The following is a 72,089-nucleotide window of genomic DNA, read 5'->3' on the forward strand; positions in this document are numbered from 1 at the left end:
AGCTCCGCAAACAAGAACCCAGGCCAGACAAGACCTGAGAGGTGTTGCCCAGTGAGAGGAACTACTCCTCACCTGTGTGTGTGGCCTGGCTGCCCCTGCAGCACCACATGGACCCCCACACACTCCCTGCGCAGCTGGGGAAGGGAGCCATTCTGGAGAGGTGCCCAGCTCTGGGGCTCTCCACATGGCAATAAAACTCTCCACCCACCTCTCATGAATGCAAGTCCGGAGGGAAGCCTGCCTACTGTCCTCCAGAGTCCCAGGCTAAGTTTTCTATTGGTTCTTTGGTTGACAGGTAGTAAATATTGGGCCTTTAACGGGGAGCAGATGCTGCAAGGATATCCCAGGGACATCCACTACTCCTTGGGCTTCCCGCAGAGGGTAAAGAAAATCAACGCTGCTGTTCATGAGGATGATACTAGGAAAACGTACTTCTTTGTTGCCAATGAGTATTGGAGGTAACTACAGACCCTTGGAAGTCAGAGTCAGATCACTCCGTGGAAGGAGAGTTGCCTTTTAAAATTCCAATTGAATTTTTGGGAATTCTTGCGGCACCTGGGTGTCTCAGGTCATGATCTCAGGGTCCTAGGGTCCAGTGCCACATCGTCAGGCTCCCTGCTCAGCCATGAATCTGCTTCTTCCTCTCCCTCTGCCTCTCCCCACCCCCTGCTCATACTCTCTCTCCCTATTTCTCTCTCCTTTTCTCTCTCTTTCTCTCTCTTTTTCTCTCTCTCTCTAAGTAAATAAAATCTATGAAATTATTCTCAAACTGTGTGGAACCTCCAACCTCCCTTGGTGAATGGTGCCAGAGCGAGCATCCACTAGTTTCCTACCTGTTATCATCACACTACACCTGTCCTTGGAAGACAGGGATTTATAGGATGGTATTTAAAAGGGAGATAAAAAGCAGAAGCATCCAAAGGGAAATTTCTTCCCCACAGTGGGCAGATAGGGCAGACAGTGGAGTCAGAATTTGAATCATATTTTTAGAATTGATGTCACTCTGGGGATGGTCTACTCGGTTCCAGTCTCCCATAACCCTGTTGAACTGGGACCCTCCAGTTAAAAGCTCCCATTATTTTCATACCAGCAATGTATCTACTCATAACTGTTTAAAGCAGTCATTGGTTTTCTACAAAATGAAAATAAAGGTAGACCCTATCTCTCAGATTTATAGCAAAGATTGAATGAATCAGTACATGCAAACCACTCAGAACAGTGACTTCACACTTAGTGTTGAGTGTGATTTATTGTTATTATATTAATCACACATTCTGATTTTCCTATTAATTTTTTTACAAGGTGTGATGAAAACACATGGTCTATGGATACAGGTTTTCCCAAAGGGATAGCTCATGGGTTTCCTAGAATTGGCAAAAAAGTTGATGCTCTCTTCCAAGAGGGAGGTAATGGCCATCCAGTTTCTCCATTTTGCTGCCATAGAAATGACACATGGACTGTTCCTTAGATCTGAGAGCGAACTGCATATGTAAAAATGTATATTTTTTCAAGAGTCCATGTGTAAAATCATTGTTTATTTGTCTAACATAATCACTATCTCTCATTTTATTTCTAGGATTTTTCTATTTCTTTCCTGGAAAAAGGCAATACAAATTTTATCCTAAAAAGAAACAAATTTTGACCCTCTTGAAAACCAACAGCTGGTTCAAATGTAGAAATAAATGATGATTGACTATCACAAAGGAGAAAAGAAAAAAAATACTTCTAATCAACCTGGGAGAGATGCTTTTCTGAGGACACAGATACTTTCCTATTTTATTTTCATCTCTTGGCAACACTGAGCAACAGACATATGAGTACAAGCTTGTTTAACCTCCATCTGAAGAAAGTCTGTGTTAGCAAGACTGTACCTCTTTAGGAACTTCCACAATTTAGCTTTGAGTCATCACTGAGGACCTCACGGTCATAGTTCGTCCTTAGGTTTACCTAGAGAAAAGCTTTTGTTACTATTCTATGATATTCTAAGTGATTATGCTTCTCATAATAACCACATTCTCAGTAGTTATGTCTCTAGGTTGAACAAATTCACTATGCAAGTCAGTGGGAAGATAGGATGTACAACATTTCAAGTACTTCGCATGGCATATGCATTACATGAGGGAAAGGGGCTGCTATTGACCCTCCTCTCTTGTTTGGATTTCAATTTAAGCATTTAAGTCAAATGATGGGAGGGATTGTAGAACCCAGGGGGCTCATCTGGTAGAGCACATGACTCATGATATCAGGGTTGTGAGTTTAAGCTCCAATTTGGGCACAGAGCTTACTTGAAAAAACTTTAAAAATAAATTAAAATGAGCAGCTTTTAAAATATAATGATAACAGAAGAGATTTATTGAGCTTTGGCTGTAGGAGTTGTGGCAGGAGCACTGGATAAAGACTTCTCAGCTATTTTCCTAGCTAACATCATAAAGTTAGGGGATTATCCCTGAGTATTAGGGTGCTGGGTCTTGTTTCCCAGGGAGTTTCCATACAGAATTCCTGGGGTGGGCTTCAAGTTACATTATGCATGTATAAATTTGCAGAGTCTCACTATTGCTGCTGAAAAAGAATCAATACTATGCAAAGTATCTTTTTTGCTCATACAAATTCTTTCTCATAGGTTTTCTGGTGGAGGTTAAGAATATCTTGATTTTATAGTGAATGATTTGTATAATGTTTGTTGTTGAGTACCATTTGTTTTTCTGTTTACTGTGATAATAAACACACACTCAGAAATTCTGGGCAAGATGCCACCCAGCTGTGAGCTCCTTCCCATGAACCAGCGCCATGAAGTAAGGGGAGGTTAGGCATCCTAGAGCCAGACACAAACGGGGAGAAAACCTGATTGAGCAGACAGACCCAGCTGGCACGGGGGAGGCCCAGCTTCCCCTAAGTGGGGCAGGCTCTGGGAATCACGTTCTGCTGGTATCCCCTTCGCTCTCATGCAAGGCTGTGGATCTGGTGTCTGCATGGCCAGCCTGAAAGGCAGCAGGACCACAAGAGACAACAGATAAGATCAGGGTGGTAACCCTACGTCGAAGACAACAAAAGCTCAGGTCCCTACAAGGTGCTACAAGCTCTGCTCCCTTTGTACCTCATTCCCTAGGATTCTCCCCTCTTGTGGCTTCATTCCGACTGTGCCAACTTCTGTGCTGGTTTTCAAACACGTGAGGAGTATTCGGACCTTGGGGCCTTTTCACTGAGTCTCCCTCAGATGCTTGCATGGTTAAGTCCCATCCCTCTTCTCCAGCGATGCTCAAACGTCCTTCTCAGTGAGACCTTCACTGGCTTCCTCTTTTACTATTACCATGTATGCCTGCCCTCCCCACATACATAAACATACTCTCGATTGTCCTACACAACACTGCAATTATCCCTGATCCCCTAACATCTTCTGCATTGTCTATAACCTCTCATTCCCTCTACTGCTCACTGCCTGTCTGCCTCTTAGTGGATGCTCCATGAGAACAGGGGCCATTGTTAGTTTTGGTTCAACTTTTGTTATTGTTTTCCTGACTTACTTATATAATTCAAGAAACAAGTAGGTGCTCAAAAAAAGTAATAAATTAATATAGAAGTGATGCAGGATGCCAGCAAAACTGGGAAGTCATGTTGACCAGCTCCTGAATGCTTCTATACTTCCATTCTCCTGAGCACAGACCAGAAAATCAGACATAGCAGCAGCCCCCAGAAATGCTCAGAGCCTGAGAAAGAATTTCTGAGTGGTTCCTGACAGGGAGGACCCACTGATGGACATAAGAAATGAGAGCAGTTTGTGCAGACTTTCTCACCAAACATCCTGCCCAAAGCTGCTTCCATTCTATGTTGATCCATCTCACGGAGAACAAACCAGGACCCAGGACTTAACCCATTTACAGAGGCCAGGGAAAGTGACAGTTCCATGGAAATATGAGATCACAGGGAAAATATGTATTTGTAATACATATGTCTGACAAAGGACTTGACCCAGTATATATAAAAAGTTCCTGCAAATCAATAATAACATGACAAATTATCCAGTTAAAAATACACAGAAGACTTAATCAAACTAGTCATAAAGATATATAGGGGTGCCTGGGGGGCTCAGTGGTTGAGCATCTGCCTTTGGCTCAGGGCATGATCCCGGGGTCCTGGGATCGAGTCCCACATCAGGCTCCCTGCAGGGAGCCTGCTTCTCCCTCTGCCTGGGTCTCTGCCTCTCTCTCCGTGTCTCTCATGAATAAATAAATAAAATCTTTAAAAAGAAGACATAAATGGCCAATAAACACATGAAAAAAGTACTTAACATCATTAGTTATCAAGAAAAGAAAATTCATATAAGGAATTTCTATAATACCACTAAACATATTCATATTAATGACTGACAACACCAAACGAGGAGCTGGAACGCTTATACGTCTCCTACCATATAGAAGTTGTTCACAAAGTTCAATATTTACCTACCCTATGACCTCTTCTGCATATTTTTCTGGAATAAATTCAAACACAAACACACAAGAAGCTTGTTTAAGAAGGTTCTTTATGCATGGTAGCCTATTCTGCAAACAGTACCTTCATATAATACAATACTATAGAAAAATGACAGTGAATGATCTACTAGTACACACAATAGCATAGATTAATCTGAAAACCATTATTCCACACAAAAGAGTACATCCTCTTGCTTCTGTGTATATGAACTTCATGACTAGGAAAATAGTTTAAAGGGAAATACATCAGAACAGCAGTTGGCTCTGAGGAAGGATTAAGACTGAGTGAGAAAGAGCATAGAGAACTTTCTAGGGCGATGGAAACATTCTAGTTCTTCATCAGGCGTGGGTTACATGGGCATGTATGTTTGTAAAGTTCACTGGATTATGCACTTAGGATTGTACACTTCACTGTATACAGTATCTCAAAAATATATAAATGAAATAGAAACTAGCAGAAAAAGGAAGTCTTAATCATTATATAACCACTAAAACAATTAAAAATAGTAGTTTACAAATCTCCCCACAAACACCAGCCCAAATAGTTTTATTCATTTGTTTTGTTAAAAGTTCCATTTCAAGGAATAGATCAACCCAGTCTTGCTTAAACTCTTTCAGAGAAAACACTATATTCTATTGTCATCACATAACACACAGGGAGGAACTATAGTCATGGTCCTATTAATACTACAAATAGGAGAAGTCTGCCTGCATCAGTGATACTTTTTCAACAGAGTCCTGGAGGTCTGGCCAAAAATCAGGACAAGAAAACTAATGGGAAAAATTTTAAATAACATCACATATAAAGGTCAAAAGGGAAGTCCAAAATACCATTATTTGTAGCTAATTCGATCACTTATACAGAAAAGCCCAGTAGAATCAAAACTCTTCAGACAAGATGGACACTTCAGTGTCTCCAAATATAACATCAACATATCAAAATCATTTATATTCCTATACAATCACAATAAACAAGTAGATAAAATATTGAAAATAAAATACTAACAGCTACAGCAAAATCTATGATATATGTAGGAAATAATCTGGTAAAAACAGAAAAATAGTAGATAGCTCAATAAATAAAAGAGACCCTCCATCCAACAATATAAACATGTGGCATGAGCAAGACATAAACTTTTATTGCTTTAGGGCACATTAAGTTATAATTCAGGGCTTATAATCATAGAATAATTTTCCCTATCCTCTCTGCTATAAACCGAGTACAAAATTAAACTTTGAATGGATTTAAGATCTCAATGTGAAAGACAAAACCATAAAAATAATTGAAAAAAAAGAGTAGAATATTTTTGCCACCTTAACATGGGAAAGAATATCTCAGCACCAAAAAAGCAGAAGCCATTCAGGGTAGAGCTGATAGGTTTGACTACATCAAAATTTAAAATTTATACCTGGGTAGCCAAGAGCATATAAAGACATATCCAGTCTAATATCAATCAGAGAAATATTGATTAAAGAAAACAAGATATAAATTCCTACCCATCAAAATGGCAGAACTTAGAAGTTTTGATAACATTAAGTGCTGATAAAAACATGGGGAAAATGAACATTCATTCACAGCTGGTGGGAGAGTTCACTGGTACAACCATGGTGAAGCACCATCCATCTGCACTGTAAGAATGCCTCTGCCTGAATCCCAGTAATTCCACTCCTGGGTGTTAATTCGGACCACGGTGCGCAGGAGACTGGTGCACCATTAAAGCATCGTTGGCAACAACCAGGAGCAAGCGGCAGCCTGGATGGCCCTAGGTTGGGAACTGACAAACAGGACATGAAACACATACATATGTGATCAGAATGTCATGCAGCAGTGAGAGGCGGGACTCTGGGAAGCCTTAGAGCAACAGGAACTGACTCAAAGCAAAAGTATTAACCAAAGAGTAAGACACAGAATGAAACATGAAATCCAAGGCCATTTATGAAAATATAAAGTTTATATAGGAAACAATCCTATATACTTTTCAAGAAATACATGAAAATTTAAATGAACATTTGGAAAGAAAAATAGAAGGAAATGTGTATTAAATACATTAGTTTTTTGTTTTGTGGTCAGTTTTTTTTTTAAGTTTATATTTAAATTCCAATGAGTTAGCATACAGTGTGATAGGTGTACAATACAGTGACTCAACACTTCCCTACAACACCCAATGCTCATCACAACAGGTGCGTCCTTCATCCCCATGACCTGTTTCCCTCCCCGCCCCCCACCTCCTCTTTGGTGACCTCAGTGTGTTCTTTATAATTCAGAGTCTGGCTTTTTCTTTATCTCCTTCTTTCTTAGATTGTTTTTTCCGCCATATTCCACATATGAGTGAAATCATATGGTATTTGTCCTTCTTTAAATGACTTATTTCACTTAGCACAATACCCTCTAGTTCCATCTACATCCTCACAAATGGCAAGATTTCATTCTTTTTTGTGGCTGAGTAATACTCCATCGTACAGGGGAAGGTCTTTTAGCTGTGATTTGAGGAAAGAGGAAAACAGTGATAAAAATAACAAAAGGAGTCATGTATAGACTAATGAGGATAGTTTATCCTGAATTGATGACTGTGATTAACAAAATGAATATCTGAGTTAGAAAAAAAAAAAAACAAGGAAAATACTACAAATGGAAAAGGATGGAGAAGGAAAAGGGAGAAAGGAAAATTGGAAGAAAATTTAAAAAGCCCTAGGCAGGGATCCCTGGGTGGCGCAGCGGTTTGGCGCCTGCCTTTGGCCCAGGGCGCGATCCTGGAGACCCGGGATCGAATCCCACCTCGGGCTCCCGGTGCATGGAGCCTGCTTCTCCCTCTGCCTGTGTCTCTGCCTCTCTCTCTCTCTCTCTGTGACTGTCATAAATAAATAAAAATTAAAAAAAAATAAAATAATAAAATAAAAAGCCCTAGGCATTCTAAAAATAAAGCAGAAATCATTTGTAATCTTAGCACCCAACAATAAGCACCATTAACATTTTGGGTCATAAACCTCTGATATTTTAATGCTTATGTTTTTTTCTCTAAATATAAAAATATATCGTACACATGTTTTATTGCCTGGATTTTCCACATAGTCGAATGTCATGATATTAAGTAGTCTGTATTGTATTAAGTGAAAAAGTACTTACTGATCGCCAATGATGTGGACGCTCTGTTTTAGGTATTTTGGATTCCTTGGCAAAGTAGTGAGAGCTATCTTCGTGGGGTTCACACTTCTGTTCAGGGGAGACGGATAAAGAGTAAACACATATTAAAAATAGAGTATGTGGGAAGATGACAAACATTACGGGGGAACAGCACATAGGATGAGGGGCATGCAGGGCAGTGGAGAGGGGTGCTAGTGATCTCTAGCATGGCCAGTAGTCAGGTTCGCATTCACTGAGCAGATGTCCCTCAGGGAAGGCTTGGGGGAGCAGCACCCCTGAACAGCTCAGGAAAAGTACATGGCCAGGGCAGGGGCCTCAAGATAGGGCCTGCTCCATAGGGGCAAGGGAAAGCCAGGAGGATGCCAGGCATAGAGACACGGGAAAGACACGGGCCTGAGCAGAAAGGTCCTTTGAGGCCACTGTCTGGATATGCTCAGTGTCCAGCACACACGGTGGAGGAGCCAGAACACAAGCAGGAGGCCTGTTGTCCTGGCAAGGGCCGCTGCTGTTTCCCAGCCTGCTCCTTCAGGCCTCTGCACAAACACCAGCCTCTTGCAGGTGCTCCTGGGCCTCTTCACAGTTGATGTAGGTACTGAGCACGTCTTCAACTGTCACCTAACAGGGCTTTTTTTTCTGCCATTTCCTCCACAAACTGTGACGCGTCCAGACTTTGGGAAGCATCCTCCCCAGCCTATGAGGTCCACCTGCAACCCATCATCCCCCAAACTCGTTGAGAAGCTGCTCTCCAGGGAGAAAGCTGGGCACACTGGTGCACCATCTCGTGGCCTCCCAGAGTGGCCCCAGCTGCTGTAGGGCAAGTGCGTCAAGCGCGTTCAACCACAGAGGGCCTGCCAGGGACCTTCTAAGGCCGCGACCACAGCCTGACATTAAGAAGATGCTCTTCAGTGACTGCAGGACCAAACTGTGACCACTGGGTGAAGTTTCCCACCCAGCGGTCTCGCCTACAGCAAACCACACTTTAATGAGCTCTGGCTGGGTCCGTGATGTGCTGCCCGTTCAATCCCCGGGCGTCCTTCTGGCCTTCCCTACTGAAGGAGCTAGTGGCCGAGGGTTCTGCCTCTGTCCGCAGCCGCGGCCCGCACACCTGCCCAGGTGGACTCGGGGCGCCCTCTCCTGGCCTGGCGTGGCCGCGTCCTGCGCAGCTGCAGCCCCGCAGCTCCCGGGGCCTGGGGATGGCCTGTGGGCGTGTCCGCCCGGGAGCCCAGCCCCGGAGCCTTCGACAGTTTGCAGCAGGGGACACTGCGGTCACAGACGCTTCTCCTGCCCTGCCCGTGCCACCCCCCCGTCCACTCCTGCCCGCCCACGCTGGGGCCGCCACACCTGCTCCTCTGGCCTCATCTGCCTGCTGGACCTGCTCCACCCATAGGACAAGAGCCCCCACTTGGTCGGCAGGTGTGCGACGTGGGGGCTGCCCCCGCAGACGGGCCCGTGCTGCCTCGGTCCTCCTGTCTTCCCCATCCGACTCACGCAAGGACGGCTGGGTCTCCTCGTCGTGGGGGAGGACTTGTGGCTGCCGGTGAAGACCAGCTCTCGACCAGACCCCAACCCCCTCCCTGTTCTCCTGCCCGCTCCTCCCCACAGCTCTGCCCCAGACGCTGTGGCCAGGGTCAGCTGTACTGACTCAGTGACTGCTGCCCGGTCCCCTGCTCATGGTGCTGACGTCCCTCCTCTGTCTGCCTCCAGCTCCCTGCCCTGCCTGCTGCTCCGTGTGAGAGCCTTGGGGATGCCCACACACTCATTCACCCCGATCTCTGTGCCAAATCCATCATCGTCCAGAATTCACCTGCAAGGCCAGTCCATCCAGGCAGGCTTCATGGGCTCCCCTGGGAGGATGAGACTGTTCCTTGTCCTATACCGTTGTGGCCTGTGTCCTCTGTTCACCATCTTTTGCAGCAGAGCCCCTCAGTCCTGCTGGCACCATGTGGGCCCAGGCGCCACTCCAGAGATTCTTTTTTTTTTTTTCAGAGATTCTGACTCAGCGGTTGGAGCGGAGCCCGTTTATCTGTCTTTAATCCAGATTCTGATGAAGAGCCAAGACGCAGAGCCATGGTCTTGTTTTGAATTTTTCCTCCCTGAGCCAGCAAAGGGCACACCCAGAAGGATCGATAGGAGGGTATGCTTGATGGGCTCTACAAACCTTATTCTCATTACCTTAAAGATGCAGATAATAACCAGAAGTCCTCGGGCTGCTGTGGGGCCGAAGGGACCTGGTCCAGATGCTTTGCGCACACGTGCAGTTCCCCCAACAGCGTACGGCCAGCCCTGCTGCTGCTGTGATTTTACCGTGACCGCCGGTGCTCTGCCCAGGGGTGTCTGACTCACCCAAGTGTGTCCGGTTGCACTGAGCGCCGGGCACAGAGGGAAATGGCATGGAAGCGATTTCATCACCCAGTGGCTTAACTGTGAACACTTCCCTTTCTGGAAAAGAAAAGCTTTCCTACCACACTAACTCCACTCGCAGGACAGACAATGGCCTCCCCGCAGGAGGACACCATACTGGAGGCCCACACCAGCTCTCTGCCACCCTGTGTCCTCTACCTACCTGATGATGCTGAGCGAGCGAGGGAGGGAGGTGCTGGCGCGTGCGGGGTGGGGGGGGGCGGAGTGCGGCAGGGGAGGATGAGGCTCAGAACATCCCAGGTGAGCTGCTAAAAGTCGCACAAGCAGGAAGTGGAAGAATTAAAGCTTGAGCCCAGTTAGTATCATTCCAAGTGCAGTATTCTTGCCCCTTTCAACACAAATGACCCCAACAATGATCCTGTTAATGTGATCAGTGTGTCAACCTCCATCCTGCTCACCAGCATTCACAAATGCACATGGACAGGAATCCTGCCTTTGTTCACGTGAACCCAATGAGCCACGTGCCCCTGGGCTTAGGGCACCCTGCCTCCTCTGCTGGGTCCCGGTCCCCATTAGCAAACTGACTCCTCCTCCCAGATCCCAGCACACGTTGATGCGTCCAGGCGGCTTCCCTGTGACCTACGTGCATCCCAGCTGGCTGAACACCAACCCCCCTTTCTTTAATGAAAGAGAAAACCGACTAAATTTTGCAATTAGTTTCATCTCTTTGAGCCTAAATAGCAAAACTGAGACATTAAAACACAACTTGCCATCTTTGCTGTGGGCAGCACTTCAGATCATTGGACAATGTTGCTGCCAGAGGGGCTTGGCATTAGGGAAATGGATCCTGCCTTATCCGAAATTCCTGTTCTATGGAGCAAAGCCTTCATTTTTAATACATCATTTGCTTTTTTTTTTTACCCCCTCTAGTAACTTGACTCAAAAGGCCAATAGCCCCCAAGTTCACACTAAGGTTTAAATGACTGGAGGTCGATCCTTTCCCTATAGGAGGTTTTCACAGGGGAGAGGGCCTGAGGGACCGCTGGGCTCCAGGCGTCAGCAGGGGTGAGACAGGGACACCAAGTGGGCACGTGGCAGCCAGGCATAAAGAAAACAGAAGCTGCAGGCACTGGAAACCCATGTGTCCCTCTCCGCCCCTCGCTGGGGCTCCAGGAGCACGGGTGACCTGTGGTTTCAGTGTCCGAGGATAGTACGGGGGTTCCACAGGTCCAGACGCAGCCACACGCTCCCCTCAGGCAATCTGTGCCACCTGTCAGCATGCAAAGTGTCTGTGTGCCCAGGCCGCCCTCATGACCGAGGCTCATAGCCCTACTCTCCTTACCCATCTCATCGCTCCCTTGCCCCCTCACCTCTGGCAAGCCCTCGTCCTCCATATGTGAGTCTTGCTTGTTTTGATTTTTTGATTTTTTCGACTCTACACAAAAGTGAAGTCATGGTGTTCGCCTCTCTCTGTTGGACTGACGTCTCTTAATGCGAGGCCCTCTGCATCCAGCCACGTTGTCACAATAGCTAGGTCTCACTCTTGTTGTGGCTCTGTAGTATCCTTGTGCACACTCCATATCTTCCTTACCACCTCTGGATGGGTGCAGGTGGCTTCCAGCCCTCACAGTAAACCCATGCTGCAGTAAACGTCTGCAAGTGTGGTCTTGTTCCCCGTTGGTCAATACCCAGAAGTGGATTACTGGAGCACATGGTACTTCTGTTTTCATTCATTTCATTCATTCAGGTTATATTTAACACAGCATTACACAGACACCACCAGGTTTGGATCCTTGTCTAAATCACTTATATTACGAATCATTCAGGAGAAAGTACCTTCATGAACCTTGTGCATAAACCAATGTGTCATCTCCATAGGCTAGACCAATGTTAAGGCATTCTTATTCAGTAAAAAAAAGATTTTCTCACTAAAGACCTAATGTGGAGGAAGCCACAGCATGATTAAGTTGTGCCCCAAGGATGGTTGGCATGATCATGAACTCAGGACAGCTTGAACAGCCTGGGGGTGGGCAGCTTCCCTGTGCATACAAGGAATGCATTGTCACATCTCTGCATATCCACATTCTATTTCCCCTCCAAGGTCCAGCTCAATGTCGGCCTCCTCCATGTGGCCTTCCTTGATTGTGCCTCCCTCCACCATTGCTTTTTCCTCCACACTGCTGTAGCATCTCATCTACTGCTATTAGCTTATCTCTAATAAGCTAGTACCCATCACAGCACCTGGCACGTGGTAGGTGGCAGCAAATGTTTGTGTGAATGCAGGAATCTATGTCATGAATATTAATCTGCTGCTCAGATATGCTCTAACCCTAGACATGTTTTTTTGGGGATTTTTACAAAGCTTGTGAGAAACATTAGGAGGGACCTGAAGTCTTTACCATAGCATCTCAAACAAAAACATTATTTACATACTAACACATGTCCTGGATCACACACATTGATGCAAACATTTATACGCAAAATACCTGTCCTTGCAGAATATATAAATACACATAAGTGAGCACATACAAATATATACATCGTGACCTCATCTCACACACATAGAGTCAGAATAGGTGAAACAGGTGACATGATTTTAGAACATGCCCCTGGGCCCCTGGCCTGTATGGTCACCTGGTCTGAAAACCCTCTCCCGAGGCCTTTTCCCCACCTCTCATTCCTCCTCTGTGAGCACCAGCCAGGGTCCCTGCTCCATAATGGGAGGGTTTAATGTGGCCAGATGGAGTAGCCATCAGCTCAGGCTCTCTGGGACTGAATCCTAGCCTCCCCGCCACCACTCAGCATGTGACTTGCACAAATCCTCTTACTTCCCTGGATTTTATTTCATTTGCAAAATGCAGAAACACTAGCATCCTGCCATAATATATGTACAGCGTGGATGTTGGGGACATAATAAATAATAATTAATAATAAATAATAATAAATATTAGATTGTTATTATCAGTGTCAGCATTGCTGTCTTCGTCCTTCCTATTGCAGCCTGTGCAATCTGGATTTTCTCTACTACACTGATTACACAGTACATAGTTTCTCTACTACACTGATGCCAAAACCACATCCTCCAGAAGCTGCCCTAGGACCCCTATGCAAACCCTGCATGGCGACCACAGTCCCAGGCACACGGTCCTCCCAGCAAGGGTGGCTGAGTACAGGGCTCCTCTAACCGGGCTCCGTGGTACCAGGATAATGATGCTAACCCAACAAGGTGCCTGCATGAGCTAATACAGCCTCTGCACCTTCCCACCCAGAAAATGCAAACCCACAGCCAAGTGCTGGTTATTACCCTCTGGAGCAATTCCCCAAGTCTTCTCTGACATCGGACAGCTTTGCAAGAGTAAATCTCTAACCAAAATCCTAAGAGCAAAGAATAGCAAATTGCACTATTTTTTTCTGTCGAAAGATCCCCCGCCCCCTGTTGAGGAATACTAAATCACATTAGAACGTCGCAACAGTGTAAGAGCATAAATAACCTGCGTTACTTCACATTCCTGATGTGTGGCAATTGTTCAAGACATGGCTTTTATAAGGGGCCAGAAGAGAGAGCAGTGACACAGGACCCAGCAACCCTGAGGGACCCAGGAGAGGAAGGCCAGGATGGCAGCGTTTGCAGATAAGGCCACGTTGGACCTGAGGAAGCTCCCACTTCTGCTCCTGCTCTGCGTGCAGCTCTCACACACCTTTCCAGTTCAAGGGGAGTCCCCAGAAGAGAAGAGCACACGAGTTGTTCAGGTAAACCCACCCGCCAGCAGGTGGTGGTTGACGTGCTGGTTCTTAGGAAACTGTGTGGGTTGTTTCTTCTTTTTAGTTAGATCAGCCTGAAAGGAGTTATATGGATGTTTAGTTTGGGCTCGAACATCAGGAGTCCAGAGGGTTCCTCGCTGGGCTCTTTGAACTCTGGGAAGATACTGCTGTCGAGCTGCCCCCAGCCAGGGATCCCGTTCAGAAGGAATGGTCTTAATTATAAAAGTAGGGGATTTTCTTTCTGACTCACCTGAGATTTTCCTCAGCCATTATAGGCACCCCAGTCACCATGTCTGGTGCCGTCTCTATGGACTTGTCTCTGAAGCCAGAAATCTCAGGTGGACCAGAGACCACAAGGACGGGAGATTAGAAGGAACTAGAAGTCAGTTTGTGGTGCAGTGAGATTTCCTACATCTGATTATGTATATAAACGTTTATGAAGCAAAACCAACGGTTACTTTCCATTGTAGGAAAGTCGGGCCAAATTTTGAAGAAGCACCAGAGAACGCTGTCAGAGAATTTGTTGCGCACGATTTCCTTAGCTTTGCAGTTATAGAAAAGTAGTATTCTTTTTGTTTTTTTTTCCTTTTCCTTTCTTCTTACACATCCCCTACAGTGATCTACCCCTGGGCTAGAGGCTGGAGCCCCGTGAGCCTTGACTCTGTGCATGACTGAGCATTTGAGTCGTTCTCATGGCATTCCTGGGATCAGCTGTTATTATTCCCACTTTAGAGACCAAAGTGAATCTTAAATCAGTTAAATGGCATGTCTAAAAATTCAGTTAATCTGTGGCAGAGCTGAGATTTGAACCCAAGCCTCTCTGAATCCAGTAAAAGCACAAAAGTGCTCTGTCTTGTGTCCCTTGCCAAGTGGAAGGTGTTCCTGGGCTGCTTAGGGTGAAAGAAGCCTCAGAACTGGTTTCCTCAGCAGCGTCAGTCCCTTCCAGAGGAGCTGTGGTGAGTAAATGGCTAACTAATGTCAAGGATGGTGCTGTTACCCCAAACCCAGTTTGCAGTTCTTCTTGTGAAATTTACAGTTCTCATTTGAGAAGCACCAGGGAGGTCTGGGATCTGAGTTGTCATCTTGGCAATTTCCTTCCATCTGTGCACACCCGTGTCTTAGGATGATTACATCTTCTCCATAGTATTGGAAAGATAATTAAAAGAGAATTTTCATTGATGCAATTAATACCTCAAGAAATCAGTAGCCAGTGCTATTTATTTTTTATAAAAGGAGCCAGTCCCCCGACTATGTACTAGCACTTTGCATGGGGACTTGGGCTTCATCCCTTATGAAATACCTGCTTTCATGTATAAACACTAACTGGAACACTGGATGTAGGGGGGCCGTTTTGGCCCATCGTCCCTGTTCCCTCAAAGTCGACCCCCAAATCCGTGTGTTTGCTCGTCTCTCAGGGTGTTAGTCTGTCAAAAGTCTGCAGTGACTTAGAGAGGATACAGAATGCCCAGAGAACTGCAGGAATGACCCAGCCAGTCCCCTCCCATATTTGTCTTTGCCCAGGACTACCTAGAAAAGTTCTACCAGTTACCCAGGAACAGATTCCGGTCTGAGAGGAAGAACAGCACCAGTGTGATTATGGAAAAGCTCAGAGAGATGCAGCGATTCTTTGGGTTGAACGAGACGGGGAAGCCCAATCAGGAGACGCTGGAGATGATGCAGAAGCCTCGCTGCGGAGTGCCCGACAGCGGTGATTTTATGTTAACCCCGGGGAACCCCAAGTGGAAACAAACTAACCTGACCTACAGGTGATGGCTCCTGGGACTCAGAATCTGATGGGGGTGTTTATGGAGCATGTGTGATGTGCCAGGCACGGTCCCAGGATGTGGGATGCAGGGGAGACAGGTGTCCCTGCCCTGAAGAGCCCAGAGTCTTGTGTGAAAGACCACAGACCCCACAGGCCTCCTCACCCTACAGCCTGATATTCTTGTCCTTCTCCAGCAATCTCAAAAGGATGATGGCAACATTAGGCTGCCTCTCTATGAATTCCATTTAGGACTCAAACGAGGCTCGCTCATTGCTGAAGAGACTATAGCCCCACCTCCCTGCATCTTGATGATGACAGTAATGATCCCCAGTATCTGTTCAATACTCTGATTTGCCCAGTACTGAGCTGCACGCTTCACACATACTTAATCCCCACAACCACCCTATGAGAGGGCTACTATTTTATGATCACCTTATGAATAAAGAAATGTTTTAGATTTAAAGATAAGGAGTGAGCTGCCCAGAAGCCACATATGTCTGCAGCCCTGAGTCCTGCAACTGCTCGCAGACCCTCTCCAGGGGCAGCTCGTCATAGACCACTCACTCCTAAATGGAGAAGCTTGGTCTGCTGATGGGCGGCTCTTCTAAACCATAATGAATCCTTCTCCCATTTTCTCATTTGAAGGATTATTAAGTACACCCCACAGTTGTCAGAGGCCAGTGTGGAGACAGCTATTCAGAAAGCCTTTCAAGTATGGAGTAATGTATCACCCCTGACCTTCACCAAGGTCTCACAGGGAGAAGCGGACATCAGGATCACTTTCGTCCAAGGAGGTGGGCTTGCAGCTGTGGTGCTCATACTTGCTTTCCCTGGCTGAGCTGAGACTCCACAGGCACCCCATGCAGACTGCTCTATTTCAGATCATGGTGACAATTCGCCATTTGACGGACCCAATGGAATCCTCGCTCATGCCTTTCAGCCGGGCCAAGGTATTGGAGGAGATGTTCACTTTGATGCAGAAGAAACATGGACCGAAAATTCTAACAGTAAGTCAACCAAAGTCATGTCAACAGGCAGCTTCTAAATATGTGTTTCTCACATAAGAAACTCCCCTTGGACACACACACCCAAATTCTGCTAACATTTCAAACTCACACAAGCTGACCACTTTAAATTTTTGCTACCTCATAATACTAAGTCAATTCAGGTTTCAAAAAGTCCTAAGGCTAATTACTGACCGTGTTTTCCTAGGGCAGAAATCAGAAATCTACAGACTATGGCTAAATCCTGCCTGGTCCTGTTTGTATACATAAAGTTTTATTGAAACAGCCACCTTTACTTGCTTATGTATTGTCTTTTTTTTTTTTTTATATATTTTTATTTTTTATTTATTTATGATAGTCACAGAGAGAGAGAGAGAGAGGCGCAGAGACACAGGCAGAGGGAGAAGCAGGCTCCATGCACCGGGAGCCTGATGTGGGATTCGATCCCGGGTCTCCAGGATCGCGCCCTGGGCCAAAGGCAGGCGCCAAACCGCTGCGCCACCCAGGGATCCCTTGCTTATGTATTGTCTATGGCTATTCTCACGGTACAACAGCAGAGCTAAGTACCTGCTATGGAAACCACATGGCTCACGAAGCCTGAACTACTTACCATCTAAATCTTCACAGAAGAAGTTTGCTGACCACTACTTTAGGGTATGTTTTTTTTTTAATATTCTGAAATTTCATGATGTATGGAGAAGGTCCTTATTTTTGAAAATTCAGAAATAATCAGGTTCTTTAAGAAAACTATTCCACTTAGAAAACAGTCACCGTCCTTTTGGTCGAGTTATTTCATCTTCAGGGAGCTCTTTCTCGGTGGTTGCTCTTATGGGACAAACCACCCCTTTCAGGAGAAGACCTGAAGGGAAGAAATGGGGATGAGTAAGGAATATCCAGGCCAGGTGGAACTTCACAAGGCCACTGGGCAGCAATATGCCACAGAACACTGTAGAAAACAAGAAAGGAAACTTTGACCTTTGCTTGGGATCTGCTCCTCCCACCATTTTTTCAACATATACATTGTGTTTATTTCACCCAAGTCCCTGTACTGGGAGCTGTGTGAACCCAAAGATAAATAGCTCTCTCCACTACTTTGGATCTCTGTTGCCCTCCCCACTGGTCCATGTGGTTGTCACCTCTTACTTGAACTAAATGATCCAAATTCCCACCTGGACTGTCAACCTCCAATCTCTCCTACCTTGAAGTTTTCCCAGCATGCCAGCAAAATTTACATTTGGAAAGTCCATCTCAGATTATGTTACCCTCCTGCTTAAAGTCCAGGTGTTACATTTCTGGACCACGTAACACTCAAATTCCTCTCCTTGGCATTCAAGGCTCTTGTTTGTTTGCAAACTCGTCTTTAACACCTGTCTTCCTGTTTCACACGCAGAAGCCACATTGCACATTCACTGTTCCTACATCACACCATGCATTCCCAACCTCCCTACATTTGCTCACGTTACACCCCAAGTTCCTCTTTTCAAAATCTCTTTCTCTGCTCTATGCTTCCCTGTCTTGAGTTCCAGCAGAAATGGGGACTTTCTCCTCAGAATGCCAACAGCCTTTGTTTCTCTTTCTCTAACTGCTCTCCTCATTGTGCTGTGCCATTCACGTTGTTGGCGTACATCTCCCTCTCTCAACTGTGCTTCATGACAGAACCCCCAGAGCCCCTCACAACCTACTCCAGGCCCTCAAAAATGTCTTCTGAGATGTATTCAGGAATGCAAAAAATGCAAGGATGTGATGATCAAGAGAAAGGGTCTAGGAGCATGGATAGAATTTCATGAGGCTAATTATAAATAGGAAGTTGAATGCTCTCATCTGAGCACAGGTCATGCCATCAACCTGGATTTGACCTCAGCTGTACCACTTATCAGTTGTAAGACCTTTAAAGAAGTATCCAAAATCCATGGGCTTCAGTTCCTTTACTGTAAAAATATTTCTTTTTTTTTTAAACATTTTTTTAACTTTTTATTTATTTATGATAGGCACACAGTGAGAGAGAGAGAGAGAGGCAGAGACACAGGCAGAGGGAGAAGCAGGCTCCATGCACCGGGAGCCCGACGTGGGATTCGATCCCAGATCTCCAGGATCGCACCCTGGGCCAAAGGCAGGCGCCAAACCGCTGCGCCACCCAGGGATCCCTGTAAAAATATTTCTAAGGATACTTCACACCAATGTTGTGAGGACTGAATAATATTACACTTCCCAGCATATAGAAAGTACTCTTTTTTGTTAAGGGGGGCATGTAAGAAAATGCATGGTGTGTTTATGGGATGACCAGAATGAGGCAAGTCAAGCCCTCAGGTGTCTGCTGGGCAAGGGAAGGTCCTTGGACTTGGCCAAGTTGTAAGGGCTCCATCTGACAGAAGTGTTAGCCTGGGAAGGGGGTTCCCAGCTGGGAAAAGCACTGCTCCTGGAAGTTAAAGATGGCAGAAGGAGCAGGTTTTTGTCTTTCAAACAAGGGGGAAGGTGGAGAGTCCTTGAAGCTGCTTTGAGAACTCAGAATCAAGAAGGAGCTGGTGCTGGCTAATGGGTGACCAGGGAGGGAAAGCAAGTCCATTTGCATCTGAGGCTACGCACAGCCCGGCATGTTTCTTCTCTAACTACCTGTGTGCTGAGGCTCTACTCAAGGGGCTGAGGGCCTGGGAGGCTGGAGAGGGCTGTGGGGCATCCCAAGACAATGGCAGCCCTGTCATCCCTCCTCTCAGCCTCAGATCCACACCCAGGGAAGGGAAAATGAAAAAGACAGGTGTGGAAAATGTGGTTTCTCCAGCACTGTTGGCTTGGAAGCTGCAGTCCTTGGGTTCCACTGTCTCCACCCTTGGATCCACTTGAAGCCACTCACCATGCATGCTTGTGTTTCAGATTACAATTTGTTTCTTGTTGCTGCCCATGAATTTGGCCATTCCTTGGGGCTCTCTCATTCCACTGACCCTGGTGCCTTGATGTATCCCAACTATGTTTTCCACGACCCCAGCACCTACACCCTCCCTCAAGATGACATCAATGGCATTCAGACCATCTACGGTAAGAGTGTGGGAAGAACCTTGAGTACATGGTGAGGTGTGGGCATATCTGGGATGTTCTTTGCAGTCTTGTCCATGGTAGTGGAAGTTGGAGGGTACCCAGGGGTCTGTCTGGGGTCTGTCAAAGGTGGCAGGTGCACACCACAGAGTAACACTTAGTGGGGACACCACTGAATTAGATGTACAGGTGACAACCACATAGAATAGAAGGGTCTTTAAAACATTCTCCTTTGTAGAAAAGAAACAAGATAATGATACATATTATACCGTGTTTAAATTACACAGTATTTGATTCCACAAATATCAGATGCATGTAGGCAAAGCAAGGCATGTCAAGAAACATGCTAAGCAGAAGATACATATTGCAGGTAATAGAACTGTTGTCTGTAGAGGAGGGAAGGGGGTGGGAATAGAAGATGCAGGAATAGAACGTTTCTTAAAGATGTGGCTTATGCTCTTCAAGGAGGGAGATGGAGGCCTCGGCTCTGAGACAAGTAGGGACCATCATGTGTCCCCTCCCCCTGCCCTCCTGGCCCCAAAGGCCATAAGAACAGGGCACCCAAGAGAAGGTTGGAGCGTCTCTAGGTCCCTGTGGAGGGAGGAGAATGGGGAGAGCACCACAGAACCAAGCATAGCAGCACAACAACTCGGGGCTTCCTTATGACGATAGAACTTTCCAGAAAAATGAGACTCACAGTAGCTTCCTCCCTTTCTTGACTCCTTTCACCCTGAAAAAACCTCCTTCCTTTTCCCTCCACATTTTACATTCTCTTAACTATTAGCCTAGCCATTCATTCAATAATGAAAAAACACATGAAGATGCAAATACCTACAGGAAAAAAAATTGCTAACATTTGGCTTAGATTTATGCTATAGGACAAAAGACGAACATTGGTTCCTTTCCTGAAGTTGGGTGTTGGTGAGACAGCTAGGAGTGTATACCAAGGGACAGAAATCCAGGAGGAACCAAGAAACGGGACAGGACAGAATTAGGATTTTAAAGTACAGGGAGGGGAGGAGGATGCACAGAATTCAAATTATTTTCCTTCACAACATAGCCTGCACTTATCTCCAGAAATCACCTCTCTTCTTTGAAATGATAATAATGAGGTTAAGAGAGTCTAAAACCTTGTGGGATCGTCTGATAGGAATTTTTGTCTTGTGAAAACCCTTCCCCTTCCTGGAAGAGCCCAGGTACTCCAGGAGTCACACTAGACTTAACCTTATAAAAAGATTTTCTTTCTTTTCTTTCCTTTCTTCTCTTTTCTTTTCTTTTTTTTTTTTTTTTTTTTTGAGGTCCTTCAAGCAACCCTGTCCAACCAACTGGACCAAGCACACCCACAACTTGTGACCCCAGACTGACATTTGATGCTATCGCCACACTCCGTGGAGAAATACTATTCTTTAAAGACAAGTATAAGATTGAACTATTTCTTCCTTTATCTTAATTTACTGGCATAACTTAGAACTGGATTCTAATCAAACCCCATATTACACATCACTCAGCTTTTCCTTCAAATTCTGGGCTTGTGCACCTCATTGCAATGATTGTTTTCTGGGTAACTCAAAACATCCAGGAAAATTTTAAAAAACAAAAAAACCTCAAACACACATAAACATTCAGATGTAAGTGATAGCATAACAGACATGGGTCCAGCTGCTCGAGAATGCCACACACGGGTTTCCCGGACACAGAAACATCATCCAGTCCCACCCACATTCAGTCCAGTAAAAGAGACTATCCTGGGATAAGCTGCGGTGAGTGGGGTGAGTCATTTCACTGGTTGGATTTTTCAATTTTCCATTGGCCACTTGTGATTGTGTGATCGGGGCCAGATTTACTCCTATTGCTTTTGCTGGAATATTCTAAAAGTCTCAGCATTTTGTAGGAACACCAGTGAGACTTGTCAGGGCGTGAGGAGGACAGGACAGACATAATCACAGAAGGTCACTCCTAGGACCTCCTCTAAAAACTGCCAAGTACCCAGCTTCACCATAGAGCCCTGGCTGCATGTTGGCTATGATGCTCACAAGCGGTTTGGTGGCATTGTCCCACCGTCCCGGGGGTCTGGCCGGGTGGGCAGTGGTGCAGCACCTGGAGGGGCCGCCCACTCACGTGTCCTGTGTGCCCTCCTCCTTTTTGCTCTGCTAGGTACTTCTGGAGGAGGCATCCACAGCTGCCAAGAGTGGACCTCAACTTCATCTCTCTGTTCTGGCCATCCTTGCCTGACGGTATACAGGCGGCCTATGAGGATGTGGACAAGGACCTCGTTTTCCTGTTTAAAGGTAATTGCCTATGGTTTTCCCCCTGAAGCAAGGGGGATACTTCCAGAGTGAGGGGAGGTGAGCCGAGGGGAGCATGTTAGTGCTGGCTGGACGCGGTCAGGAGAGCGGGCTTGGTGGGGTCCCCGCCACTCTCTGCCATGTTAACTTGAGCAGCTCTTCCCTCCTCAGCCCTGTTGGCCCATCTACAGAATGAGAACACCTGTAGTGTTCCTCCACCCAGGTATGACAGCCTATGAGTCCCCGCAGCTGGAATATCGTCTCTGCATAGGAGGCTCACAACATGAGATAGTCCCCCAGCTGTGGGGCCGGACATGCCTGGCTAAGAAGCGGGACTTGTTCAGGTGCTGGGACCGTGAGAGCTCTTCCAGCCCATGAACTGAACTTGACCACCATGGTCTTTTAAAGGCTCTTGTTCCATTGTTGTTTCTGTGGTGAATTTACACAAAGACTAAGAAGTGGTAGCATATCATGTCATAGGGACAGAAGAACCGTATCTGATCTGTGACCTGACTCGTTGGCAGGCAGACAGTACTGGGCTCTGAGTGGCTATGATATCAAGCAAGGTTATCCCAAGGATATCTCAGACTACGGCTTCCCAAGCAGCGTCCAAGCCATCGATGCAGCTGTTTACTACAGGAGAAAAACCTACTTCTTTGTAAATGACCAAGTCTGGAGGTAAGGCAAACTACTATTTCAGCTGGAGATCGAAATGTATCTACAGACCACCAACACCCTGCCATGCGATGGCTTTAAGATACTCAGGAGATCTTTGGTGGGCATTCTTCTTGGCAAAATGCTCAGTGTTGCCATGGATTTTGAAAGTGTAATTTTATAAAATTTAAAAGCCTTCCCAATGGTACTGACAATTCTATGTCAGGAAATAGAACAAATCTTAATAACACACCAGGATGAAATGCAAAGAAAGTTAGGATTGAATTCTAACACACTCAAGAAAATGCTATTCAGGTAGTTTACAGAATGTGGTGCCACATGGAACTTATCTCACTATTCAGAGAGGGTGGGGGGCAGAGGGGAAGGGAGAGAGACTGACTATGCGCCCATTAAGGAAATCCTCAGAAAATAGAAACCCTTCCTTTGGAAAACAATTTGTGCTACCCATCAGATGCCTGTTTTAGTGTTGATGCTACCCACATATTTTATAAATAGAACATACCCTTAGGTAGAGAAGTTCACCATCCTTAGGCCCAGGAAATAAGACATTATGAAGACTGAATGAGGAAGTAGGTGTGAAGACACTTTGTAGAGTATTTGCACTTTAAAGAAAACCATTGTCGCTATATACTATACTGGTTTTACAACATGGGACATTATTTTTTCATCAGATATGATAACCAAAGACAGTCCATGGAACCAGGTTACCCCAAAAGCATAGCAAGTATCTTTCCAGGAATAGAAAGCACAGTTGATGCAGTTTTCCAGCAGAATCGTGAGTAGAAAAAAAACTAATAATAAATTTGTTTACATTTTTAAAATAGCACATTTGCATTTAAATGTTTTATTGGAACAGGCATGGGGTGTCGTCAGTTGAAAAATATCTGAGATTTACCAGCTAATTGAATACATTATTTATTTATTTTTTTCACAGACGTCTTCCTTTTCTTCAGTGGACCAAGATATTATGCATTTGATCTTGGTGCTCACGAGGTTATTAGGGTTGATAGAACCAACAGATGGCTCAACTGTAGATAAAGCTGAAGCAGAGTCACACATGTTGCATCCACTTTCTGCATGTGGAAGGAAAGCCTAGTTTGCATATCCATTTTCTTCTCTCCTGTTTATACTTTTCTCAACAATAAGTAATGTCATTTGCTCTCACTGTCTTCATTGGACCTGCCGTCAGTGAAAATACATTTGGAGCGTCCCATTGTCTCCAGGGCTGATTGAGTTCCTACGGATTCCATCTCAAGAGAGGAAATGAAGCCTTCCTTGTCACCTGACTATTCACTATTTCTTCACTTGCTTACCTAGCTTCTAAAATGCTCATCTATACCTAAGTCTTAAACATATCTTAAGCAAATCTGCTACATACAATTCAGCACTGGTTTTGGTGAGACTTAGAGACCATAAACAACATCAACAGCACCTCTTGCCTTTACCGAAAATGTGGTGCTATTTTCCACTCTTGGAAAAAAAATATTGTTGAGCTATGTTGTGCCTTGAATTGTATCCCCCCAAGAAAGGTTGAGGTCCTAATCCTAGGTACTATGAATATACTCAATTTGGAAGTAGAGTCTTTGAAGATGCAATTAGTTAAAATGAGGTTCTACTGCAGGGTGGATGTAGGGACCAATGTCCTGGTAAGAAGAAGAACAACACAGACACATAGTGGACATGTCTTTGTCCATGGGAATGATGGACAGACATGGGAATGATGCAACCACAAGCCAAGAATGGCCAGCAAGCACCAGAAGCTAGAGAGGCAAGGAAGGTTCTTTCCTAGAACCTTCAGAGAAAAGAATTTTATCCTCCCAATGCCTTGGTTTTAGAATTGGGGCTTCCAGAACTGAGATAAAATAAACTGGGTTCTTTAAGCCACCAAGTCTATGATACTTCCTTATGGCAGCCCTTCCTTACAGTAGCCGGACATCTACCGGCTAATACAATATGTCTGCACTTAAGAAAACCAACTCCAAATGACAAAATTGAACCCTCAATAAAGAGTATTGTCATCTTCCCCGAAAAGGGGCAAAAAGAGGAGGTACCACTTTCTCTTCTGTCTCTTCCCTGCTCTGTCCTCTTAGAGTCCAAGCAAATGTGTTGGTGTTTGGATCTGTTCCTTATTTCTTCTTTTCCAGGAATACTCAGGTGGGCACACTCTACTCATAAGTGGAATTTACCACAAAAACAGTGCTGGGCACAAAATTCAATGAATCTCATTAAACTAAATAAACTAAGCTGAGATGTATACATTTGATAGTGGTTCTTTTCTGTCAGGAACCATAGGATTCTGAGACCATAATGACTAATACAAACATCAAAATCATTATAATGTCATATTTGCAGTTATTAGAATATAATGCAGCTTATTATACATTAAATTAATTTTAAGATATATTTATTACTAACACATTCTATCTTCTTTTTCTGTTAGTTTTTAAATCTCACAGGTAATTAATTTAGTAATTTGGTACCTTACTTTGGTTCAAAATTTATTAAATAAGTTCAAAATAAATAAATGACTGGCTTGTGATCTATAATTTCTTAAGACATCACCACATATTTCATACAAAGTATAAAAACAAAGAGCAAGTTTCAGTATATTTGCAACCATTTATTTTCTTGTCAGAATTATAACGTTGACATGAATTTTTAGGTACTATTTCCACTTATAAAATATTTTATAAATATTCAACTTCCTTTACAGATTCCTCAAATATGTTAGCATATTTTTTCTCAACTTATTTTATGAGGATAGGATATACTATCATTTCATTCATTCATTCATTTATTCAACAATAAATAATCACCTACCTTTCTCAGGTACTGTGCTAAGGAAAGTGAGAGATAAAAGTAATTCATTGCATCAGTCTAACAAGTGCAAAAGAATGTAAGAAAGGGGTATTTCATTTTTAACATTAGAGTCAATTTCAGACTATCATAATTTCAGAGACTTCTTATGTCCATTTTTACAAGCATGAAGATGGGAGATTCAGAACACCTGCTAGGTGTGCTAGCTAGTTATGCTAGGTTCTTGTCCCAAACCTCATCTATATACACATTTTTGAGATGAGAACTGAGTTCTTATTATTTCTTTAACTGTATTTCAGAGTCCTAGGATGTGAACACCAATGTGAAGTGAAACAAAGAATTAAAAAATTACTCCTTTTTTTTAAAGTTATCTTCTTAATAATATGCGGTATTTTCTGGCCATTACACTGAGGTTTTATATGAATACAAGAGCTCCAAGGATCTAGGATTAGAACTTAAATAATGAGATTATTTTTATCTTGGGTTAAATTTCTTTGAAAGCAAAGCCTAAGTCCAGCCCTTGGTGCAGTTATTTGACATGTTCCCGGGAAGCAAGAGTGGGGAGGCAGACAGAATGAGTTAGAGGGGAGAAAAGTCAATACAAGGGCGCTGTTGAGGCTTCTACAATGGGCAACCAGGGCTCGATGTCAGTTGCACCTCCTGAGAAGCCTACCCAACACTGTTCAATTGTTCAGATCTGGAAGGGATGGGAGGCTGACGCATTCAACCTTCAGTTCCCTCCTGCATAGATTGGCTCTAGGATAATGTGCTGGGATGGAAACAGAAAGCCAGAGGCATCTCCTACATTTTCCATGATGGGAGATTCAAATAATTGGAAATTGGAGAAGTCTTCTCTGGAGAAATTTAACAGCCCAAGAAAGAAGATTTATAGATACTGACAGGGTAGAAATGTCAACATGGCAGAGGTCACTAATGGCCTCATTAACACCTTCCCCCCCGCTTTGGTGGATAAGACCCCAATTTCATTTGAGGTAGTAATACATCCAGCCAAAAGAATACATTTTGTGGTTTTTCTTATAGCTAGATGTGGCCAATGTTTAATTTCTTGCCAAAACGCATACAGACTATTATGTGGGCCTCTGGAAAGAGACTGGGAATTTCCTTTCTCTGCCATCCTCCTTTCTGCTGCCTGTAATGCTGATGCAACCATCAGAGCCTGAGCAGCCACTTGGAGACCATGAGGCATTGCACTGAGAAACCCTTGCAGCCAGGTGGATGTTACCTGCATCCTCAGTGGGGATGTTGCCATACAAGCCCTGGGTTTCAATCTGTGCTTCCAAATGTGAGGGAGAAATAAGCTTTAATTTTATAAATCAATTATCAATTATTTTGAATACTCTGTTATACTCAACCAAATCTTATCCCAACTAATGCATCACATGAACATCTGGAACCTACCCTGCCTCTCTGAAGGGAAGGTCATCGGTTGGCAAGCCCTGTCCATGCTCACAGGGCTTCCAGTCAGCACTCTGGTCTCTCATTCTTAAATAGATTGCACAGCACAAAGTCTCCAAACATGTGAAAAAAATCTTCTAATGCAAGAAACTGGCACCCAGAAAGAAACTTTGAAGAAATAGAGACAATTCTGGGAGCAAAAGAAAATTTCAAGACAAACTTAAAAATAGTAAACATTCTCAAAAGATAAGACATATTCTATGTCCAAAAACCACTAACAAAATTTTGCAAGAAAAGAAAAGAAATAAAGTATTCAGATAACTGAAAGAGCTCTTGGAAACTAAACAACTGGGAGGGGAAAATAATGTTGGCAGAAAGTAATAAAAGATATATCAGAAGCATGGAGGTTCAATCCACGAAGTCCAACAGATATGTATTCCATAAAGGGAAAGAGAAAATCAAGAGGAAAGAAATTATCAAAGAAACAACAGGAAAATTTTCTTGAAGTTTTCATAATGAAAGGGGCTGCTTACTGTCCAGCAATATTAAAGCAAAAAGAAAAAGAAAAAAGAAAAGAACATCACATCAAGATACACCATTACAAAATTTCAGAATATCTGCATAAAGAGAATATTTCCAGCATTTTTCAGAAGAAAACATATCAAGAATCAGAATTAAAGACTTCCCAGCAACAAGTCAGAGAACACTAAAAACCGATGGACTTGAAGAGTGAACGTTAGGTATGTGAATTAGATGCCAACACGTTCTCATCTGCCTGAGATGGGAAGTGGCCTGTTTGGGGAAGGGAAGGAGACCTGGTCTGCTCAGCTGTTTCTGGGCTTCTCTGTTCTGAGGGAGCTGGGCTATACAGCCAATGATCTGCAGTGTCGGGAAGGCCTTCAGTTGTCAGGGCTGGCCTCTACCAGAAGGGAAACTCAACTAATGGGGGTGAGAAAAAGCCCAATCGTGCCTGCTTTTGAGAGAATATCCTACTGCGCCCACATTTTGAAGAAATGTCCTGCAGCTCAGAACTAACAGTGATAAAAAGGACTTTCATTTTCAAAAAAAAAAAAAAAAAAAGACTTCCCAGCAACTAGATTCTAGAAAACAATGGAAAGGGGCCTCTAACGTCTAACATTCTAAAGAAAATTTATATCAGTCTGACATTCTAGAGACGCTCTCTCAATCAGGTGCCGGGATGGAATAAGGACATTCTTAGGCATGAAAATATCCAAAACATTCATTTTCCTCGCACCCTTCAGAGTGTCCGTTCCCATCTCCCTCAGTTGTGTACATGTACATGTGCTCTAGTTGGCCATATCCACAGCAGTTCATTTCTGCTGGGCTAACTGCTTCCTGTGCCCTCCCTCCCACACCCTCTGTGCTATCCAAATCCTACCCATTCTTCAAGACCCAGAGGAAGCCCCACCTGGCTGAAGCTACCGAGGCATCGCATCAGCTTTGGCTCTTCTCACACTCTGGAATCCTCAGTGTACATTTTGCCACTTGCCTTGGTTTTGTTTGGCATTAATTTCTGTACAAGTTTGAATTCCCCAACAAGATTGGAATGGCATCTTATTCATGCTTCAATTTATGGTGACAGGCAAATAGCAGATGCCCAACAAACATGGGATGTTTATATTGGGGTAATTTGGGTAACCCCAAATGACTCCTGATTCAATTGTCTTTTCATGATACCCTTCTATCCAAGATATTCTGGAGTTTCATTTAAAAAAATCACTTTATAAACTCTCAAGAATTTCAAAAATAAGAAAACCTCCAACTTTGCAAGGACTTCCTATTGGAGGCTGACTTCCTATTATATATTCAGTTCAATAATGAACAGTGATTGTGTTTATTCAAACACTACAGATCATGATTGCAAAATCAAGTTAACTTAAGGGGAAAAAAGCATATCATGACACACTTCATGGCAAATGTTCTTTTCTGTTATTAATTAAATGATGATACAAGCCAATTCATGCCACGTCTTGCTCTTGTTTTCTAAATTCTGTGGAAACAGAAACAGGCTTCGACAGAAAAGAGAGAGGAATGAAGAGCCTTCTGCTTCAATTTTTTCTTTTTATAACATTTTCATCTGCATTTCCTACAGAACAAAAGATGGACACTGAAGAAAACATGCAACTGGCACAGGTACTGTCTCAATACATGTTAATAATGACTATCAATGAAAATTAACTTTACTGATTGCCTTGGAACCTAAAATGGCAAAAAATTCCTACAAAAGAATCCTGTACTTCCCCTTAGCTCTGAGGACACCAAGTAACCGAGTGTGGGGTGGAGGGTGGCTGGGGTGGAAACGGAGGACTTGCTGCCACTTCAAGCAATGGGTCCGAGTGAAGGCAGAGGCAGGAGAAAGGGGACATCCCTGGGAGAAATGGGGATCTCTCCATTTCTCTATTTCTAAACATTTTTAAATCATTTGAGAATTTCTGTACCAACCAGGAGGTCCTAGCTACAACCTTAGATCCTCTTACTCCTACATGCGTGAAAAATACTTTGCCTTGGAGATTTCTTCTAAAAATCAGCCCAGTGAATTTGCCATATTTGGTTAAAATAATTAAATTTGCAAAATAAAAAAACCACACATCTCTTCTAGAATTTGTTTCAAGGAAACATCAAAATGAAAGTAGCAGCAAAAATGTGTGAGATATGTGATCTTTAACACGTAGAAGCAGCTGATTGTCTTCTGTAAAGGTTTGGAGTTTTATGGGCTGTGTGGTGTAGATAATTTTGGTCACACAGCTCAGCTACTTCCTGGAAATGAAAAGGCAGGATGACTCTTCCTTTCTTCTTTCCTCCTCACTCCTTCCCTCCCTTGACTCCTGACTTCTTTCTCCACCCCCCACCCGCCCCCCGCGCGCACACACACACACAGCCAAAAAACATTTCAGGCGATTTTGTTTTGTCCTGAGATACAGATTTGTTGTCCTGTAGTCTGTACCCTTTTTTGTCTTTTTGGTCAGGCGTATCTCAACCAGTTCTACTCTCTTGAAATAGAAGGGAGTCATCTTGCTCAAAGCAAGAACAAGAGTCTCTTAGTTGGCAAAATTCGGGAAATGCAAGCATTTTTTGGATTGACAGTGACTGGACAACTGGACTCAAACACTCTTGAGATCATGAAGACACCCAGGTGTGGAGTCCCTGATGTGGGTCAGTATGGCTACACCCTTCCAGGGTGGAGAAAATACAACCTCACGTACAGGTAATGCTTCTGCACACTTATTTCCCCCTCATCCCAAACACAGGAACATGATCTCCAAGGAACAATAATAATAGTTTATTTTATAGAGCACTTCCCTGGTGCATGGCCCTTCACAGATCTAATTTATTCTATCCAGTCTTACCAGCAGACTGGCTCTGGCCGATATGCTTTCATCTCTAGCCTCTGCCACTTGCATATATATTCAAGACCAGAAGCACTGTCAGATGGCAGCACAGGCAGATGGCTGAAGATATGGCTGGAGTATGCTCAAGTACAACCAGTTCATGTTAGCGACACTTGTGAGTCAGAGTCATCAAATTTCAGATGGACCCGGGGGTGAACTGGGGCCTTTGCTCCCAGGCATCTCAAGGAAAGGCTCATTGGCAGAAAGACGATGATGTGTGCTTCCGGCCTGAGTCGGTGGCCTTGACTGTTGCTCCCAAGCCCTACTGGCAGACACCGAAGGGTACTTCTCATAGCTCTTCCTTCACTTTATTGAGTCTTAGGAATTAAAAATAGCTTCAGCAAGATAGGGAATATAAACCAGAGGAAAATATTTTCCTGAGTAACTAACTCTTTAAGGCTCTCAAGAGAGACTCTTAATACAAGATGCATGTGTAAGACTGATTTCCACAAGCCATCTGAGAAAGCAGATCTCCATTCTATCGGGGATGCACTGATAATACATTCACATACACAGCAAGCATGTACATGTGATTAATGCTCTCCCACTCAGAATATGATCTTAGGAAAGTCACTGAACCTCTTTGATTCCCATTTGTTAAAGTGAGGGGATTATACTACCTGATAGGGCAAAGGCAGGATTGGATCATACAGAATATGTAAAAGTGCTTGATTGAAATCGTAAGGTATTATACCAATGCAAGAATAGTAGGATACTAGAAGTTACTGCAGCACACAATTGATAAGAAACCATCTTCTTTTTGTCTGTGTGCCTACATGCATGTGTAACCCCCAAGTGATCTGTTTTTTTTAATTTTTTTAAGAATTGTAAACTATACGCCAGATATGGCACGAGTGGATGTGGACGAGGCTATACAGAATGGCCTAGAAGTGTGGAGTGGAGTTACTCCGCTGACATTCACCAAGATTTCCAAGGGGATTGCAGACATCATGATTGCCTTTAGGACCCGAGGTAAGATTTCCAGCAGAGATAAAAAAAACAGCTATTTCCATCTCAGGAGATATGAAGAGGCTGACCTTTTCCCTCCTGTGAACTGTATCTCAGTCCACGGCCTGGTGTCCTCGTTATTTTGATGGCCCCTTGGGAGTCCTCGGCCATGCCTTTCCTCCTGGTCTGGGTTTGGGTGGAGACACTCACTTCGATGAAGATGAAAATTGGACCAAGGATGGAGCAGGTGAGCCCAGTTTTCTTCATGAAAAATTTTATTATTCTAAGAAATCCCTGAAATAGCTTTGCAATGAGTTGCTTTTCATCTCCCAATTTCCCCACAGTTTGCCATATTCCAAGATGACATTGATGAAAGTGTTCAATCTATTCAGATAATTGTGCTTGTACAGGTCAGAGCCTTAACCACACAATACCCTCATGAAGGTGCTAATCCTTCTATGATCTGAGCATTCATTCATACACCCACAATGCCTGAAGGTCCACCATGTGCCTGGAACTGTGCAAGGCATTGGACAGACCACAGACTTATACTAGAAAAGTTCTAACCCTTCACAATCTTGTGTGATGTGAAGCCCAGACCACACCACATGCCCTACAAGACAAAGTGTGCTATGTGTTGTACCAATGGTAAAAGTGTTCTGTGGCTTCAGGATTGAAGAAGACTCTAGGGAGGTGGTAATTCTGAGTTAGTGAATGAAGGGTGGTATGTGGGCTCATACCCATTGAAGGTTTATTTGAAGGCATGAACCTCCACTTCCAATACTTGCCCAATACTCCACTTCCAATACTTAGATAATCTTTATCCAACCTATTCCTTCAGACCAACTGAGTTGATCTTATTTCTTTTACTATGCCTGCCTGCACTAAAATAGGAAGTATTTTATTACTTTTCAAACAAAAACCCAAAACTTTACTACTGTAAAAGTATGTGCATCCAACAAAGGAGGCAGGCTCAGTAGACTCTCAGGTTCTCCCCACTCCATTTACTGTCCTTGACAACAGTCACTTTGGGTCTGGTGTCTGGTTTCTGGGGTCCCAGGAAAGCAGAGATTATGGCTCTCCTGATAGGTGATAAATAAGATCACAGTTCAGTTCTGACTAAGTAACTCCAGATAGCCTGTGGGTCAGTTTCGTAGTTTCTGCAAATCAGCACATGATAGATGCTCTACAATTTTGGCAAATGAAGTCAATCAAAAATCCTTTACTCAGCATCCACCATGACCCAGGCTTTGTGATACAAATAGAGTACACAATAGTGTGCAAGGCAGAGATCTTGCCCTTGAGGAGTTTACAGTCTAGGAGATACACACTCTCAAATGGCAATTAAAATCAGTAGACCAACAGTGGATAAAGGAAACTATAGCAATGTAGTAAAGCAAGAAATTTAATCCAAATACAGAGGTCAGGGGAGAAAGTGATACCAAACCTGAGCCAAAGGCTAAGCAGGAACTCAGAAAACAAAGTGGAGTAGAGAATGTTCTGGATAGAATAGCCCAAACAACTCAAGTAGCAGGTGGAAATGGTGAATAGGAGCCAGACCACATAGGGTCTGAAATGCTAACATAAAGGTTAGAAGTCATTGAGATGAACTGAGTTTGAATTATCTTTTCAAAGAGTCACTTTTCCCTTCTTGTCCAAAAGCACACCCCGTGATACTGCCCGCCAGACAAGGGCATGAGCAAAGACCAGAACAGAAAAGCCTGAAGGCCATTCCATGTTTGTTTTGTGCAAACATCATTGGACAAGGCTCCATCACAGGGGGCTCAGCCTTTTCCGTAGGATCTATAGGTTTCACTACAAGTCCTGGGACAAACTTTTCTATTTAGAAACCTACAGACTAGTGGGAGAGACAGAGAGATAACAGGTACTTTCTTTTATTTATTTAATTATACAAAATTGTAATTGCTTTTATTTAATTAGTTTGGAGGAACTTTTTTATTTTTTTATTTATTTTAAAAATTTTTAAATTTTTAATTTTTAAAATATATTCGTTTATTTTTTTTAATCTTATTTAAATTCAATTTGCCACCATATAGTATAACACCCAGTGTTCATCACAGCACATGCCTTCCTTAGTGCCTATCACCCAGTTACCCCATCCCCCCAACCACCTCCCCTTCTGCAACCTTTTGTTTGTTTTCCAGAGTTAGGAGTATCTCATGGTCTATCTTCCTCTCTGATTTTTCCCCACTCAGTTACCCTCCTTACCCTTATAGTCCCTTTCATTATTTTATATTCCACATATGAGTGAAACCATTGTCCTTCTCCAATTGACTTATTTCACTCAGCATAATACCCTCCAGTACCATCCATGTTGAAGCAAATGGTGTGTATTCGTCCTTTCTGATGGCTGAGTAATATTCTATAGTATATATAGACCACATCTTCAAAAAGGCACTTTCACCATGCATGATGAGACTTCTAATATGGGTAAGTTCAGGGGACTATGCCTTGTGTAGAAGGTGCATCTAACCAGTCTTTCATCCAAACAAACACCTGGATATCCAGCAACCATTTTTTTTTCTCATTAAACTTTTGTTTTAATGGGCACCAAAATTCTGTGACAGATTTTTGGTCAAGTTGTTTCCATTAAAAAGTACTGACTTTAAAAACTAATAACTTAAAACTGCCACAAAAACAACAGCAACAAGTGGTCCACAAAACATTCTCCTTTCCTTCTGAAGGTTTTACGATGCATTGTTATCATTAACCAGTCTTTACTATTAAACTTAAATGGCCAATTGACACACAGTTCTGAGACCGTTCTTCCCCCACTGATTAAGACTGGGGTGGCAGGTATTGGGGATAATATTCATTTAGCCTTCTGAGCTTTCTGGGCAGACTTGGTGACTTTGCCAGCTCCAGCTGCCTTCCGGTCCACTGCTTTGATGACACCCACAGCAACCGTCTGTCTCACATCACGAACAGCAAAACGGCCCAGACGAGGATAGTCAGAGAAGCTCTCAACACACATAGGTTTGCCAGGAACCATATCAGCAATGGCAGCATCCCCAGATTTCAAGAACTTGGGACCATCTTCCAGCTTTTTTTCCAGAATGACGATCTATCTTCTCCTTCAGCTCAGCCAACTTGCAAGCCATGAGCTGTGACAATCCAGCACAGGTGTGTATCCAGCACTGATTTGGCCTGGATTGTTCAGGATACTCACCTGAGCCGTGAAGCCAGCTGCTTCCATTGGTGGGTCATTTTTGCTGTCACCAGACACGTTGCCATGACGAACATCTTTGACAGATACGTTCTTGACATTGAAGCCCACATTGTCCCTAGGAAGAGCCTCACTCAAAGCTTCATGGTGCATTTCAACAGACTTTACTTCAGGTGTAACATTGACTGTGGCAGAGGTGACCACCATGCCAGGCTTAAGAACACCAGTCTCCACTCAACCCACTGGGACAGTACCAATAGCACCAATTTTGTAGACGTCCTGGAGAGGCAGATGCAAGGGCTTATCAGTTGGACGAGTTGGTGGCAGAATGCAATCCAGGGCTTCAAGCAGTGTGGTTCCGCTGGCATTCTCAGCTTTACGGGTGACTTTCCATCCCTTGAACCAAGGCACGTTAGCACTTGGCTCCAGAATGTTGTCACCATTCCAACCATAAATTGGCACAAAAGCTACTGTGTCAGGGTTGTAGCCAATTTTCTTAATGTAGGTGCTGACTTCCTTAACGATGTCCTAGTATCTTCTGGCTGTAGGGTGGTTCAGTGGAATCCATTTTGTTAACACCAACAATTAGTTGTTTTACACCCAGTGTGTAAGCCAGAAAGGCATGCTCACGGGTCTGCCCATTCTTGAAGATACCTGCTTCAAATTCACCAACACCAGCAGCAACAATCAGGACAGCACAGTCAGCCTGAGATGTGTCTGTAACCATGTTTTTGATAAAGCCTCTGTGTCCTGGGGCATCAGTGATGGTCACATAATACTTGCTGGTCTTGAATTTCCACAGGGAGATATCAATGGTGATACCACGTTCACGTTCAGCTTTCAGTTTATCCAAGACCCAGGCATACTTGAAGGAGCCTTTTCCCATCTCAGCAGCCTCCTTCTCAAATTTTTCAATAGTTCTTTTGTTGATCCCACCACATTTGTAGATCAGATGGCCAGTAGTGGTAGACTTGCCCAAATCTACGTGTCCAATGATGATGCTGTTGATGTGAGTCTTTTCCTTTCCCATTTTGGTTTAGGGTTAGCGGTGGTTTTCGCAAACCCATTGCGAAAAAGCTCCAGCAACCATTTTTAAGCCCCCACTACTGATAGACCGTTCAGTAGTCACCAGAAATAAAAGGTGGCTAAGACACAGTCCCTGAAAAGATGCATCACTTCATAAAAGAAATAGTCAGTGCTGTCCCCTATGTGCTATGACAGAATTAAACACTGAGACTATGGAAATGCAGAAAGGAATTTAACTCAGTGAGGATAGGAATTGGGTGAAAGTGGGGGTAAGAGAGGCCTCAAGAAGGAGATGATTCTAGAAGGATTTCCTGAGCAACAAGAAGGAGAGCTCAGCAAACAGGGGGTGGGAGAGATAATATTCTGGGTAAATAGTATGGAGGTAATAAGACATAGAGATTAGAAGGAACATGGCACAGATGAGACATGCAAATGATTCAGAATGGTTGGTTCATGAAATATGAAAATAAAATATGAGTCTGGAAAAAAGGCAGGGACTAGATCATGGAGGGCTATAGTAAGTAAGGTGTTTGGACCTGATCCTACAGCCAGTGGAGAACTTCTGAAGGATACAAGTAGGAGAGACATGATCATGTACAGTACAGCCCAGCAACAACCAAAAACTGGTTTCTATTTTTTTAAATAATATCCATTTCTCACACCTCTTTCCTGCCATTTGCTTGATATGGATCATAGTTTTTCATGATATGACTAATGCCTATTACTAGTGTTGAAATATTTCCCAGATAAATGATGGTGCATAGAAGAATTATCCACTGTATGGCAAGACTTTCCATCTGACCCCTTAGTTACTTCTAATCTCAGATGCAACTGTTCTCCTTTTGATTGACCAACATACCCCTATTTTTCCTGTTTTTGTTAAGGATTCAACTTATTTCTCGTGGCTGCTCATGAATTTGGTCATGCACTGGGACTCTCTCACTCCAATGATCAAACAGCTTTGATGTTTCCAAATTATGTCTCCCTGGATCCTAACAAATACCCACTTTCTCAGGACGATATTAATGGAATCCAATCTATCTATGGTAAGCAACATCATAAATCTGAATATATGTGAACTAAATAGGAAACTTTCCAGAAAGGAAGTGAAAAAAAATTTCTTGAAATAGCACCATGAAGAAAATATCCACTTGGGTAAGATCCTTCTGTAGGTATTTCCACGTGCCTTCTTAATTTACTGTGATATTTCTTTTCTCAACAAAGGGAGTCTACCTAAGCCACCTGCTAAGCCAAAGGAATCCACTATACTCCATGCCTGTGACCCTGATTTGACTTTTGATGCTATCACCACTTTCCGCAGAGAAGTAATGTTCTTTAAAGGCAGGTAAACCCATTCCCTTAAACACCTCAACTTCCTATGAATATTCTTCTCTTCAAGATATCTGGAGATAAATAGGGAGGAAATTCACAGGGATAGTGAGAATTGTTCCATCTCATTTTCATTTTATAACTGCCCACACTCCTTGAATGTTTTACTACGTGTATATATCTCTTTCTCGTTTGATAAATTAATTTTTAAATGTTCTTAAGCAAATTTTTTAACTGCTATTGGATAAGAAGGTGAGTAGAGTCACTTTCAGTGACTTCTTTGCTAGAATAACACACCAATCCCAGTGGTGCTGGATCTGACCTATACCATTTCAGGAACCAACTGTTAAATTTTGGGGAATTTTGTAAACCACTTCACAACACTTCTGTAGCTTGAAACTGGCCATGGTTGGAGTATTTACACCCTGGAAAATCAGCAAATGATAAAAATTAGGTCTTTTTCCTACCTACAGAGCCAGTTGTTAAACATGTATGAGCAGGCCATTCCATAACATTGCATCAACAAAGAGTTAGCTGTGGTGGGAACTCTCTTCTCCACCGTGTATAACTTACTGGACTTAGGTTGCAACATGATGTGTCAGTTGAGTATACCATACTATATTTTCATAAAAAGTATTGAGACATAGACCATCTCACAAGCATATGGGGCACGAGAAAAGGATATTTGAAATCAGTCTCCTTCCACCCACAGTCTATCCAGCACTTGGATGACATGCTATCACTGCCATGCTCCACACAGCAGAGGCTGAGGCTACTTATCAGGGACATCAGAGTGGGGTTGTAAGCATGGGAAAGGAAATGGAAAAGAAGGACTTTTCGGGTCTCATTCATAGACTCAGAACTTTACAGCCAGAGAGGGAAATCTGAGAAAATATGTTAGCATGCAATGATAACTTTATTCTAGCAAACATCAGCTCAAAAAGTTTTTCTTAGATGTGTTGCCTTGGAATTTTGAGTATTGCTGATTTGGCCAAAATGAGGCCACTGTGCACTCAGCTATGGGTAGGTTGCTACTCTAAGTTTGCAGGAGGGTGGACACAAAGGCATGTCCTGACCTTGGTAGTCCAAAGGGTAGGACTGGACTCACAACCATGTAAATTTGCTGAGGAAAATTGTGTGAATGTTCTAAATTATTTGAGGAGACTGCTAATCAACTAAACAAAAGGCAAGGTTTACAGTGTTTTCACTGCAATATAGGCTGTTTGTGAAAGTGTCTTTTGTTTCACACAGACACGTATGGAGGATCTATTACGACATCACTGATGTTGAATTTGAACTGATCTCTTCATTCTGGCCCTCTCTGCCAGCCGATATTCAAGCTGCATATGAGAACCCCAAAGATAAGATGCTAGTGTTTAAAGGTAATTTTTTTTCCATCACGATTTCTCTTCTGTCTCTGGATGTCTAAATTGGTCGGTGAGTATTTTGGGGCAAGGAACATAATATTCATGCGATGGAGAGTGCTTCTGCCCTGACTGTGGGTTCCTATCATAAAGAAAAAGTATCCAGGGATTCTTTAGCTGTGAAGACAAATATCATTCCAACTGCATGGGAGCTAAAAGAAACCTGTATGGTAAAAACTAAAAAACTATCTTTTTTCTGCCAATTAAAGGGAACCTATCTGTCTTTTATATTCTCTTTTTACTAGGGTTGATTCAACAAATAAAAATACGAAATGCCTTAAATTTCAGATAAAATGCATAATTTTTAGCATAAGTATGTTCCTTGAAATATTTTAAATATACTTATACCAAAAAATAGTCATTATTTATTTGAAATTCAAATTTAACCGGAATCTTATATTTAACTTGGCAATACTACTTTTTATATGGATTTCATCACATTACTTGCCTTTGAGAATACTTGGGGGCTGGGGGATCCCTGGGTGGCTCAGTGGTTTAGCTCCTGCCTTTGGCCCAGGACGTGATCCTGGAGTCCTGGGATCGAGTCCCACATCAGGCTCTCTGCATGGAGCCTGCTTCTCCCTCTGCCTGTGTCTCTGCCTCTGTGTGTGTGTGTGTGTGTGTGTGTGTCTCATTAATAAATAAATAAAATCTTTAAAAAAAAGAGAGAGAATACTTGGGGGCTGAAATCTAGGAGAACATTTACAAACATAGTTGACTATTTTGTCAGAGTGAGAGAAATAATCAATCCACTGAAACCAATTGACATGCACACTAGTGAGCATGCTCACTATTAACAGTGTATGTTGTTGGTGTCATTGTAATGATAAAACCAGCTAAAGAAGGCAGTAAGAATAAATGGGGACATAAGATTACTAAGTCCTGAGAGATGAGGTATCTATTTTCAAATTTCTTAAGACATCTTTTTCCCTCTAGGAAATAGATCAGAAGATAATCACTTTTTCTCTTCTTAGATGACAACTTCTGGATGATCAGAGGATATGCTGTCTTGCCAGATTTTCCCAAACCCATCCGTACACTTGGCTTTCCAAGAAGCGTGAAGAAAATTGATGCAGCTGTCTGTGACCACAGCACTAGAAAAACCTACTTCTTTGTGGGCATTTGGTGCTGGAGGTAAGTTTGCAGACAATCAACCTCTTCACTATATTCTGCATCACTTTAACATGGACAGAAATAGAATTAACATATAGTCCTCTTAATGTCAATTATGTTGAAGCCCATCTCGGGTAGATGACATGCACCAAACAACAGAATGTTTCAGGGAGTCCAAAGACCTTTCTCCAACATACAGATAAGATAAAATAATAAAGCTGGTGATACCAACCAAATTGCTAATAACACAAACATATCTGTTCAAAATCTGCGAAAGCTCCAAGCTGAACTCTTACTTTTTTTTTTTTAATTTCAGTGTGCCTATCATACAGTGCAATGTTAGTTTTAGGTGTACAATGTAGCGATTCAACACTTCCTTACATCGCCCTGTGCTTATAAGGACAGGTACATGTCTTCATCACCATCCCCTGTTCCTCCCACCCCCCACCCACCTCCCCTCTGGTGACCAGCAGTGTGTTCTCTGTAGTTTATAGGGTCTGTTTTGTGAGCCCGTACTCTGATTTGATACTCCCTCAGAATAGTATCAATCTAATGATGTGGCTTTTTCCCCTCATCATTTCTTATTTTCAAGATCCTACAAATATTACAGCCAAACATAAACTTTGACATGTTTTTATTTTTAAAGCAATTTATTTATTTGAGAGAGAGAGAGAGAGAATATAAGCAGGGAGAGGCAGAGGGAGAAGCAGACTCCCCATTGAGCAGGGAGCCCGATGTGGGACTCCATTCCAGGACCCTGAGATCATGACCTGAGCCAAATACAGACACTTAATGGACAGCCACGCAGGTGCTCCTGTTTTTCATTATTGATCAAATTAGTTTTCTTCTACTAGGGCTACTTTTTCTCCACATCCCTATTTGACTCCAAGTGGGGCAGTGGAAGGATTAAGCTTCCCCAAAACAAAGATCCCTTGGGAACTGTTCCAATCCCTGCATCCAGGTATGATGAAGTGACCCAAACCATGGACAAAGGGTACCCACGGAGGGTGGTGAAGTACTTCCCGGGAGTTGGTCTCCGAGTCGATGCTGCTTTCCAGCATAAAGGTGAGCATCAATGCTAACCCTGTAGGATACTTGCAAGACTTTCCTGGTCAGGAAAGAAGACAGCACAGAAATATAAATGCTTCCATTTTCATGTGATTCTACTATTCTCAAGTACCTGTAATAATATACTCTAGCCAGGCAGGCATTCTCACAAACTGAATTAGTAAGTCCTGAATTATTTATTCTGTTATACCATTTCAAGTATATGCAAAAAGTACCAAAATTAATTTTGCTTATCATTGATCCAAGAGAGCCCCTAAAAGTGTGAAAACTGACCAAGCACATGAACTGGAGAGTGACTCGCCAACTATTATGTGTGTAGCTTACTCTGCACTTGGGGATTGTGTGAGAAATTACAAATTCTTCAGAGTTTCTGAGGCAGAAGTCAGATTGTGGGTAAGAAACAGGAATCTCCACTTCAGATGAATCTCAGGCAGTTTAATGAACCAACGCAACTACCGCATCTTCAGACTTGGACCACAGATGACAACCCAGGACATGGAATAAGCAAGTGTCTAAGAAGCTCTCTGCGTGACACCATCTTTCAGGGCGGTGAAATCTCACACAAAACTTTAACACCTGAAACACACAGAGCAGAACAATGTGAGGAACATGAGGATGTAGAGCCCACCCCCAGGGCTGCTTCTCCCCCTTGCTAAGACACTGTTTTGAAACCTAGTTTGAGAGCCTCTGGCCTGAACCACAGTCTGGCTAGAAGGTGGTAAGCCCCTTGACATTCATGGTCACACTGTGGCTTCTTCTTTGGGGAAAATAAAAATAACAATATTTCTCATGTGACAGTAGTAAAGTGTATGTAGATAACACACAAGTTTCTCTTCTCTCCATAATGTTCAATTATGTTATTCCATATGCATACAATTAACAAGTGTGGAATCATGATAGAGTTGTGCAAGTTAATTAATGGTGATTCTCTTTCTCTAGGATTCTTCTATTTCTTCCGTGGATCAAAGCAATTTGAATATGACCTTAAGGCAAAGAACATCACCAGAATAATGAAAATTAATACCTGGTTTCGGTGTAAAGAACCATTAAATGTATCATCTGATTTTAGTGTCAGTGAGGAAGTCCATTCAGGAGGAGTAGAGACATTTTATCATAAGAATTTAAACTTGCTTATTTTCAATATTGTTCATGTGCTGAAAAAAATCTATAGTTATCAATAAAACTCATAGACCGAAAGTAAACCCCCAGAGGTCTTTTAATCTGAACTCTGCTTCAAAATGTAATAGAACTATTCTTACACATAAACTGCCAGTCCTGGTTCTAGATTATCTTTGGAAAAAGAGTCCATGGATATACTGGGTTATCTGATCCTTTTTACAGGAAGTTATGATATACAAGCAAAACTCTTGCTATACTTTAACCCTGTTTTATGCTTTGTGAACTTGAAGAAGTAAGTCATGTGTCTTATAACAACTAAATACTGCAGGCATTCATTAAACCACTCGGTAGCATCCCATTTTGTCTGGACCTTTGCAGTGGGAGAGACTCAATAAACTGCATCCCTCATGCTCTGAGCCCACTGAGAAATAATGAACAGTTGGGAGAGCAAAATGCCACCTTTCTACTGATAAAAGTTATATTATGGAATGTACCTGTGGGCAAGCTAGTTTCCTAATATCATATTCTAGAATAAGACATACTTACACACAGTCATGGGAAGAACTGGAAAGAACCAGGTGTCCACAAAGAATATGAGCTTTCTATAGGCTGCATGGAGCCCAAAAAGAGAGAAAGAGGGTGGAGCTACCCATTTTCTGCTCCCAAATTGACCAATCAAGGAATTTATCTCACCTGCCAAAGAGGAGTGAGAACCTAGGGAGATGCAACAGGTGTTACACAACAGGTGCTCCCCCAACAGTTAGGAAACCAGGAGGAGGAGGAAAGTAGGGTCCCTCCAATCTCCCAAGCATAGACCAGTGCATTTAACCATCCTTAGAGAGTTTAAGATCAGATTTTATACACTGATCTCATATACAAGAAATGAAGACTTTTCCTCCCTGTGTTTGAAATATTTGAGTCACCTGAGCTGAAACCTATAGGTAAAAAGTTCCTGTCCTCTTTGTTACACCGAGTTTATTTGTTGAGTTTATAAACTCTTAATGGTTAGATTGTAACTTCCACTATCAAATCTAAAACCTTGGTAATCTCTTCATGACTTTGCTGACCCAAAACATGGGAGGTTGTGAATGGAACTTGATTCTGATGAGGTGATAGATTAAACAGGTGTCAGCTGATGGAAAATATACATAAAACATCTCAGGAACATATACATAAAAAATCTATAATCACATTCCACACCTTAAGTTCACTGTTCCCAGATTCCTATTAAAAAGGATATAGAAAAGAGTTATTGCTTTTTTGAAATAGAAAGTACATTTTAAGTACAGCTTAATACCTAGAGTATAGTAGATTGTAGGTTAGTCTTTATATAAAAATTAATGCTGAAATAATAAAATATCCATATACACACACACAAAGAACCTCACATGGTTCACAAAAATTAACTCAAAATGAGGCTTAGACCTCAAGTAGAAGGATCAAAAACATAAAACCTCTAAAAGAAAATATTTTTAAAAATTTTGTGGCCTTAAATTAAGCAGAGATTTTGAGAAAGGACATAAAAGGCATGAACCATAAAACACTGATTAATTAAATTTCACCAATACTGAAAACATTTGCTCTTCCAAAAATATTAAAATAATGAAAAGTCAAGCCACACATGGGGAGAAAGTATTTTCAAAACATATTTCTGATAAAAGACTTGTATCCTGAATACAGAAAGAATTTTTATAACCCAAAAAGATGATGACAAACAGCTTAATTTTTTTTAATGGCCAGAATATTTTCTATCTGAGTGACAAACATGGAAAGAAATGCTCCACAGCACTACATACCATACCCAAAAGAAAGGTTCAAATGAAAACACCAAATGCTGAGAAGAGGTAGTAACTGGAACTCTCTTGTAGTGAGAATTAATAATCATGTAGCTCCTTTGGAAAACAGTTGAGCTAATCCTTAAATATTTAACATTTACTTACCATGTGACCTATGACCCCACTCCTAAATACTTACCAGAGAAAAAAGAGGATGAGCTCATGCAAATGGTTGTATATAAACATTCATGATCACTTTATTTATGACAGCTGAGGCTGGAAACCACCTGAATGTCTATCAATCAGTAAATGTATAAAGTGTGGTGCATTCATCCAGACGGCAGAAAACTACACGTGCAACAACATAGAAGACTCTTAAAGCATTTGGTAAGTGAAAGAAGCCAGACACAGAAGACTACACATCACATGACTCCCTTTATATCAAAAATTGGAAAAGCCAAAAGTAAAATGGTAGAAAGCAGAGCATTGCTTGCCAGTGAAGAGATGAACACAAAGGGATGCAAGGCATGGAGATGTTCTGTGTCATGATCATGGTGGTGGAGATACTACTGAGTGTATTTAAGACCATGTAAAAAAAAAAAAAAAAAGACCGTGTAAAAGTAGTGAATTGTATTACGTGTTAACTGTACTTCAGGATCCCTGATTTATAAGAGCAATGCAGCATTGCACTTAGTGGACTCCCAACTGCTGATCAGGCTTATTTCATTTCCTTGCATCTGTTCTCAGTTCTGCAGCATAAATGCCTGTGACATTGTAATCTGGGGAGCATCTGAAACTGCACTCAGATCTGCTTATGGGCAGTTACTTTCCCTTTGATTTTCAAAAGAAATATTGATCCATAGGAGAGGACAAGGATTATAAAAATAATCTTATTTTAAACCAATGGAAAAAAAATAAAAAAATAAAAAAATAAAAAATAAAAATAAACCAATGGAATGTCTAAAAGCACAGTTTTCTGAGGAATACATGTTGAGTATTAGAGCTATATTAGACATTTATAAGCATAACCTAGACATCATGGGATATTACTCAGCCTTTGAAATTTAAGTAAACTTGATTTCCAAAATCCTATAGTAATTGTAAGACCCTTAACTGAGCAACTGGGGGGAAACCATTCTAATTCTCAGTGTCCCTTAGCCAACCTCCCAGCCCCTGCTCCTCCGTCTTCCCCCCCCACACACACACACACACTGCTTTGCCTCCTATGATGAACCCATATTCCTATTTTGGTTTTTTTTTTGTTTTTTTTTTTGATGCACAACAGCAAAAATGTAACTTTGTTTTATTGTAACTTAAAGGTGGCGTGCCTCCCCTTTCTTGGAAAAAAAGCTTAAGAAGCTATGTCTTTTGGGGCACCTGGGTGGCTCAGTGGTTGAGCATTTGCCTTTGGCTCAGGACGTGATCCCAGAGTCCTGGAATCAAATCCTGCATCAGGCTCCTCACGGGGAGCCTGCTTCTCCCTCTGCCTGTGTCTGTGCCTCTCTCTGTGTCTCTCATGAATAAATAAATAAAATAAAATAATAAGATATGTCTTTCTCCTAGAGAAGAGCACCAGAATACACATTCACCTTTCTTCCTAAAGAAAGTATTTTAATTTCCCTCTGCTAGCTTGGAGGCTGGGCAAGATTATGGGCTCTAGCGCCAAGCCGCTTAGGCCTGTGGTCCAAATCTTCCACCTGTTCGCTATGGGACTTTGGGCAAGTTCCTGAGCTTATGTACCTCGGTTTCTCCATTTCTCAGTGCCTGACAGGCATGAGCCAGCATTATTTAATTAGGTGAGTTGAATGATTTCTCCCAAAGTACAATTGGAAAAGCAAGAACCCAGTCTCAGAGTTTCTCAAAATTGGAATAAACTATGAGCCAATTCTTTCCCAGCTGTGCCATTCACTTCCTGGAAACAAATTAACTGGAACACTAGATTCTGCTCCAGTTTGCTGAGTCCTGACAGTTTGCTCAAGGGTCGTGATCAGGTCTGGAAACAAAGAAACAACTTCAAAAGCAAGCATGAAGAAGACTGTCAACAATAGTTTTTCATTTTGGAATGTAAGCCACCTACAGAACAGAAGTGAATTCGCCTGGCGAGAAGGTACTGGAACTTCCTCTTGCTGAAGACAACTCACCACAACATTCCTGTTTGTCAGGGTGGGATGTTCTCTCCCCACTCACCTGAGTGCTCACTTCTTCAAAAGGGAAACATAACAGGTTTTTTGCTCTTGGTCTTGAAGATCATTTAAACACATTACATATCTTCAAGCCGAAATTCAGTACCCTGTTTGTCTTCAGCTATAAAGAGTCTTAGAAAGGAAGTTCAGTAGCTAAAAAATACCTTGAACATATTTAAATTGGTCACAGAATCATAAATGTTAAGTCTATAGTCACGCACAACCTAGATACCACGATGCACCTGCAGTTTCCACAGGGAGATAAGAATACAGCTCTTCTAAATACGAATCACTTAAAATGTGATTTCCAGATGAGATCAGGAAAATACAAAGAGAATAGTCAAGACTGAATTTAAGACTTCCTTAAAGAGACAAGTTTCCAGAATAGAGAAATATTTCTGTCTGGCCACTCTGAATAGTTTCATGCAGCTTATATTGCTTAATTGACCACAAAGTCAGATTTGGTTTTAATCTTGAGATTTAGTAAACTACTTTTGTCTATTTATTTCTGAACTATAGTGTTCAATTTTGCTATTATTAAATAGTACAAGATTTATTTTCAAGCTGGTTTATTTATTTATTTGGGCAAACTGGGTTCAGAATTTCAGATTTCTGAGCTACTTTCAAAACTTAGAAAGAATCAAACAGGGAGGATTTCAAGTGGGCAAATTCAGGAAGATGATATGGAAGGTACAGGAGTCTAAAACTCTCTGGAAACATGCTGCCAGGGATTTTAAGGAATCACATATGAAAATGCATCATAAATTATAAAGAATGTGATCTTCTCAGGAGTCTTATGTTAGAGAATCTGTTGAGATGGATTGCGTTCAAGATGGCACCTTGTTATTTTTCACATAACACTGACCCAATAGGAAAATCATGAATTAGTCCCATTTATTCGACATATATTTATTCAATGTCTGCTGTAAGTCAGATGCATGGTGTGTTGAGGCATATGCTTCCACTGAACAAACATTTACTGAGTGCCCACTGGTTGCCTCGCACCGATGTAAGAGCCAAGGACAGCAAAGCCCCTTGCCTCATGGGCACCACATTCCAGTCAAGGCAGGGAAACCACAAATAAACCAAAAATTGTAAATATGTCAAGCATGATCCATGCTCTGAGATAAATGATTGGGTTGTGTCCCTGCTGGGCTGGAACAGGGTGGTGGGTGCCACCCCTGCAGGCTCAACCTGTGTCAGGGTGCGGGGTGCATTCATCCCACAGCTCCCTCCCTCCCGAGGCAGCATCTCTAGTGCTGGCTGTCTCTTCAGGGCTTCAGCTTCTGCTCCCGCTGGGCAATACAGTCCTTCCCTAGCGTCTGGGTTGTCCGTTGTCTCTTCTGGCTTCTCCGCCTCTTCCATCACCCGTAGAATTAATTTGCTGCATTAAATCCCCTTGTTTCAAATACTCAATGATTTTTGTTTTTCCATTGACACATAACTAATACCTTAAGTTGTGGCACAGCTGGGGTGTGGGGATGACTCACATAGAGCTTTTAGTGAAGATCTAAGCCCTAAAATCTGACGGAGCTGAGCAAGCAAACCGTATCTCCAGGGAAGAGTGCTCCAGGAGGAACAGTTCTGAGCAAAGGCCCTGAGGCCGAGTTAAAGAACAGTGAGGAGGCTCCTGTGATCTGGGAGAAACTAGGGGAAGAGACGAAGGTGGAGAAGCAGTGAGGAGACAATTAGGTAAGGCCCCATAGGTCATTATATAGACTCGAGATTCTAAAGAGATTTGAGAAGAGAAGCAATGTAATTATTACCCGACTCTCATTTTAGAAGAATCCCTCCGGCTGCTCCAAGACTGTAAGCTACAGGAGCCCAGAGCAGAGACAGGTGTGCCTGGAGGCTCCTCTGACCCGGATGATGGCAGGGACGGGAGAAGTAGCCGAAGGTGTGTTCTGTAGGGGGCATGGCCGGATTTGCTCCCGACTGCATGTGTGCGGTGAGGTCAAGATGGGAGGCGAGGGTAACCCATCATTTCTCCCGGACGGAGGCAGGATGAAGCCTGCCTTCGCTGGGGCGACCGAGCCCGAGGAGGAACAGCCTTGAGCAGAGAATCCAGATGGCTCCACAGGTCTGCAGTCCGAGGGGAGCCTGCCAGTGGGCTATAAACCCTGTCACCTGTGGAGACCCAGGACCGGATTAGGTCGCTGGGGCGCTGACCCAGAGAGAGGCAACAAGAAACCGAAAACCGACCCCTAGTCATGAGCCGATGGCAGATGAACGGTGCTGGGCATCTTGGCTGTGAGGCCCCCGCTCCACGGCTCGTGGGCACCTGGTCTTGTGGGCGTCGGCTCCCCAGGAGGTGTGCCTAAGCCCACTCCTCCACCCTGCAAGGCTCAGCACGGCTCGTGGCCACTGGCGGACCCTCGCTGTCACATGTGGGCTCATCCGTACCTGGGGACGGGCACGAGTCCCAGCTTCCCAGATCTGAGCAAAGCACAACTCTCCAACGCTGTGAAGTTGGCTGTGTCAACCTCGGATGTCATGGTTTTATTTAGTAAATCCAAGAAAATATAAATACATTTTTTGTTATGTGGAAAAATTTACAAAGTGAGCAAACTTCCATCACACTGTCTTGAGAACTATTGTCCATGATGTCCAGAATTCTGCGTCGCGTCCTGGCTGAATGGTCTGCAAGCCACAATTCTGGCCTTGGGGGCTGCTGAGACTTTGTCCTAATAAGTCTTATAAGTATTTATAAGTATTATAAACTTTATTGACATTTTTTCTCTTTCTATAAGAATGGAACTTGCTTTAAGAAACAACAAAAAGAACCAATTCAAGAATTTAGGATTAGGGGCGCCTGGGTGGCTCAGAGGTTGAACGCCTGCCTTCGGCTCAGGTCGTGATCCCAGGGTCCTGGGATTGAGTCCCGCATGGGGCTCCCTGCTCAGTGGGGAGCCTGCTTCTCCCTCTGCCTCTGTGTGTTTCTCATGAATAAACAAATAAGGTCTTTAAAAAAAAAAAGAATTTAGGATTAGAGTCATCATTTCTTTTAAAATAAAAAAAAACTTCATCATTTTCCATTCCAAACATTGCAGCAAATTAGAAAAACAGCCCGCTTTCAGGCCTGCCTGATGGCAAGAACGGGACGTTATCAGAACCAAGTGCCTGCCCACATGAGGGTGATGGGTGTCTCATCATCAACCCAAAATGCTGTTATTTTTAAGCTCTTTATTTCATGGATGTGTATCTCAAGCCAGTTCTTTTTTTTTAGTATTTTATTTATTTATTCATCAGAAACACAGAAAGAGAAAAACCAAAACATAGGCAGAGAAGCAAGCTCCCTGCAGGGAGCTCGACGTGGGACTCAATCCCAGAACTTCAGGCTCATGCCCTGAGCCAAAGGCAGATGCTCAACCATCGAGCTACCCGGGCGTCCCTCTTTAAAAAAAAAAAAAAAAAAAGATTTTATTTATTTATTTGAGAGAAAGAGAGCATGAACGGGGGTGGCGGGGCAAAGGCGGAGTGAGAGAGAATCTGAAGCAGACTCTGCACTCAGCACAGAGCCCTATAGAGGTGTCAATTCCACAACCCTGAGATCATGACCTGAGCCCAAACCAGGAGTCAGATGCCAAGCTGACTGAGCCCCCCAGGCACCCCTGAAGCCAGTTCAATAAGGATTCTGTAAATGATCATAATAGTGACGACTCACCAAATACAATGTGCTATTTGCTTTATGGTATCTCCTTTATCCTGTAGGAATGGATATTGTTGTGTTTTACAAATGAAGAAATGAAGCTCTGAGGCCTTAGCTTTCCCACCCAGGTCCCCATGTCCCAGCTCCTGCATCCACACCTGCCCTCCCTTCACAGGCACAAGTGCTCTAGCATCCTGTGATGCCCAGGACCCACACCAGCTCAAGCTCCCTGGACAGACATGCTGGCCTTGCAACTGTGAGAGCCTGACCCACCCCACACTTGGAGCAGCCGCCAGCAGGCTCTATCGCAATAGGCTTCCTGGCTCTTCTGCAACACGTTTCACCAAAGTCCTATTACACAAGTGCTGTGGTTTCTTTTCTCAATATGCGTAAGGAAATAGAAGAAGCATGGTACATTCCCTGTTAAGCAACCTGACAACACAGGAGTGACACACAACAGTAACCCGGAGGCACCTGTGCATGAAGACTGCCCTCAGAGTGTCAGAGAGAGTGGGGGCCCGACTGCATGGCAGCTGTTGGCCTCTCAGCCTAGGAACCTCCCCATTATCTCACAATAGCAAAAATAGCTACAAAGAGTGGCTTGCAGACTATTTGCATTGAACTCCATACACAAAGAATGACAACTGTGACATTAGAAGTTAGTATTTCACTAAGTACGTCCACATCCGTGATCTCATTTGGTTCTCAAGATACCCCTGAGGGGTAGGGAGAAAATGCTGCTGGGGATACATCCACCTTACAAAGATAAAGATACATGATGAGTTGCTTTAAACGTGAGATTCATGTTCACATACCTGGCTGGTGGTGCTCTTCTTACACACGGGCTGTGCCCTCGGAGGGGCTGCCACCCCTGTTGAGCCCCGCTCCCTCCCTCTGTGTCTGCAGCCCCTACCTTTCTATAAGGCTACCAATCCCACCATCAGGGACCCACCCTCATGATCTAATCTAACCCAAATACCTCCCAAAGGCCCCCTCCCAGTCCTATCACACTGGGGATTGGGATTCCAACACACATATTTGGCAGGGGGTGTGGGACACAGACATTTGGTCCGCACCACAATTAGAACGACTGTGGGCACTTTTCACCAATGATCAGGCTCCTCTCTGCTGGTCTAATTACATCAGTCTCTCAGTAGGCTGGGGCTAGAGACCCTGCCTTTCCAGCAGCGCCAGATGACGCTGGTCCAGCCCGCCTTTGAGCAGCGCTGAATTCTTGAAATAGTGGTTTCCAAATGCCAATGTGGACTGGGAATCCCTGGAGGGCCTCTTAGGACAGAGTGTGGTTCTCACCCTGAGGCTTTCGGGTGCAGCACATCTCCTCTCCACTGGAGTCTCATTTGTCATTTCTAATGCATTTCCAGGTGATGTTGATATAGTGGGTCCCAAGACTGCACTCTGAAAACTCCACAGTGGCTACAGCAGTGAAGATGATAGCACAGGAACCAATGCCAAGGACAGGGGAGGACAGTAGAGATGGCACTGAGTCCTCCCCGGGCCCACCTCTTATTCATGCCCCACAACGACCTCTGTCAGGGCCGCGTGTTGCAAGCCCATGGAGGTGCATGTGTGTGCTGCCCTGAGGGCAGGAAGGCTTATCTGATCGTCCCTGGAAGGGTGCACACACGGCCCCTCTGGTGGCAGCGAGCGCAGCCGGCGGGCACAGGAGAACCCTCCAGCTAAGTGCCCTGTGACCACCCTCCAGGGCTGGGCTGAGGCTCCCGCGTGCAGACAGACGGGGTGCAGTAGCCGGGTACCCACGAAGGCTACCCCTTGTCACTGAGTCGCTCAGAACGCAGCTTCTTGCAGACCATCTGGAGTAGCTTGCAGCATTCTTCGGTTTCCTGGTGCCCTCTGGGTCCCGAACACCTGCTCCACCTTCCAGCAGCTCCTGCCCCTTTGACTTTGGTGAGTCTGGCTCTGTGCGCACAGCTGCAGGATGTGAAGTAGGGCAGCCCATGGCCCTTTCCTTCCCGAGGGCCCCACTTGAGTGCCATGTGTCTCCCGCATGGAGTCAGCTTGTCATTCACTTGGGCCTCATCATAAGAGACCATTCAGTCCCCAAAGACAGCAGGCCACAGCCTTGGCCGGTCCCCAGGTTTGGAGCACTGGACCAACAACTAAAGCTAGTTGTGAAATATCTCTCCCAGAAAGGACCAACATCACTTGGACTCTGAGGGCTCAGAAACGTGTTTGAAGCATCAGGACCCTCATTACATCAGTGTCCCATACTACTCGAAAAGGAGCTTGCTCACAAGAACAGCTGGAGGACAGAGACAGAAGGTTCCTCTCGGTGATGTGTGACTAGCTGTGAGGTTGCTTGATTCCTCCTGCCCAAGGACGGCTGCCAGGCTCACCTCCTCTGTCTTCACCCCCAGCTTCTGTGTCACAGCCTGGGAGGAGGACCAGCCAACAGTCAGTCCCAGCCAGCTCTGCAGGGACTGGGCCCTTACTGACCAGGCCGAGCCTACCAGGGCAAGTCAACACCTTGGTTCTGGAGCGTGATTGCACCCAGTTGGGACCTTCTCATCTCCATGGCATTGATCAGGAAGGAAAGACCAGGTTCAGCCAGCGAGAGAACATTCAAACCAAGGGCCAGAAGAGAATGAAGCCAGACAGCAGGACCAGGCATTCTGAGATCACCGCTCAGAGGCACAGACCTGTTCACTGTCTCTGAGCCTCATTTATTCCCTCCTACCCAAGTGAGCAGTGGGTCAAGGCTGCTTTTCACAATTTTCTGAATGTAAATCTTTGAATCTTCAGTATTATTTAAACATCCCCAGTGCGCCACCTACGGAGAACTTCAGTGAGCTGAGGATGTTCTCCTCCATCTATGCTACAGGGTCTGGGGTCTGACCCTGGCCTAATAAAGGGGGAAATGCAAACACGTGTTTCTCTGATTTCAACCTTCACGTGACTCACTGATGGAACTTGATAAAATGTGGATTCTGATGCGAGATGGCATGGGTGGGGCTTGAGATTCTCTGAACAATCCAAATGAAAAGGATCTGCTCCTCCTGAGCTGGTGTTGTAGATGACACAACACATGACAAAGTACCAAAATGCACAGGATAATTTCTAAAACATTTTCCATTCTTACATAAGGCACAAACCCAGAAATTACAATTAAGAAAATAAAAATTCGACAAAATAAAAATTTTAATGTTTTCATGCCAAGAAGTCTACAAACAGGGAAAAAATAGAAAAAAATGCATATAGGAAGGGATTGTCTCCTTTTTTAATGTAGAAATCTCTTTTTAACATCAGTAAGAAAATGATAACCAGCTCAGTAGGAAAATAGTCCAATGATAGTAGTAATCATGACCAGTGAGGAGGGCTTACATACGAGCCTCTGCTCAATCTCACTCATAATTAAAGAAATGAGATTTAAAAAAAAAAAGCATTGCAGTACTTTTTTTTTTTTTTGCCTTCAGATCACCAAAGTTATTTGTTTGCTTTTATTTTTTTTTTAATTTTATTTTATTTATGATAGGCACACAGTGAGAGAGAGAGAGGCAGAGACACAGGCAGAGGGAGAAGCAGGCTCCATGCACCGGGAGCCTGACGTGGGATTCGATCCCGGATCTCCAGGATCGCGCCCTGGGCCAAAGGCAGGCGCCAAACCGCTGCGCCACCCAGGGATCCCAGCTTTTAATGTCATAATATATAACGCTGATAAGAGTATAGGATAAAATGTGTTCTCATGTCCTGCTAGTACAGGTGTAAGCTACTACAAGGTAATTGAAGGGCTATTAAAATACTTCTCTTGGGGCAGCCCAGGTGGCTCAGGGGTTTAGCACCGCCTTCAGCCAAGGGCGTGATCCTGGAGACTGGGGATCCAGTCCCATGCCGGGCTCCCTGCATGGAGCCTGCTTTGCCCTCTGCCTGTGTCTCTGCCTCTCTCTCCTCTCTGTGTATTTAAATAAATAATAAAAAATCCTTTTTTAAAAATACTTCTTTTGGGGATCCCTGGGTGGCTCAGCGGTTTAGCGCCTGCCTTTGGTCCAGGGCGCGATCTTGGAGTCCCGGGATCGAGTCCCGCGTCAGGCTACCAGCATGGAGCCTGCTTCTCCCTCTGCCTGTGTCTCTGCCTCTCTCTCTCTCTTTCTGTCTATCATAAATAAATAAATCTTTAAAAAAAAAAATACTTCTTTTGACTCAGTCAATACGACTTTATCCAAAGGCTGTATTTTCCCATGTACACAAAGTTAAATATCCACAGAAAATCATTGCAGCATTGTTTTTCATTGTAAATTATTAGAAATAACTGACTGAATGTAAATAAAGGACTGCTTAAATTGTTATACACCCACACAACTAAATACAATGTAACCATTAAAAAGAATAACATAGGGATTACTTTTTTGATGAAGTATACTTGACACACAATGACACATTAGTTGCAGGTGTACAACTAAGTTCATTATACATGATGCTGTGCTCACCACAAGTGTGGCACCACCTGTCACCACATCACACCTTCATGGTATCACTGACTCTATTTCCTGTGCTTTACCTTTATTCTTGTGACTTATCCATCCCATAACTAAAGCCTGACCTCCCACGCTCCTCGATCCACTTTGCCTATCCTCCATCCCTTTCCCCTCCACCACTGTCCATCTATTTTCTGCATTGATGGGTCTATTTCCACATTTGTTTGTTTGTTTTGTTTTTGAGATTATACTCATAAGTGAAATCATATGGTATTTGACTTATTTTGCTTAGCATAAGATCCTCTATGTCCATCCATGTCATTTTTTTAAATTTTTTTTATTTTATTATTTATTTATGATAGTCATACAGAGAGAGAGAGGCAGAGACACAGGCAGAGGGAGAAGCAGGCTCCATGCACCGGGAGCCTGACGTGGGATTCAATCCCGGGTCTCCAGGATCGCGCCCTGGGCCAAAGGCAGGCGCCAAACCGCTGCGCCACCCAGGGATCCCCCATCCATGTCATTATAAATGGCAAGATCTCATTCTTTCTGATGGCTGAGTAATATTCCATTGTGTATATATATATATACATCACATCTTCCTTATCCATTCATCTGTCAAAAGACATCTGGGCTGAATCCATAGTTTGGATATTATAGATAATGCAGCAGTAAACACAGGGGTGCATGTATCTCTTCAAATTAGTGTTTTTATGTACTTTGGGTAAATTCTCAGTAGTGGAATTACTGGATCACATGGTATTTATTTTTTTAATTTTTTGAGGAGACTCCATACTGTTTCCCACAGTGGCTGCACCAGTTTGCATTCCCATCAACAGTGCACAAAGTTTTCTTTTTCTCCACATCCTCGCCAACACTTGTTATCTCTTGTCTATTTGATACTAGGCATTCTGACAGGGGTGAGGTGATATTTCATCATAGTTTTGATTTATATTTCCCTGATGATGAGTGATGTTGAGCATCTTTTCCTGTGTCTGTTGGCCATCTGTATGTCTTCTTTGGAGAAATGTCTCTTCAGGTCCTCCGCCCATTTTTAAATCAGATTAGTTGGTTTTCTAGTGTTGAGTTATTTATATATTTTGTATATTAAACCTTTATTTGTAAATGTCTTCTCTCATTAAGTAGGATGACTTTTCATCGTGTTGATGGTTTCTTTTGCTGTGCAAAGGCTTTTTATTTTGGTGTAGTCTCAATAGTTTATTTTTGCTTTTGTTTCTCTTGCCTGAGGAGGCATATTCAGAAAAATGTCTCTAAGACCAATGTCAAAGAGGTCTGCCTACATTTTCTTCTAAGATTTTTATGGTTTCAAATCTTACACTCAGGTCTTTAATCCAAATAATCCATTATGTTGTGTATGGTATACAAAAGTGGTCCAGTCTCATTCTTTTGTATGTAGCTGTCCAAGAAGCATTTATTGGAAAGACTGTATTTTCTCCATTGGATATTCTTGCCTCCCTTGTCATAGCTTAATTGACCATAAAAGTGGATTTTATTTCTGGGCTCACTATTCTGTTCTATTGATCTATGTGTCTATTTTTGTGCCAGTACCATACTGCTTTCATTATTATAGCTTTGTAGCATATTTTGAATCTGGGATTGTGATACCTTCCAACTTTGTTCATCTTTCTCAAGATTGCTTTGACTATCTGGGGTGTCTTGAAATTCCATATAATTTGAGGATTATTTTTCCTCATCCTGTGAAAAAATAGTATTGGTATTTTAATAGGGATTGCACTGAATCTATAGGTTGCTTTGGGTAGTGTGGACCTTTTAACAATATTCTTCCAAACCATGGGCCTGGTGCATCTTTCCATTCATTTGTGTTGTCTTCTATTTCTTTCATCAGTGTTTTATAGTTTTCAGATTATAGTTCTTTCACTTCTTTGGTTAAGTTTATTCCTAGGTATTTTATTCTTTTTGATGCTATTGTAGATGGGACTGTTTTCTTCTCTTTTTACTACTTTGCTTTACTTACTAGTATATAGAAATGTAACAGATTTCTATGTATTCTGTATATTTGTATCCTGTGACTTAACTGATTTTTTACTTCGGATAGGTTTTTGGTGGAGTCTTTAAGGTTTTGTTTGTATAGTATCATGTCTTCTGCAAATGGTGAGTTTCACTTCTTCCTTACCAACTTGGATGCCTTTTACTTCTTTTTCTCATTTGATTTCTGTGGCCATAAATACTATTGGTAACAAAAAGATCTCTAAGAACTTCATCAAAATTAAAAATGTTCTCAATGGTGAAAGACACCTTCCAAACTTTGGAAGAAAATATCTGCAAACCACATATCTGACAAAAGCTTCATTTAAAAAATCCAATTAGGGATCCCTGGGTGGCGCAGCGGTTTAGCACCTGTCTTTGGCCCAGGGCGCGATCCTGGAGATCTGGGATCGAATCCCACATCGGGCTCCCGGTGCATGGAGCCTGCTTCTCCCTCTGCCTGTGTCTCTGCCTCTCTCTCTCTCTCTCTGTGTAACTATCATAAATAAATAAAATTTAAAAAATAAAAAATAAAAAATCCAATTAGAAAATGGGCAAAAAAAAACTGTGGAAGGAGCCTCGGTGTCCATCAAAAGATGAATGGATAAAGAAGATGTGGTTTATGTAAACAATGGAATATTACTCAGCCATTAGAAACGACAAATACCCACCATTTGCTTCAACGTGGATGGAACTGGAGGGTATTATTCTGAGTGAAATGAGTCAATCAGAGAAGGACAAACATTATATGGTCTCATTCATTTGGGGAATATAAATAATAGTGAAAGGGAATAGAAGGGAAGGGAGAAGAAATGGGTAGGAAATATCAGAAAGGGAGACAGAACATAAAGACTCCTAACTCTGGGAAACGAACTAGGGGTGGTAGAAGGGGAGGAGGGTGGGGGGGGTGGGGGTGAATGGGTGATGGGCACTGAGGGGGGCACTTGATGGGATGAGCACTGGGTGTTATTCTGTATGTTGGCAAATTGAACACCAATAAAAAAATAAATTTATTATTAAAAAAATAAAGTTCCCCCCCAAAAAAGAAAATGGGCAAAAAACATGAAAAGAAAGTTCACAAGAGATATAAAGAGAGCAAATAAGCATGAGGTATCCAATGTAGGTATTCAATGTAGACATTAGGAAAATGCAAATTAAGGCCATAAGAAATATCACTACATGTCTATCAGAACAGCTAAATTGAAAAATAGTGGCAATACATAATTCTAGCAGTACAGGAAAATGAATCTCTCATATATTGCTGGTAGGAATGTAAACTGGTACAGTTGGAAATTAGTTTGGCAGTTTTCTTTTTGATTTTTTAAAAGATTTTATTTATTTATTCATGAGAGACACAGAGAGAGAGGCAGAGACATAGGTAGAGGGAGAAGCAGGCTCCCCACAGGAAGCCCGATGTGGGACTCAATCCCCAGACCGGGATTATGCCCTGAGCTGAAGGCAGACACTCAACCCCTAAGCCACCCAGGGGTGGGTTCCAAGCAGTTTTCCTTTTTAAAGGAAATATACACTTATATGCCCCAGCAATTGCACTCTTGGGCATTTATACCAGAGAAATGAAAAGTTTTATTCACAGGAACTAGTCAATGACCCACTAGTTGTGGCTCCTTTACTTTTTAAAATTTTTTATTTTAAAATAAAAAGATATAATTGATATATAACATTATGTTCATTTCAGGTATACAACATAACAATTTGATGTTTGTAAATTCTGTGATATAGTCACCACAATAAATCTAGTTAACATCCATCACCATGTACAGTTATAATGTCTTTCTTGTAATGCGGACTTTTAAGAATTACTCTCATAGCAACATTCAAATACACAATATAGTTTTACTAACTGTAGTCACCATGGTACAATATATTCCTGTGACTTATTTATTTTATAACCGGAAGTTTGTAACATTTGACCACCTTCACTCGTTTTGCCCATGCCCTGTCCCTGCCTCTGGCAACCACCAATCTGTTCTCTGTCACTCTAAGCTCCAGTGTTTGTTCTGTTTAGATTCCATGTGTAAGTGATAAAGCAGCTTTATTCGTAATAGCCAAAAGCTGAACACAATGTAAATGTCCCTCAATAGATGAACACCTAAGCAAACTGTGGTACATCCATATATGGAACATTTCTCATCAATTGCAAGGAGAAAACTATTAAAAGACAAAACAACTCTTGGATGGATCTCAAGACATTATACTAAGTGGAAAAAATGCCAATCTAAAAAAGTCACAATAATAACATTTATATAATATTCTCTAAATGACAGAATTATGAAGATGGGAAACAGATAACTGGTGGCCAGGTCACGGGATGGTGAGAGGCTGGAGGGAAGGGGCAGGTGTACAGATGTACTGGTGTACTGGTGTACTGGCAGGTGTACAAGTGTACGCACGAAAGGGTAAGCCAGGGAAATCCTTGTGGTAAAGGACTAGCTCCTCTCTGCTTGCACTGGTGGTTGCACAAGTCTCCACAGGTGATAAAATGACAGAGCAATATACAAACATTGCACCAGCATCATTTCCTGGCTGCAATATTGTGTTATGACTTCATAAGATGTAATCAGGGGAAATAGAGGAAAGTTACCTAGGTCCTCTCTGAACTATCTTTGCAACTTCGTGATCATTTTTAAATAAAAGGGTTTTTTAATGCTAATTTTTAAAAATTTAATATTTAATATTTGATTTGTGTGTTGCCCCCAAAAAGTCTTAAAGACACTAAGGGAAAAAAAGGTAAGTTCAAGAAAAATATATAAAATTATATGCTTCATTTATTTTTTCTTTTAGAAAGGCTAAGTTGTATATATGCTTATGTACCTATAGAAATTTCTTCAGTGATGGTCAAGAGATTGATAGCAGAGGCTGCCCCTAGGAAGGAGCAAGCTGGGGAGGACTCCAAGGAGGAGATGCTTTCTTTCTTTTTTTTTTTTGAGATTTTATTCATTTACTCATATGAGAGAGAGAGAGAATGAGGCAGAGGGAGAAGCAGGCTCCATGCAAGGAGCCCCATATGGGACTCGATCCCAGGGCCCCAGGATCACACCCTGGACTTAACCACTGAGCCACCCAGGCATCCCGGAAGAGATGCTTTCAAAGGTCCATTAGTAATCACACAGGGACCACAGGCACAGAAGTGGGACAATCAGAGCTCATGGCCACTGACAGTAAGAACTCAATAAGTGGTCATTGCTGTCATCTCTTCTATCTGTTTTGAGAAAAAATAAAGTGTTTATGGTAACAGGGAACTAAGTGATTTGTATTCACCCTCCTACTGAAAACCAGGATATGTGAGTTTTAGAATGCTCTTAGCCCATCAGATATGTGGTAGAGGACATCCCTGGAGACATCTGTAGATGACTCCACTGTCAACAAACCAAACGTGGCCAGCCCAGGCGGGTCAGGCAGACATGTGACCTGGGGCATGTGTACTATTTAGGAAATGATTGAGATGGTGAGAAATTGGAAAGAACTCCCAGAGGAGGCATTCAGATGCAAATGCTTCCAGGATGCAGCCTGGGCCAAACCCACCCCCTCTGGGTCCTGCCACCCCCTGGTAGCACCCGTCCCTGTCCGCTTGCTGAGGCATCCAGTCCATTGGAGCCACATCCACTCACTATAGAGTTCTTGGTGCTGACCTGACACTCACCTTTGATGGCTTCTCTGTATTAACCCCTATTCTGAGCATTTCCTCTACAAGGAGGATAGTTGGCCTGGTTTGAGTGGGTCTGAGAGGGTTTGCTGCTGTCCCTGAGAACCAGTTCCCACAGGAAGCTCTCAGAGCCACCGGCGGGTGGGTGAAGGGGCTCAGGGTCGTGTTGGGCACAGTGGGGTCAGATGCAGCCTCTGTCACGTCCCAGCTCTAGGATCCTGGGAAGAGATTTCATCTCTGCATGTCCTCACATTCAAACTGAAGGTAGTAAGAACACCAAGTTTGCGGGTCTGCTGTGAGGATTGATTGTGGAACCGTGTAAAATGCCAAGTAGATATGAAAGAAATGACATCTTCTGCTGGAAAACCATTGTCTAGACGTTATTTGGGGCTAAATGGCTTAACCTTGGAATTTTATGACCAGTGGAAATCAGCAAACTTTCAGGAGTGATTTCACAGCCAAGGAGCGAAGGTGATGCTTCCCGCCTTCCCAGCCCAGCAGGTGTGTCCGCATACTGTCACCAGATGGCAGTGGCCTCCCAGAGTGTGTGAGCTGGGAGGACGGAGGATACCCACAGCCTACCTCCATGTTACAAATCAGGCCCCAAGCCACACCAGATAATAGGGTAGCCCCTCACTCAGTGGCTGGGGCATTCAGGGCCCCCTCCTGATGTTTCAGGGGTGAGGGGAGGATGCTGCAGAAGAGCAGCTCACAACTTCTTCCATAAAGGACCTCCCTCCACTCCTGTGAGTCTGCCCCTGCTGTGGAACCTTTGCCTTCTCTCCTGCCTTCCTAGACCCTCACCCCCCAGGAACCTGTGCAGCTCACCCAGTGATACACCAGCTTACTGGCCCCTGTGTCCACATTGAGGTCCAGGTGAGCAGGAACTGCTTTCTGCCCCCCAGGACTCTATGCTTAAGAGTGGTGCCTGCTACAGAATCACTAACATTGGCTCCACAAATATTTTTCAGATGAAAGGTAAATGGAGACCCGAGTTCTCAGAAGTTGCTCATCCAGCAGCTGAAACAACATCCTGGCTTCTCTTCAAGAAAGCAAATACAGACTCGAGCAAAGGAGACTTGGCCCATGCAGCCTGGGTAGGATGCTGGCAGTGACTCCTGGTTGTGAACATCACATCTCACTCCTGCCTCTCCCTGAGCCTTCAGGACAATGGCGAGGTTAAGAAAGCCCCCTGAGATCAGGGGGACCTCAGGAGCCCTTCCCCTGCTTGTCAATAATGAGGCTGGGAACAGAGTCCTTTCACAGAGCAGCGACCACCAGAGGCCACTTTTCCTCCGTGGGGTTTTCACCTGTGCCTCATTGTCCTGTAGGTGCTCCAAATGCAGTTGACTCCCTGTACACAGCACTTGCTCACAGCCCAGCCATGGGACTCCGGCCAGCGCTTCCCGGGGACCCCCCCCCCCCCCCCGCAAGCCTGGGCAAGTGTTCCTCCCATCCAGTCCCCTGTCTTGGCCCTGTCTTCCCAGGGCCAATGCAACAGGCCAGTTGATGAAACTCACAGCCCTGACCTTGACCTTCTGCTCAGAACCTTCTGGGCCGTTTCCAGGCCTGTCCCCCAGCCCTGAAGCCTTCTGTGCCCCTGCCCCTCTATGCAGACTGACCCTCTCCAGACCATACTGCGTGCCACGGAGGCATCTCTGCCAGTGTCAGGTTCTATTTTGTGCGGTGGATTGTTCACTAGACCAGAAGGACTTGGAGGACAGCATCTCATCTTACTCTTTAGTGAGGGTCTTTTTTATACCCAACACCGAGAAATCAACCTGGAGTGTTTCCCCACTACCTACTGAGTAAATTCAAAGCCTCTTGCCATGTCACTCAAGGTCCCCAGCACATCCCCTGAGTACTCAGCGACTCAAGCCCTGTGTACTATTGTTTACTGAACGGTGTTTAATGAGGCTCCCCCTCCTTTAAATAATCACAGTGGATGTGCAAACTTCACTTTACTTTCACAAATGAGATCAGAGTGTTGGCCGATTCTCCCAACTCCTATTAATGTAAATAATTCTATTTTATTTTATTTTATTTTATTTTATTTTATTTATTTTATTTATTATTATTTTATTTTATTTTATTTATTGAGAGAGAGAGAGAGAGAGAGAGAGGCAGAGACACAGGCAGAGGGAGAAGCAGGCTCCATGCAGGAAGCCCGATGCTGGATCACACCCCGGGCTGCAGGCCGCGCTAAACCGCTGTGCCATCGGGGCTGCCCAATAATTCTTAAATGTCCATCTTTCATGTAAGAATATTGAGCATTGCACAGAGTGTGGTAGACACAGTATTGTGCCCTGCTGCTTAACCTGTTTTTATTTACATGAATTTTACAAGAATAAGGTAGCTGGGTGACCACAGAACTGTGTAACGATGTGCTTGTAGCTGACAATGTTGTACACTTAAAAGTTTATTAAAAAGTAGCTTGCATGTTGTGAGATTTTTGCCACAATTAAAAAAGAGCCAGAAAGGCAAAAAAAAAAAAAAAAAAAAAAAAAAAGAATAAAAGAGAGTAGAGGAAGAGCATGCCAGGACCGAGTAGGTGGGGAGCACCAGACTCCCTGCGTCAGACCTCAACTCGAGGCTCCCATCTGTGCTTCATAGCTTTCACTCACCCCAGTTCTGTTACATGTGAACAATGCCACACATCCCATCTTCACCCTAGATACTAGAGGAAGAATAAATGATTTTTTATAAAATTTTATAGATTTTTAAATAAAATTTATAAAATTATTCACTGAGATAATATTGGGAGAAATATACTCTATAAATCAACATTTTAATTATTATCTGAGCAAATTAATGACTTGTACTCATCTCAGAAGCATACTATAACCTAGGACCACTCTGAGAAGGTCTTGTCAACACTGCAGAACTCTGTTATTGGATTCCGACCCCATCACTCATGTCAGGGGAAACTGTGCTCCCTCAGAAAAATGTAATTTCCTCGGCTGTGTTACTCTCCATCGAGGCTGGGTTTTCTCTGCGCTGTGAGCATTTATCAGAGTGAAGATGGAGTCCAGCGCATTTTATTCTGGGAATGAGATACTCAGCACTTACATCCAGACTAGAAACAGGAAAGAGGCAGATCCCCACTTACGGATTTCAAAGTCCCAGATGCTGAGGATTCTGAGTATTTTCACGGTGTCACTCTGGCCCCACACTAAAGGGACCTCTGACCTCAAATCAACCCAGACTTCACACGGGATCCATGTAGGTTCCACTTACGAATGCGGACACTGCCACGCTCCGGGTGGGAGGCAGGTGGAGGTCACTCAGGTACGTATCACTCAGGCCGCAGCGTCTCTTTGCTAAGCAAGGGCAGACACTGTTATTATTTAGTGCGTTCTGCTTCTCACTGTGCTTAACAAAGGCAATCTGGGGACGTTTGTAACACAATTAAAATACAACTGCTGGTAGGTTTTATGCTCTCTGTCAACATAAGTGAAGGTCAAACACATGGAAAATTTATTGTGTTACAAAATAATGCTTTGTATATTTTCATTTGCCACCATGTATTTTTTTCTTTTCTTCTTTGGTTGCTCCACTGACTCTGGTAGTCATTTAATATCATGTTGTTTAGCCTGCACACCTTTATATGTTTTCCAGGTTTTTTTCTTGTGATTTATTTCTAGTTTCCTATGGTTGTGTTGGGAAAATGTACAGCACCTTCTAGTATAAGCTATTTATTCCAGGAAGAAGGAGGCTTGCATTTATACATCAATTTTGAGGGATGGATACGGCTGTCTGAGATGCAGTAGCAGACATGAGAAGACAGCCAGCATGCTCTTGGCCAAAGGCACTGGGCAGGGCCACTGGTCTAGCTCCACCCACTCAACTTTTCAGAGGTTATTCCTGCTGACTCCTCCTATTCCAGAGTTGTTCCCTTACTGGTAACCAGTACAGCCAGGTTTCTCTGAGAGACACTAGGAGGCAAAGAGGAAAGAAACTAGGACATCTCTCTTGTTCCTGGGTGCAAATACTGGAGGACCTGCATGGGGGACCCTGAGCCCTTAGGAAGACGGGTGGAAGGGCTACGGGACTCAGCACTGGGTGGGGTGCCCCAGGGAGAGGAGCAGGAGCATCAGGAGCTGCCTGGCCAGACACAATAAGGTCAACGTGATGACTGTGGATCAACCCCAAAACCGGCACTTAGCCCCTGTCAGCACGCCAGCAGGATGCCTCTAAGTGCTTACTGGAGCTCTTCTACATGTATATTTTCCTGCTCCAACACATACTTAACGCAGACGTCGGGTTGTGGTAAGGGACCTCTCTCAGGACTATTTACCTGCACCAAGCCGTGATGCTCATGTGCACAAACCTCTACTTATTTGGTCCCATTTGAAGGATTAAAAAAAAACACCTCTTACTGACTCTCCCACTATAATTTTCCCTGTTCTTTCTGGTTAAGAAAGAAAAGGAAGCTTGTAGAGTAGTTACACTCACTCCAAAAACTACAATAAAAAAGCCAGAGGTCCCTCCCCTGCTGGCCATTCAAGAACCTCTTTTTCAGAAAATGTGTAAAGGACCACTGTACAGAAAAGAATCAACATGGCAGGCCCGAACAGCATCCTTAAAAGTTTCTGCTTGTAAGGTTGGCCATTGACTGTCTTCTAGAAATACAGATTTTGGAAGGGTTCCCACCAATAATGGCTAAGAAAGGCTCACTGTACTCAGACTGTTTGTACAAATAATATGGCTTATGCTGAGCACCTGCTTTCCTTCTGGGAGTCTGGGATTAGAAAACACACCCAGCAGAGGTGGACAGAGGGGGCGAGTCACCAGCTTTTTAAAGAGTTTCCCTAGTCGACAACTCTTCACATATATTGTCACAACCTGTTGCAAGCAGGTCTATGTGACCCCACTGGAAAGGACCCTAGGAAATATGCACCGGCTTTCCCTGGACCTGGCCCCTTCCACCTTTGCCCTCTGCTGATTTTTCTCTGTATGCATTTCTATGTATGCATTTAGAAAACCTTGGACTTAAAAGGTATCTCAAGGGCCCCAATCTTCTCCTATCTGTGTAGAAATGCTCTAGAATATTCCTACTGGGTATTGCTTGAGCACTTTACTTACACCCAGGGCTTCTAGGATTTTCCCTCCAAAGTTCCCTAAGGAAATAATTCTTATTGACAAAGAAGTAGTTACAGGTGTAGTACAAACCGGATCCACAAATATAAATACCTCTAAATGTGCCTGGTTTTGCCTAAAAATCCATCTGAATCTGGCTTTCTATTTTACTGTATGTCTCTATTTGCTTAACATGAAAATGTTATAGATCCAGGCATCACCTGGCACATGTATTGCTGTGAAGATAGTCATCACATTTCAATAAGCACAGTCTGAAATATAATACATTTTTCTGTGACTTTTTTCCTAATTACAAAATGCATAAAAGCACAATGTAAAAGGACCACATGACCTACATAACCTACTCCGGCCCTCATGATAACTGCTTCTAATATTCAAGTGTGTGCCTTGGACATTTTTTAAAGAAAAAAAAAAAACAATTGTAATATCGAGTGACACATTCTAGTTGCATAAGAAAGAGACAGAGACAGAGACAGGGAGAGAGAGAGAGAGAGAGAAGGAGAGAAAGAGAATTATAATTTCAATAGAAAAAAATTTTAGTTTGACTGAAAGACCTGGAGGTGAGACAGAAAATTAGGTATAATAACCATGTTTCCATTTTAAAACATACCTTTCCAGTAAGGATCCAAAAGCTTTAGATACTATATGGCAAAGACTGAGTCCAGAGCATTGAAAAAAGGATGTCTGCGCCTTTATTCCCCCAGATGCTTTGTTAATGTAAGGTTAGGCCCCTCTGCAGCCTCTAGTTAGCCCCACTCCACTGCTGTCAGCAGAATCACTGCACAGAGTAAGAACAGTGTTGGGGATTTATTTTCCAGTTATGTATATAAGTCTTTCTAAGAGAACTGGGTCTCATAATAAAGACAATTGTGCTTGTACAACTATTAAACTCTGTGGTTGGCCAAATAGAAGACCTTGTAGGGTTTCCAGGGCCTGAAAGAAGTGAATGTTATATACACACATACACACACAGAGAGACGAGAGAGGGTAGAACCATGGGGAGGAACAAAGTCCTACTGAACAACAACCTCCCACCAGACCTCTCAATTAAGGACTGGAATTTACTCCAAAGACTGGAAACCTGGGGATGCCTGGGTGGCTCAGCAGTTGAGCATCTGCCGTTGGCTCAGGTCATAATCCTGGAGTTCTGGGATCGAGGATCCTCGATCGAGGATCGAGGCTCCTGCAAGGAGCCTGTTTCTCCTTCTGTCTCTCTCTGTGTCACTCATGAAGGCTAAATAAATCTTAAAAAAAAAAAAAAAAGGGATGAGCCCTGGGTGTTATGCTATATGTTGGCAAATCGAATTCCAATAATAAAATATATTAAATAAAAAAAGACTGGAAACCTGGAAATGGTGACAGTGCCCTACAAGAAGTCCACTCTGTCTACTCCTGGTTCTGCTGTTCAACAGCTGGTTTCTCTAAGCCTGTTTTCCTATCAGTAAAGTGGGTATAGCAATGTTCACCTAGAGGAACTGAAGTTATTATATTTTATAATGCCCGGAATGTAACAAGTATTTCATACACAATAGCTCAGAAGACTATTCTGCTGGTAAAAATAAGTAAGTAAGTAAGTAAGTAAGTAAGTAAGTAAGTAAATAAATAAATAAATAAATAAATAAATAAATAAATAAATAAGTAAAACATACTTTATAATCTATACGGTTATCTGGGAATGGGAAGAGGCCAAACCTTTCTGGAATGCTACTCTGTAGAACTCAGGATTACAGTTAATAAGGTCTCCACTGACCAAGGAAGGAAAACAAATTTCAGCTGAAGGAACCTCTCCAGTCAGTGAGGAGCTGCTGTCTGGAGTTGCTGCCTTGTGAAAAAAATCCTGAAAGACTCAGAAAGAAAGAGTTTTGTGAGAAATCAGTTCTGTCTTCCAATGGTTCAGAAGGGAAAGGATTACAGGATTCATGCCTGGCCCTGCAGTCCCAGATCATCTAAAGGAGTATGTATGTTAGACCTCCAGCCCGCCTGGGCACCTATCGAAAGGCTCCTGCTGGCACTCTCGCTCCTGATCTGCAACTGCTCCACTTAGTTTTGCAGAAGTTTTCATGAATGGATAACAGCAATTATAAACATCAGGCTTGTAAGGTGTATATGCTTCATGATAAACCCACAATATCCCAACCTTTTCAAGTTTTCCCAAATGTATAATCCCAATCCCTTATTTATACTCCCTCTTTACTCATATCACAATTCTTTATTCAATCAACAGCTTAGGTTTTTTGATTATGTAAATATCAAAAATAGTTTACTATGATTAAGTTTCCATTTATGTACTGTTGTTCCTAAAAAGCTTTTTCCCCAAAAGTTAGTTATTGATTTATTTCTCATTGCTTTGTTTTCTATGTACTCATTCCAAGTTTTTTCAAATGCTCCAGTTGATTCAATGTGTGCATATTGATAATTATGCAACTCAGGCAGCCCGGGTGGCTCAGCGGTTTAGCTCTGCCTTCAGTCCAGGGCCTGATCCTGGAGACCCAGGATCAAGTCCTGCGTCAGGCTCCCTGCATGGAGCCTCTTCTCCCTCTGCCTGTGTCTCTGCCTCTCTCTCTCTCTCTCATGAATAAATAAAATCTTAAAAAAAAGATAATTATGCAACTCAATACTATCCAACCATTTAATTTAACTCTATTTTTCCTCTCTGAGGATGAAGCTGCCCACTCTGATCCAGTAGGTCTCTAGACTTGATGCTCAGCTATTTATTTAAACTATTTAAACTTCCCTTCATTTCTCTTCTGTATTATCTCCTCTGACTCCCAGATAGCATGTCTTTCTCTTTCTTTACCCCATCAATTCACTGAACCATATTCTCCAGTAACTTCCTGAGACAGAATACATGGAAAAGTGATTTTTTGACTTCTTGATTTGTGTCTTGATTGATAGATTGGTCAGGTATAAAAACCTAAGTTAAAGTTATTTTCCCTTAGAATTTTTTTTTTTCCCTTAGAATTTTGAAGACATTTCTCCACCCTCTTCTAGAGTCTAGTAATCTAGCCATTTGAATTCTAATCCTTTCATTGTAATCTGTCTTTTCTATCTTTATCTGTTACTCTGAATCTCATAGTAATATGCCTTTATGTGGATCTTTTTGCATTCATTGTTTCTCGGTATCTGGTAGACCCTTTCAGTCCTAAAACTCTCTGCTTTCACAAAAGAGAAAATTCCCTTTATTATTTATCTGCTAATTTCTTCCTCTCTCTGTTCTTAGTTTTCTCTTTCTAGAACTTTTTTTGGTTAGATGTTAGTTCTTCTGGCTTGATCTCCAATTTTCTTATTTTTTAACTCTAATTTTCTTACCTCTTCATATTTTTATATTATTTTCTGGACAATATCCTTCACTTTACTTCTTACTTGTATTTTTTTTAAATTTTATATATTTATTCATGAGACACACAGAGAGAAAGAGAGGCAGAGACACAGGCAGAGGGAGAAGCAGGCTCCATGCAGGGAGCCTGACGTGGGACTCCATTCCAGGTCTCCAGGATCAGGCCCTGGGCCGAAGGCGGCACTAAACCGCTGAGCCACCCAGGCTGCCCCTCACTTGTATTTTTAATAAAATTAGCCAATTTGTTTGTATCAGTCAGGTTATTTAGTTGCAAGCATAAGAAGCAAATTCTGGCTAGTTGAACAGAAGGGGAATGTAGTTAAAACATGTGGAGTAGCTTATGGAATATATGACTTGAAGGCTACAATAACCAAGAAACCCAAATATCTCCCAGAATTTGTTCCATAAAGATGCTACCTCACCATAACTGGACACAGTCACCATACCTTGCACTTCCAAGAACACTCCCACTGGATACTGATGCTGTCACTAGAATTTCTTCCAATCCACCCTGGTAGCTGGAAGTAACCACAACTGCCAGACCCACCAAAATGAATGTTTAGGCCCTGAGTCCTCCTGTCCAAGTATGGAAAAATGAATTATGCCCTAGTTGTTGTCAAATGCTTGGAATTTTCAATTTCAGCACTGGAGGCTGATCTGATCTCATAAGTAGAGAATCTCTAAACATAGGATAAGAGTTTAGATACTGGGTGATCACAAAAGATGAAAGTGTCCAAAGAAGTCCACTCCTTTATCTTCCCTACACCAGTATTCACCCTTCTTCTACACTACACTTCTAAAGCAAATTGTCCTAAAAGATAACATACGTAACTCACTATCCTTTATCCAACTGAAAACATGTTCGCCCTTTGTCCTAACATTTAAAAAAAATAGTCAACCCAAAGTCTTATTATTATTTGTTGCTTTCATTCCAAGGCCAGGATCTCTGAGTGATGTCCGTTCTCCTCTGGTCATGCAATGGTCCCATTTTTCATTCAATATCTTTTAATCTATAGATAAATGTATAAAGATAACCATAACAAACAAATATAAAGTGGTGACAGAGGAGAAGAAGTGAAAGAAGACCATAAATTCAACTGTCTAGGATACATAGTAAAATAAAATACAGGTGGATCTTACTTCTGCAAATGACTATAAAGCTTGTGATAGGCTGAAGAATGGCTCCCAGAGATAGATCCACATCCTAATCCATGAAACTTAAATATGTTGCCTTACTTAGAAAAGAGGCTTTGTGGATGCAACTAAATTAAGGATTTTTGAGGGGGCACCTGGGTGGCTCAGATGGTTAAGTGTCTGCCTTTGGCTTAGGTCATGATCTTGGAGTCCTGGGATCAAGCCCCATGTCGGGCTCCCTGCTGCCCCCCCCCCCCACCTGCCCACTCATGCTCTCGCTCTCTCTCTCTCTCAAATGAGTAAATGAAAAAATCTTTTTAAAAAATTAAGGATTTTGAGACATTATCCTGTGTTATCAGTGCAAACACTAAACCTACTCACAATTATCTTAATAAAAGAGACAGAAAACCATTTGACACAGCAGAGAGGAGAAGTCACTGAGACCATGGAGACGGAGTGGAATGATGCCGTAAGAAGCCAAGGGACTTTGAGGTCCTTGCCTGGCCTGCTGATGCCTCTTCCTGAATCTTCTCTTCTTAATACGTTAACTTTCTTGACCTCTTCCTTGTATGATGTGCTTTGAGTGCCTCTTATTTTCTGATTCCCATCTGTGGAGTTTCCATTTATGGTCATTCTAAAATGGGGATTCAAGAACTAGTCACAATGGTTCAGGTGTGTTCTGATCAGAGCTGAGACAGGGAATTATCTGGGCCAGCGCTTCTTTTGCAGGATGACCATCCAATCCCACAATACACGCAAGGCAGGGATCTCAAGCCCCAGACAGCTGATCACTCTACTTCTAGGCATTGCCTATTCAGGAGCATACCGTCAATCAAAGAAATCGAGGAATTCCTACTCCTCACTGCAGCTCCCACAAAAGCAGGCTATTACCCCCAATTCCACTGTTTAGGATCAAGTCTTGTTGCATAATTTTTTAACTACAAAAAATGAAAGTGGCAGTGTATTATGTTCCATTTGTCCATTTTACCTTATTTACATTTTTCAAATTCATCTCATTTTTTCCTCCTCAGTTCAAGCCACCAAGTTCTCTGGTGGGTTATTGCTCATCCAGCTATTAGAGTCCCACTGCTTCCAGTTTTTCTCACCAGAGCCAGAGTAAGCCCTCCAAAATACAATTAATGAGGCCATTCCTATCCCAAGACCTTTAGGTAGTTCTCCAACACTCTTGCCTTCTTAATATGACTTGCAAGGTCCCACATGACAAAAGCATATATACTGCTTCATCTTCATCCTTCACCTGCCCAGCCAGTCTGATGAGTGAGCCATGCCAAACATTGACAGCCTTGCCCAAACATGGCCCTGTTCTCTTCCACCTTCAGGCCTTTGCTCTTGCTCTTCTGTTTTCCTAGGACCTTCTCCATCTACCATTCTGTCTTCTTTACCTGGCCTTCTCCTTGGCAAGCTTTAAGACCCCAGATAGCTCCCTCCTCCAGGAAGCCTTCCTGACTCCCACTGCTAAAGTTTCCCCTCCCATTCCCTTCCCTCAGCACAGTGACTAGTACTTGTGCCATCATATGTATCATAACTCTTTCTCAAGACACCAGGCCAGGAAGTCCATAACCAAATAATGAGAGTTGATACAATCCATATACCTTAAAAAAAATCAGTTGGACACCCAGCAATACACTGTGTTGACCTTTAGAATCCTTTGGCCTTGAAGAATAGAGAAGAACAGCCCCCCTTTAGTATGTCTGAGAACAGGACAAAATGAGTAAGGGGGGAAACCTAGAAATGTGATGGGAAAGAAGGAAGACAAAAACAATAATGATGATGTAGAGTTTGCTTGCAAACAGTGGTATTTGCAGGTCCCAGGAACTGAGTCACCAGCACTTCAGTCACCCACGAACGGTACAATCTGGAGTGGTCTGGCCTGTTTTAGTACCCTGTCATCAGCTCTAAGTCCACATCCCAATGATGGGTGTTGGCCTGAGCAGAAGACCAGAAAGAGAGGAAACAGGGCTGTGTCCTATTTCTGGAAGGGAAGCAGTGTTGTTGAGAGAGTGAAGGAGTGTGTATTCATGCATTTAGAGGACTACACAAAGAGGTAATGAAACGAAGAAAAATCTCAGTCCCCAAAATCCCCATTAGGGAAAGCGCTACATTTGTCCTGGAATAAACGTCTTACTCAAAGCTGAGAATGCCTCACATCCTTAGGTATGTACTCTAGAAACATGAACCAGAACAACATGAACCAGTTGTTCTGTATCATAGAGAAGTGAGAGGTTTAAATTTCCCTTCAGAGAAAGAAGGAGAGGTTTCAGAGAATCCCCAGAAGCAGCAAGAAAAGGAAGAATCGAAAAGAGTGGAAGTATCAGATGGTTAAACCATCACCAAAAAAAAGGCTGAAATAAAATATTATTTATTCATGACTTTACAACTGGAAACTTGTGCCCCTTAATTCTGGACAGCATAGGGAATATAGTCAATAATATGGTAATAATGTTGTTTGGTGATAGAAAGTGACCATGCACATCACAGTGAACACCAAGTACTGTGCAGAATTGTCAAATCTATATATTGTGCACCTGAAATAATAAGACAATGCATGTTAATTATACTTCTGTTCTTAAAGAAGAAAAAAGTATAACTTATTAAAAAAAAAAAAACCTGGACCTCCATGTGTAAGGGGGGAAACCTTCCTTTCCTGGATATTTTAAAAGAAAACTATAGGGTCAGCATTGTTTGCAGAAGTTTAAACGCAGGTTTCTGTAGAGACATTGGAGATCTTCTTGGTCCTGTGATTCTATGACATTTCATGGAATCAAGAGCATGATTACACCTGAAGAGCTATAATAAAAACAAACGCTAGGTTTAATTACCACATCCAAAAGTGCCTGCTTCGTCTCTTTTGCTGCTGTTTCTTATATTTTTCACCTAAACTGCTTCAAACTGCAAATTAGCATTTTAAAAAGATCCTGGGTTCTCTGGGGCGGTGGGGGGGGGGGGTAAATATTTCTGAACTCAGAACATGATTCGGGTTCCAAGTCCATATTTTTGCTGCTGCTATACTTTGACAGAAGGATAATTTGCTAACCTGCTCTCTGCCGTTTGCATTGATCTCATGGGAATGGGAATGCTAAGGTGAGGGAAATGCGATTTCTGCTTTTAGCAAACTCCTAATCTTGTTTGGGGAACAGAAATATGATAAATAACCCAAGTTAAAGGAGGTACATACTGAAATAGAGTTATGTGGAAACACTACCTTATAAGAAACGTTTATTAAGACTTGGAAAAATATGTGCACTGCAAATCTTAAGCCTCGTCTTCTGTGGTGGTATTATATCCTGTTATCCTTCCTATCAAATCATGACTATAGCTACAGCCTTGCAGAGAGAAACAACAGAACCACGATGATAGACAATGATGCCACGTGAGAGGAAGAAGGCTCCAAGCCCCAAGCTGGAGCATCACTCCATAAAGG

General features: G+C 43.0%; 2 protein-coding genes and 1 pseudogene across 2 annotated transcripts; all 3 read left to right on the forward strand.

Moving 5' to 3' along the window:
• The window catches only part of LOC121500905, a 6,349-nt pseudogene extending 4,663 nt beyond the window's left edge, over positions 1-1,686 (forward strand).
• An 11,747-nt stretch (positions 1,687-13,433) lies between these two features.
• Positions 13,434-24,781, forward strand: MMP8 (matrix metallopeptidase 8). The gene is made up of 10 exons (XM_041771822.1): positions 13,434-13,722; positions 15,256-15,500; positions 16,145-16,293; positions 16,381-16,506; positions 19,372-19,533; positions 20,829-20,946; positions 21,685-21,818; positions 22,340-22,493; positions 23,162-23,265; positions 23,425-24,781. The coding sequence occupies exons 1-10, from the start codon at positions 13,588-13,590 to the stop codon at positions 23,526-23,528; spliced, it is 1,431 nt and encodes a 476-aa protein (XP_041627756.1). The 5' UTR covers positions 13,434-13,587; the 3' UTR covers positions 23,529-24,781.
• Positions 24,782-28,775: 3,994 nt separating this feature from the next.
• MMP27 (matrix metallopeptidase 27) lies at positions 28,776-41,409 on the forward strand. The gene is given in 11 exon segments (XM_041772022.1): positions 28,776-28,877; positions 29,711-29,949; positions 30,957-31,105; positions 31,199-31,209; positions 31,211-31,328; positions 36,179-36,340; positions 36,519-36,639; positions 37,875-38,005; positions 39,022-39,181; positions 40,122-40,225; positions 41,168-41,409. Coding segments are annotated over 11 exon segments (1,539 nt in total).
• The last annotated feature ends 30,680 nt before the right edge of the window (positions 41,410-72,089 follow it).

Source organism: Vulpes lagopus, chromosome 10 (assembly GCF_018345385.1).
Source record: "Vulpes lagopus strain Blue_001 chromosome 10, ASM1834538v1, whole genome shotgun sequence".
Classification (NCBI taxonomy): domain Eukaryota; kingdom Metazoa; phylum Chordata; class Mammalia; order Carnivora; family Canidae; genus Vulpes; species Vulpes lagopus.

Excerpts from the sequence above, each read along its gene's own strand:
- MMP8 (XM_041771822.1), top strand. The coding sequence starts at position 13,588 with ATGGCAGCGTTTGCAGATAAGGCCACGTTGGACCTGAGGAAGCTCCCA. Across the intron at positions 16,507-19,371 it reads ATGGACCGAAAATTCTAACA|ATTACAATTTGTTTCTTGTT; the intron begins GTAAGTCAACCA and ends CTTGTGTTTCAG. Across the intron at positions 23,266-23,424 it reads TGCAGTTTTCCAGCAGAATC|ACGTCTTCCTTTTCTTCAGT; the intron begins GTGAGTAGAAAA and ends TTTTTTTCACAG.